Here is a 67,269-nt window from a genome sequence, read left to right as displayed (position 1 = left end):
ATCGAACTGGTCGTACCCTCATAATCAAGACATCCACAGAAGCATATCCCAAGAATCTATTACGTCTTCGAGAAATCTTCCTACAATTCACAGAGTTATCCCTAGGTGAAGATGTGTAACAGTTTGGCAAAGTTAGAGCAATTTTCGTTTCAGGCCTGACAAACTACAAGAGGTTTCCATGTGGTGACATTCTGTGACTTGATTTTTGAGTGCAATTTTTAAATTTTAAGTGATTTTTCTTGTGATATATGTAAGAAAGTTGTGTATAAGTTGCCATATTTAATACGACGTTTACAAATTAATGTGACCGAGAAATTTGTAAAAAATTTTATCAAGCGGATATTATTTATAATAAACGCATTTTGCAAATATGTCTTTTAATCTACATACCCCACTAATTCATTGTTATTTATTATGCAAGAGAATTTACGAGTGACGAAGTCGCGAGTGGACTTTTTTCACGAGTAGATAAACAATCTTTATCGTCGTGTATAATATTTCGTTTTACTTTGTCCTCATCTACCAGAATTTCTTGAATACAAACACTAGATTAAAATTACTTTATTTCACTACACGATAAAAGACTACTTTATCTACTGAAATAAGTTGAAAAAAGCACTCTTCAACATTGAGTACAAAATAAAAATTATTATATTTCCCCAGGGTAATCATTTGTACAATTTCCTAAAAAATGAGGCATTTTCAGAATTGTAGCTACTTTTACTGTTCTCTTCTTACAAATTTTATATACTAGTACAAGGTGATTCACGAGGAATAATGAGCCTGACCAAATACTCGATGCAACCACCATTACTTTTCGCAAGTTATTTTGCGACAACTGTAGTGTTAGTTGCATAGAAAATTTGGTCAGGCTCATTATTCCTCGTTAATCACCCTGTATATATTCGTATTATACAGTATGTCCCCCGGATTGAGTTTATAAAAGGAAAAAAAATTATCTTTGATTTTACGCCAAAACTGCAAAGGAAAAACATTTTTTGCTTTACCTGAAACGAGCAAATCTATAATTAAAACTTTATTATTCTTACTCAGTAGAAAGAAAAATTCATTTTTCTCTTGATTTTGGACTGAATAATTTTTCCCTGCTTTTTAAACCTCATCACATTGGCGGTTTTATTTTTTTTGACAATGATGTACAGTGACATCAAATGAGTTTTCGCAAGTTAAATAGCAAAAATGTTTGGTAAAAACATAATTTGAATAAATAGGAACTGAAAGAAACAGCTTGAAGATAAAAACCAAGGTCATTTTTAACAAGAACTATCATTATTTAATTAATAATTAATTGTCCAAGTGACATGTAGTTGCCAAATAAATAAAACCGCCAATGTGATAAGACATAAAAATCAACAGAAAAATTAACTAATTAACTTTTCATTTCACTGAATCAAAATAATGAAGTTTTAATTACAGTTTTGCTGGTTGCCGGTGAAGCAAAAAATGTTTTTCCTTTGTCGTTTTGGCGTAAAATCAAAGATAAAAAAAAATCCTCTTGTAAACCCTATCCGGGGACATACTGTATATGTATGTAACAAGTAACATACATTACCATGGATTTCAAAACTATGAGTCAGATATCAATGTCAAAACGTTTGTTGTATAAATTGCAACATTATGGTATAAATGGTCAACTTCTTTTATGGATAAACGCCTTTTTGTCTGACCGGACCTTTAAAGTTAAGGAGGCCAACAAACACGCTTAGTGGTTCTTCCAGGTTTAGAGTGGTGTTCCTCAAGGTTCCGTGTTAGGGCCTCTACTATTTATCGTGTTTACTGCAGATTTGAAAAACGTTTTGTCATCTCGCTGTGWAATGTATGCCGATGATGTAAAAATTTACAATACCAGTGAAAACTATTCCACCCTGGCAGCAGATATCTCTGACCGGACCTTTAAAGTTAAGGAGGCCAACAAACACGCTTAGTGGTTCTTCCAGGTTTAGAGTGGTGTTCCTCAAGGTTCCGTGTTAGGGCCTCTACTATTTATCGTGTTTACTGCAGATWTGAAAAACGTTTTGTCATCTCGCTGTGTAATGTATGCCGATGATGTAAAAATTTACAATACCAGTGAAAACTATTCCACCCTGGCAGCAGATATCTCGGCGGTGTGTCAATGGTCTGACACATGGATGCTTCCGCTTAATGTTAAAAAATGTTCTGTGTTATATTTAGGGTAAAAAAATCCAAGGCACACTTATTTTATGGCTAACAACGAGTTAGCTCAGGTAGACTCAATTCTCGACTTGGGTGTTAGAATTACATCCACCCTTTCCTGGTCTGTGCACGCTGCCAATGTTATTATAAAGGCAAACAAAATTATTTAATTCATTGGTAGAAAGTTTTCTGGTTCAAAACCTGTTGTAGTTGCCAAACTTTATAAAACGTATGTGAGACCTATTTTCTGGAATACGCAAACAGTGCATGGACTCCCACGATCAAAGAGAAATAGATTCCTTGGAAGCTGTGCAACGTCGCGCCACGAGAATTCCCTTTGGTCGTCTTATGAAACCGCCTTATGACAGAAGGCTTCAAATTATGAAGTTATAGCTTGTTCCAAATCTGGTGGCTAACTGACGTCAAAAATGACTGAATTTTGACACTAAACATATGTTTACTATTAAAAAAAATATTGTTCATAGGCGTCGTATGAAATAATATTTCAAAACCACTGTTATTTTTTAAAAAATTATAATAAGTAGGTTCTCATACATAAGATGAAGAATAATGAACAAATTATTAAATTGTTAACGCATGAAAAGAATTTTCAAAAATGATATTCCTAACAATCTTTGTCTTCAAAATTTTTAAAGAAAAAAAGTACGCCTATGTATTTTTTTATCTTAAGCAAGTGGGCGCACTCCAATTGTCTTTTCTGTCACTGTCAGTTCGCCACCAGATATGAAATAAGCTCTACCTACCTTACTGACAAGACGTAGAAAAGGTGATTTGATAACAGCCTTGTGTTCTATAAAAAATGTCTATTCGCCGCCAATAAGACACCTCTTCCCTTTGCATACCGACCACGATGTAGTATACTACATCGTGATCCCGACAGACGTACCAGAGGGCACTCTTTTAAGCTATCGAAGGATAATTTCCGTACAAGCGCAAGGCAATTTTTCTTAACTAATAGGGTCTTTGATATTTGGAATGCTTTACCAGCAGAAGTTGTTTTGTGTGGTAATATCACTCAGTTTAAGGCCAAATACGATTTCCTTGATAGCAATAAGTAACTGAAATAGGGAATGCAAAAGTTTCACATATCGGCATAACAGGCTTCGGTCTCTTACCGATCGCAACATGCTAATAATAATAATAAATCTTCCACTCGTATCGAATTTTCATTCTAACCTTGTTACAGAATATACTACTACTCATCATGGTGTAGAGTTGAAAAACCTATTCCGAACATACCAGGTGAATAAAAAGTATGGAACCAAATGTTTTTTGCTTAAACTATTTATTTTTTGGAAAAATTGATTGATGAATGATAAAGATAAAGTACTATAAAAAGGTGATGTAATATCAAGAATAAAATTTTTCGAGATTTTCTCTTGTCTTTAAGTTCTACAAAAAATTTTTTAATGGCAACCCACTATAAAACCATTTTTCTCATGAAGCTTATGGTCTACAATTTTCTACTTAATATTTAATTTAAAAAAAATTCTACAAAAATTGCAAATTTGACAAAAAAATCTTATAACTCAAAAACAAAACAAAATTTCGTTCTCAAAATATTATCACATTTTTTATATTACTTTTCCCACGACCATATATGAAAGTAACTGTTTCCATACAGCGAATTACCTACGAAAGTTGATGATATCGAACGAATCGACTATTCTCTTAACCACACGTGTACAAATATGAAAATAACGAAAGAGGTTGTAAAGTCCTAGGCGCGTCTGGCAAATTGTACGTAATTTGCGACGCACGCGGGCGTCAGAGTTAAAGGGGCGCCAAAACGGTAACAGAATTTAAAAAAAAAAGACATTTTGAATTTCGCAGTGAACAAAAAAAAAAACTGTAAGAGAAATACAACCAAACAAAAAAAGAAAAAAACAAAACGTTATGTGAAAAAGCTAGTCATGTGGCCGTTTCCTGTTATAGAGATTAGAGTTCGAACACTCCAAGATGTACACCGTGAGTCATTCAAACGGCTTGTTGGATTTAAATGACTCAAGATGTTCATCTTACAATAATATTCGAACTCTAATAAACTAATAAAGCTATTACGCCGCCAAGTTCACTGAATCTGGACTTCTGAATAAAACAAATTTTCTATCGTTTCCTAGAACTATTAAAAAAATACACATACTAAGATAGCATACAATTTCCTACTTCCTTTCATTAGTTTGCTTTATTACTTAATGGATTTGTGCTTAGTGCTTAGTAGTCGAAAATTTGTTTTTAAATTAGTGATTTTTGTGGAAGTATGTATTACAATTAAAGAAATATCTTGGTACCATTTTTAAAATTTTTTAATCCTATTTTAGTTATACGTTTAGATGAAAGCTTCGAAAATGTAATGACTGAAGCAAACAAAATTGCTGACGAACTTAATGTAGAACCAAATTTTCCGATGATGCAAACTGTACGCCCAAAAGGCAACCCAAAACTCTTTGATTACAAACATCAAGACGAAGTTGTGCTAGATGCAAAAAATAATTTCAAAACTAACTTTTCTACAGGATTTTGAATCAAGTTTTGTCTTCTTTAAATAATAGGTTTGAAAAAATAAGTAGATTTAATGATACATTTGGATTTATTGACAATATGTTTAATTCTTTGGAAGAAGAATTATTTAAAAAATTCAAAGACTTTTAAAGCTTTAAAAATACATTTCACCGAACAAATTATGCAAAAACCTTAAAATATTTTACAATATCTTTATGAAAATAATTTAATTTCTACTTTTCCTAATACAGCAATTACATTAAGAATTTTACTTTCCTTACCAGTTTCAGTTTCGTCTGGCGAAAGATCTTTTCTAAATTAAAAATCATTAAAAATTATTTAAGATTCACTATGGTTCAATGTAGGTTAAGCAACTTATCTATTCTTGCAATTGAACAAGAGCTGTTAGATAATTTAGATATAAAGGAGCTGGTTACAGAGTCTGCAAGTATGAAAATGAGGAAAATACAAATTCTTTAAGGATTTATAGTTTCTATGATGTTATGTTTTATTTTCTTATTTGCGTTTTTAAAATCACAAATTTAATTATCTTTGATTAAATATTTTTTTTGTTATTTTGCTTTATTTATTGGCACTTATATATTTTTAGGTATCATACCTATGTAATAAAATAAGTATACCCATATTTTCTTAACAAATTAACAAGGGGCGTCAAATTGAAATGTGCACGCGGGCGTCAAAACCTCTAGCGGCGGCCCTGTTGTTGGCCATGTGCATTGCTTTTGACTTTTATTTTCTTCATTCTTCAAAATTGACGCAAAGTGTTGTAAATAAAACCACCGACCTAAATCAGCTTAATTAAGTAAGTATTTAATATAAACAGAGGCCTAATTTAATAACTGTCGATCTTAGATCTTTAAGAGAAACATCTTTTCACTAAAAATAATGGTGGTCGGCTGACGCCTCGTGCGTCCCCCCACTTGTGCGTTATTTGTCACTTTCCGTGCTCGTTATGTATTATCTATTAACTTATATTAATTATTATTTTCTAGAGGCAAATGATTAAAAAAAAACGCTTGGTTCCATACTTTATATTTAACCTATACATACAGGGGGCGCCAGAACTCGCGCCCCAGAGAAAAATACCATATACTAATATCATTTTGCTAAGACCTACTAAAAATTTTATTACTTTTAAGTTAAATGCGGTATTGTTAAGAGTAAACCAGAGGGTAAACAAATCATAAATTAGTGGAACCCACCCGGACCCTGAAACAGGTCAGTTCTTAACAGGGCCGGATTATTTACTTTCTTTTTGTCTAAAATACTTGAAATATTTTAATAGTTTTTGATGTAGTCAAGTATTTTAAGAAATTTAAAAAAGCCAGGTGGTTATTAACAAGTTATTATTAAATAAAGCAGATTTTTTTTAATAATAGCTTGGTAAAACTCTAACCACTACTTTGTGCCTTGTTTTATTCTGGTGGGTCCAGCAACACTTGCAAAGGAACGTGCCATTTATGGAAACATTCTGGAAATTCCTTCACAGGTATTGTTCCTTCTCAACTTTTTCTTCGATCTGATACAGATTAACAAACCGATAAATGAATTTTAGAGCTTGAAAACTAGTGTATTATCCTTCTGAAACAAAGAAGCAAGTGAGAGTGAGAGACCAGAAAAACATGAAGAAGTACGCAAGTTTCTTTATTTACTTTAATGCAAAATTAACAGAAAAATGTACTTTTTAGAAAGGGAGTCACGTTATGTTGAAATTAGTTGATATTATTGACAAACCACATGATTCCTCGAAAGACCAGCCTACAAATTCACCGAAAAGCGTTGCTGAAATGCCCTCGGAATTAAAACATTTGGATTTTACTTTCCAGCAGCAAAAATGCTCATTTTTCGTACTAAACACAAACAYCGCAACATTYTTCTGGATTTTTTAATGAAAAAGCAGCYAAGGGGTTATAGTAAGCTCWTGTGAGTGGAAGAAAGCAACAATAAMTTTTGAGGTTAGAATTTCTCTCCTGGACAAAAATGCCTAAATACGAGAGTAAAACTACAATTTTAATATTAAAATTAGTAACCTGTTTTATTTAAATACAATTTCTTATGTTAATTTTGCATTAAAGTAGATAAAGAAACTTGCGTTTTTCTGGTCTCACTCTCACTTGCTTCTTTGTTTCATAAAGATAACGCACTAGTTTTCAAGCTCTAAAATTCATTTATCGGTTTGTTAATCTGTATCAGATCGAAGAAAAAGTTGAGAAGTAACAATATCTGTGAAGAAGTCGGTTCATCAGGAATTTCCAGAATGTTTCAAAATAATTTTTGATAATTGTTGATAATAATTGACGATTCTGTCTCATTATACTCGTGTACAACCTCTTATGCGAGAAAAATACCGCAAACTAGCAGGTAATGTCACCCACAAATTAATAAATGTCAAACGCAAAATTACAGTAGACCAGCTATTTAATGAAAATTCTGGGCAAATTGGTATTATTTTCGTAACCTAGCAACGGATATAATTTTTTAATCACACCCTGAGGTGCCCTTCTGTGATTGGTGGATTTAAGAGTTTAATAACTTTCTTATGCAAGCAAAAATGACTTCTTCGGCTGCACTTTTTGGCGACCTATTGCCCCCGGCATTTGACATTTTTCTCTGGGGCGCGAGTTCTGGCGCAGCCTGTATATAAAAAATGTCAAATGTCAAAAAATAAATGTCAAATTTTTTTGACAGAAGATAGGATTTTTTAAACATTTTTTTCATGTTCCTGGTATCTTACCTTATTTGAAAATTTTCTCTGGGGCGCGAGTTCTGGCGCACCCTGTATATTTTATATTCAACTGTACAACTTGTCCCAAAAATAATAATAAAATAAAGTTTCTTGGAAGTTTTTGTAGTAGCTTTTTAAAACATTCGGATTATGCAAGTTATTTTGACGTATTTTGAACTCTATTAGTACATGTTGAAATATTTGCACAATCTTTAAAATCACCCGGTATTATATTTACATTAACCTTCACCGTTTAAACTTTTTCTGCATAATTACACCTGCCTTACTAAAACATTTTAAACAAAATTTTTCTCAAATAACAGCACTACTTACTAAATTTTCTATTAGAGGTAGATTTATTTTTAAAAAATTTTGGCTTCTTTCCAATTATATTCATAGAAACAAACATATGCTATTTTTAAAAATACGAAAAAGTTTACTTCGTTGGTTAATAATCGTTAATTATTATTATTGAAGCGTTAATTTTTACCATAAAAAATAAATTCTACGACTACAAAAATTACCCGACGAACATGTATACCAACATATTGTCTTATTTTTGACCTCAATAAAAATCGATTATTGAAAATAAGTGGCAATTGTAGTTATTTCCAAAGTTATTTAGCTGTATAATAAAAGTATAGGTACCTTCAATGTACATTGAATAAAAGAAAGCATACACTGAATCGACCCATGTGATCCTGCTGAAATGTATCTAAGCACTGAAACGCCTGCGTTTCAGCGAAATTACTTTTTATATTCTAACCTACAAAGCTTCTGAATATTTTCAGCATTACAAATGTACAATTTTTTGATGAAGTGAAGTGAATATTAATTGAAAAACAAAGGTAAGACTTTATTTTGAGTAATGTCATAGATGCATATTCATTTAAATTTAACATGTAGGTTTGCGCTTTTATCCACCTTCTGTTAGAAAATAATAAATACAATAACTTAATTATCATCATTTTTGTGTTCTTTTGTGTTATCCACAAAATTAAATTACATTTTGTCAAACTACTCTAATCTCAATTTTCTATGATTTTTAATTAAATACATACATCTTCCTTACTTTACAGAGATTTCCTGCTTCAATAGAGTGTAAAACAAAATAATCACTCAACGCGATGCCAAATTTATAAAAAAAATCCATAAACAGAGTCATTGTTGTTGAAAAGGTCATGCTACAGTTATTATATATTTTAATGATTGTATGTGCATTTGCTTTAGTCATGATTTAATCTAAACAAAATTTAAATTAACCATAAACAGCGCACATTTTACATTTTAAACAAAAGTTCAAGCCTTTGCACGAACAGTTGAAACGTAGGTTTGGTACCATTTAGTTTAAATACAAGAAGGTTTCAATATAAAATGTATGTCAATTCAGGTAAGTAATTAATTTCAGAATATAAGATAATTGTTCAGAAACACTACCTACAGTATTATTTTCGGATATTGAAAACTGTGTCGATCAATATATCATAAATAATCCAAACTTAATGTCAAGTTCTAAGTAATCGTTATTTTTATTGATTTAAACTTGAATTGAACGAGAATAAAATTTAGCAATCCTTTATATAATTTTTGAGTTTAAAGAAAAAATTAGGTGGCACATTTTCTTGTGCGTCATTTTAACGACTTGCCACCAAAATTTAAATGGAAATGTTTAAATTTTCCATAAATATGGCAATACTTTAGATAAACGGGTTGTAAATAAGTCATTGCTTGACGATTTGACAATGAGCATGTTTGATGGTTTAAATATTTTTGTATTTTTAAAAAATATACAAAATGAACAAAGTGAATAAATGGAAGAATATAAAGTGTACCAATGAGAATTAAACTAGAATTTAAATTCTGGATATTATATTATGAAAATTATGAAATATTAGGTACATTCTGACAAAAGTAGTTACTAAAGAAACTGCTTTTTTATACAATTTGTGTTTTTGTTTCCACGTTTAGACTTGATATCTAAATGATGGTAATTAACGGCTTTATCTAAAATTGCGCCAAAGTTGGGCAATAGTATAGTTGCATTTTTGTGTATAAATTATAATTAATCACATTTCAGAACCATTTTTTAAAAGTTATGACAAGTCAAATTTCCGGTAGCTATATTATTGTCAAACGTGCCTTATCGCTTTTGTTTTAGTGACGCCCTTCATAGTATTTCAAGTTTATTTTTGTAATAACTGTGTATTAACTATGCTTACCAAAAAAAATATTTTTATCATTTCATTGTTCCAAATACGTGTATTTATTTCCTGGTACTAAACGACAAATCTAATACAAAGTAAGTTATCTTTTAAGTTTATCATTTTTCAAACAAGATTTTTTAAATAAAGATCCAAATTTTGGCTAAAATGACTATTACAATCCCAGGAAATGAGGAAATTTCGAATTATTCATTTTAGACAAATCGGCAAGTTTGTGAACTTCAACTTAGTTTAAACTCGGTATCGAAACTATCATGACGTAATCGCAACGCTTTTCGAATTATCTTCGTTTCTAATAAATTACCACGCGATATTATCATACATAATAAAAAACATGGCGTCTACATCAAGAGAAAATTGTTCATATTCATTAATTGGACAGGAAAGAATACATAGTGCTATAAATGATGAATTTCGTTCTGTCGGTGAGTTTGATATTAGCTTTCGTTTTACGGTTAACAATGACAAGAAGGACAAGGTCAATGCTATGAAATCACCAAACCTCTTTTTACATCTGTTTGAAATGGTTTAAAACCCACTCTACTGACAAAGATCTTTGGAAAACTAAAACATGTAAATAAAGAATGAACCGAATGATTAAAAATAAATATTTGTTTATCTATACAAATTACAACAAACAAGCCAGTGCATTAGTCCTGACATCTATCCATTCCCTGCTGAAATTGTTGCATTTGTTGAGGGAACCTACGTTCTTTATAGCGCGAAATCATAATTTGATTAGAATTCTCATTTCTTTGATAACAAAACACAATGATTTGTGATTTTATTATCTCTAAACAATAAGCAGTTGGGTTTACTTTTAATTAAATGAGACAACTGATGGAAATTGGCCTCCGTGTCTAACTTATCGAAGACAAAATACGGTCTATTGCTCTATTGTATCTTTAATTTCTAACGCAACATTTATATTGTAAAATTAACAAAGAAATCATCACAACCTAAATACTGACACAATAAGATAAAGATATAACGACTTATTGCTGAAGGTAAGATTAGATAGGTACTTAATTACACTCAAAAAAATCGTTTAGTCACTTAGTTCTCCTGTACCTACAAATGTATGATTGATACATGTGTCATGTGTGACAAGTAATTCAAAATACTACACAAAAAGGATGTGTAGAAAAATTAAAATATATTAACGACGACAGTGTCCTTTTTTTCGAAAGTTCCATTTTTCACCATTTTATTTATTACACCACCCGATTTTGTAAGTAATTAATTAAAAAAAAAGTATATTTTCATATAACATTTTTTTATAAAAAGCTGGTTTGAAATCTTCTTTGAATTCTTAACACTTCATACCTAAATGTAATTTTTTTTTTCATTCAAATGGGTGGTTGAAATCTTTAAACTCATAGTAAAAATTAATATTTTTTATTCACAATCACTAATATAATATGCCGATTACTAACCTTTTACGTTAAGATTATAAAAACACAGGAAATTTTTTCTTTCAAATTGTCAAGTTACGTATAATACAGTGAGATCAAAAAGTCTGTCTATCAAACAAGCGTAGAAATTTAAAACGTATGTCTGTGGAAGTTAAAATGTCACAATGACAAATGAGAAATGTCAAAATATTTTTTATGTAAAGTATTACAGGAAACCGTGGTGAACGATTTTTGTGAATAAACACCAACAAAATCTCATTTTAGTTTGTTTTGAGACGTTTCAAAGAATAATTCAATTTAATTAGCTCAATGTTTTAATTTTTACAAAATAATTTTTTGACATCTAGATAACATACGAACTGTCATGCAACATACGTCCTCAACTAGTACGTCTACTTGATAGAAAGACTTTTTGATCGCACTGTATTTTGTTTTATTATTTTATTTTGTTCAAATTTTTGACTAAAAATAATGTGATTTTGAATAAAATAGCATATAAACCTAGGTGGTAATGGCATCACCCTTGGTGCTTTATCCATGGTCACTCGGGGTAATGCTTCATTTACCATTTAGTTTGTAATGTAATATTACCAAAAATTTGATTTTTCAATAGGAACAATGGGGAAGAAACTGGACAAATTCCTTTTACTGATGTGGAAAAATTGGTTGTTGCAATATCGACGGCCTCTCCAAACCCTTGTCGAAATTCTAGCTCCGGTCCTGTTCTCCATTCTTTTAGTCGTCATTCGAAGTCTAGTGGATCCCGAAACAAATCCCGCAAAAATCTACACACCCTTCTGTCTACTCCCAATTTTATGTTCTGATCAAAGTATCAGCACAAATCAAAAACTTCTGACAAATTTCGAAAATAGCACGTTTATAAACTTCACCTTAGTATATTCGCCTTATTCAAACAAAGCCGTAAGACGGTCAATGGGAATTCTTGAAACTGTTTTGGGTGGCCACGTTGTTGGTTACAACAATTCAGACCAACTAGAAGCCCATTTTCTCGATTCCAATTCTTCTCTAACATTTGCTGCCATACAACTTGATGACTCTTTAGCACAACAGGACACTCTACCAGATGACTTGGAGGTATCGCTGAGGTAAGCAGATGATAATGGTAGAAATAAGAACTTAGCTTGAGATTTTAGATTTCCAAGCGAACTTCGGATGGGGTTTGATTTATTTGGGCAAAATAACTGGCATACAAATCTCTTGTATCCTGTGTATCAAGTACCGGGTCCTCGAGCACCAGAAAATAACACAGGGGCTCTCCCAGGTAAGCATCCCATCAGAAAACTTATTTAAATTTGGGGTCAAATGCAAGCCGGAATGTCGGAAATTTTATCCTATTTTGTAAACGGGTACACTTAGTAATGTTTACAGACAAGTTGCGCGATTTAGATAGAAGACAAAGAACGTGGAGAACTAATATTTTATTTCCCATTTATCAATCACCTGGTCCTAGATCCCCAAGATCTGATATTGGTGGTAAACCAGGTAGGCCTGAGTGGAAAAACGTGTGATCAAACTAAAAACATAGGCATGGGCAAATTAAAAATCTGCATGGCATGCGCTTTTTTAATTCTAACACAGGGAGAGACAAAACAAACTTGACAAAATGTATATCATTTTCTTCGTCTCAGTGAGACAAAACAAATGCACTAAATTTTTTTTTTAAAGTACACACACTTTGAACAAAATATTTTTTTTCTAATTTAAATGAATTTAAAATACTTTAACTTTAAAAAATCATTACTCAATAACTCTTAGGCCGATTTCCTTCAAATAAAAACCATTCTAAAGGGATGGCCTTGCCCTTTAGAATAATATAAAACTTGAAATTGAATATTGGCAAACTTTTTTCGAACAGTGTTCGAAGAAGTTCGAAGTAATTCAAAATAATCTAAGAAAAACCATACGAGTACATTTTTTTTCATCATTACCATCGCGTAGAGCATTTCTTTATTAGTTGTAATCCAAATTTTCAAAAAAATATACCGAGTAGTTTTCAAGATATAATTTTTTGAAGTTATGGTTTCCTAATCAGGCATTGCTCCATAAAGGAGAAATACATGTTAATCTTACTTACAATTGCATTTTTATAGAAGTATTTGTTTTAAGACACTTCTTTTGCTTAAAATGATCAATTGCACCTTCTTTGTTCTAATTAAAATTAATTAAAACCTGTTTCTTTACTTAAAACAAACAGAGAGTATCTGCGTACTAATTAAAGCAAATAAAGAGTTTTTTTTGTTGTAAAAATGACCACTGATCATTGAGCAAAGAGGATCCAGAAGTTTAAGTCACGAGTTTTAAATATAAGGGCAAATCTTTTTCAAATCAAATCATTTCCATTCAGATTTCGACTTGTTTACTTTGTTCTAGCTTTCTGAACTTTCTTTGAATGTTCTGAACAAATGCTTTCTCATCATTTTCGAGTGATGTTAAATGCAATAAATCACCTAATTTATTTTGTTGGTACATTCTACGATTGTAGGTAGTAGTTGTTGTGATAACAGTTGCACACGAAGCAACTGACTTATTGCATTCAACATCAGTAGAAAATGATGGAAAAGCATTTGCTGAAAACATTTTCAAAAAAAAAGTTCAGAAAGCTAGAACAAAGTGAACAGATTGAATCTGAATGGAAAGTCATTTAATTTGAAAAAGATTTGTTCTTATATTTAAAGCTACTGCTTTAAACTTCTAGATCCTTTTTGCTCAATGATCAGTGATCATTTTTAGAACAAAAAAACTCTTTATTTGCTTTAATTAGTACGCAGGTACTCTTTGTTTGTTTTAAGTAAAGAAACAGTTTTTTGTTTATTCCAATTAGAACAAAGACCATTTTTAAGAATGGACCATTTTTAAGCAAAAGAAGAGTCTTAAAACAAATACTTTTATAAAAATGCAATTTTAAGTAAGATTAACATGCATTTCTCCTATATGGCACAATACCTGAATAGCAAACCTTAACTTCAAAAAATCATATCTTAAAAACTACTCGGTATATTATTTTAAAAATTTGGATTCTTACTAATAAAAAATGCTCTGCACGATGGTGACGAAGAAAGAAAAATTTACTCGTAGGGTTTTTCTTAGATTACTTCGAGCTTCTTTGAACAGTGTTCGAACAAAGGTTTGCCAATATTCAATTTCAAATTGCATATCATTCTAAAGGGCAAATCCATCCCTTTAGAATGGTCTTTATTTGAAGGAAATCGGCCTAATAGTTATTATTATTAGTAATGATTTTTTAAAGTTAAAGTATTTTAAATTCATTTAAATTAGAAAAAAAATATTTAGTTCAAACTTTTTGAAATTTTTTCAGCGCATTTGATTTGTCTTTCTGAGACAAACAAATATATTTGTCAAGTTGTCACGACATGACTTTTTTTTGTCGCCCTGTGTAATAGAATCCTTTGGTGAAATATGCAACTAGTTTTCTTGCTTATAGGTTACTTCAAAGAAGGATTCTTGACTTTACAATTAGTCATGACATATATTTTTGCAATTGGAGGACACCTTGAAGCAACAACTCTAGAAGACTTTCAAAATATGATTACCACACTTCGGCCACCACTAGTTAAAATGCAACGTTTTCCATATGGAAGTTGGGTAGAGGATCCCTTGCTGCAAGCTTTAGAAAGTTTCGTCGGAATTATCATTATGTTGAGTTTTGTTTACACTTGCATAAACACAGTCAAAGTAATAACAACTGAAAAAGAGAAACAGCTCAAGGTATACCGACGATGTTTAAAAAAATTAAAATAATGTGTTAGTTTTAGGAAGCTATGAAAATTATGGGTTTACCTAATTGGCTTCATTGGACTGCTTGGTTTCTCAAAGCATTTGTTTTTCTTTTAATTTCAGTAATTCTAATTATAGTGCTTTTGAAAATTTCGTGGTATCCGCACACTGAATATAGTGTTTTCACGTACGCAGATCCTACAGTAATGTTGGCATTTTTATTATTGTACGTTTGTGCGACCATTACTTTTTGTTTTGCGATTAGCGTCTTTTTTTCTAAAGCAAACACAGCTGCAACAGTAGCTGGACTTGTGTGGTTCCTCTCTTATGCTCCATATTTATTTTTACAAAAGCAGTATGACCAACTCAGTCTCTCTACTAAACTCATGGCAAGTCTTGGTTCAAACACTGCAATGGCTTACGGGTTCCAGTTAATGTTAATGTACGAGGGTACCAGCGAAGGTAACAATTTTTTCTCCACCTATTTCACCTAACGCACTCTTTTCTAGGAATACAATGGTCCAATATAGGAAAACCCAACACTCCTGATGACAGTTTAACTCTCGGATACATAATGCTAATGCTAATAATAGACACCTTCATCTACCTTTTTGTCGCTCTATATGTCGAAGCAGTTTTTCCTGGAGAGTACGGAGTGCCACTTCCTTGGTACTTCCCTTTCACATCTTCCTACTGGTGTGGTCATCCTAGTTACGTAGGCAAGTACACTCAGAAAAGTTGAAAATGACGTGTCCATAAACCGACCTTCATTATTTGGGTCCTCCTACCTAACCGCAGTTATAAACCATCCGCGAGGGGAAAATAATAAAAATGCTTTTGCATTTAGCCTCAACATTTCTTTTAAGTAAATCTTGTCATGGGATTTTATTTCATTAATAATAATTATTATAATTAAGGGTGTGTAAAACATGTCATACGGTGTGTTATACTAAAACGAGCAAATTTGTAACTTTAAAACGTCATTATTCTGTCTCAATGGAAAGAAAAGTAAATTATTTCTTGCTTTTGGGTTTTTTTTTCTGCTTTTTAAATTAAATCACAATGTAGGTTTTATATTTTCGACAAAAATGTAACTTTAATTAATTAATTAATTATTGTAACCGGTATTAGCGGCAAAACAATAAAATGCTGCAAAGATTTGTTGCTCTCATTATAACTGAATATTAATTGTTTTTCAGCACTTTTAATTGTGATTCACTACTTCTACGAATCGTAAATTAGTTTTGAAAATCCTACTTCCCGTTCATTTATAAAAGTTGATAATGAATAGAACTGTGGAAGGGTAAATTGTTGATATAATTTGTGACACTTTATTGAATATTTTGGTTGTTTTCATTTTGGTTCTTACAATCTCGAACCTAAACATTAATTGGTATTTCTGTGAAAAATAATAAAGCTTCAAAGCGATCCTTCATAGAATTATATATTTAGATTATTTCAACTGGACGATCAGGTCAGAAATAAAATGAGGAATTCGAAATTATACGATGGGTTCCTCACTAGCCTCATCTAAATCCAATAGAAAATTTATAGGGCAATATAGTTGGCCAAATTTTCAACCCAATGTTCGCGAACGAAATTTAAAATAAAAAAATTGGCGCAACACGTTAATAACGTTTGGGACCATTTCCGCTACTCACAAATTTGCCAAAATTTGGTGGATAGTAAATAAATGAAATTAATTATTTAAATTTAAAACAATTTTCGTTTTTAATTATAATAATTATTAATAAAATAATATCTCAAGCTTTGAAGTTTTATTATTTTTCATGAATGAGAGCAACAAATCTTTTCAGAATGTTATTGTTTTGTCGTTAATACCAATTATAATAATTAATTAATTAATTGTCAAAGTTACAATTCTGTCAAGAAAATAAAACCGCCATTATGGTGGGACTTAAAAAGCAGAGAAAAATCCCAAAATCAAGAAAAAAAATTACTTTTCTTTCCACTGAGACAGAATAATGACGTTTTAAAATTACAAATTTGCTCGTTTTAGTATAACACACCGTATGACATATTTACACACCCTTAATTATAATAATTATTATTAATGAAATAAAATCTCATGACAAGATTTACTTAAAAGAAATGTTGAGGCTAAATGCAAAAGCATTTTTATTACTTTCCCCTCGCAGATGATTTATAACTGCGGTTAGGTAGGAGGACCCAAATAATGAGGGTCAACTTTTCTGAGTGTACCTCAAATTTAGTTCTCTTTCAATCTTAATTCCATTTTTCCTAAAGGAGTTGAAGATTTCTCTAGTGTGCCGTCACAAGAAGGTGAATTTTTCGAAAAGGAGCCCAATAATCTCACTCCCGGTATTCAGATTCGAAACTTGCGAAAAGTGTTTGGCCAAAAAGCAGCAGTTCGAAATCTCTCGCTAAACATGTACAATGATCAAATTACGGTCCTTCTCGGTCATAATGGTGCCGGAAAAACAACAACCATGTCTATGTTGACTGGAATGTTCCCTCCTACAAGTGGTACTGCAGTTGTTTGTGGACATGATATTAAAACAGATATGGACGGTGTAAGAGAAAGTCTCGGTTTATGTCCTCAACATAACATCATCTTCGATGAACTCACCGTTCGGGAGCATCTTTACTTTTTTAGTAAACTTAAAGGGCTGAAACACGAAGCCATCAATGAAGAAATTGACAAATACGTCGAACTGTTGGAACTGCAACCCAAAGCTAATGCAAAATCGGCGACTTTATCAGGAGGGATGAAGAGAAAGCTTTGTGTGGGTATGGCGTTGTGTGGCAATTCTAAAGTTGTCATGCTTGATGAGCCCACTGCCGGAATGGATCCTTCAGCAAGACGAGCTTTGTGGGATTTGCTTCAAAATCAAAAACACGGAAGGACGATGCTGTTAACAACGCATTTTATGGACGAAGCTGATTTATTAGGAGACAGAATTGCGATTATGGCCGGGGGTGAGTTACAGTGTTGTGGCTCAAGTTTCTTTCTAAAAAAGAAATACGGAACTGGATATCATCTCATCATGGACAAAGCTTCGAATTGCCAAGAAGAACACGTAACAGGACTCCTGAGAAGACATATTCCCAATATCGAGGTAAAATCAATTCTTTTTTTGATTTTTCAAACAATAAGTTTTTTCAGATGCACGGTAATGTCGGCTCAGAACTTACGTATCTACTATCGGAAGAGCACTCTTCCGTTTTTGAAGAAATGTTGCGAGATTTAGAAGAAAACAGTGCAAGTTTGGGTATTCGCAGTTACGGTATTTCACTGACAACTTTAGAAGAAGTGTTCATGAAGTAAGTCCTAAAACTACACTACTCCAAAAAATTAAAGGAACAAAATATTTTCCTTATTTTGTTGGTGATTTTTGAAAGGCTGTATCTCAGTGAAAAATGGTTGAATTTAGATTTAAAAGGAAAACGTTTGAAGCTTCAACTTCCTAGGTTTTTTTTAGTTGAATCAATGCATGGGCCGGATATTTTATTGTTCATTTATCTGCAATTTGCTTTATTATATTCTCTTTACTGTTTTCAGTTTTTTTTGTAGCTTAATATACCTTCAATAGCTCACTAAATTTTTAAACAGATGCATCAAATTGTTTTCTCGTTTGATCAAACTGTTTACAAAAGAATTAAAGGAACAAGTGCACTGTTTCTCAACATTGTAATTTTCATCAAAATGAAAAAAGCAATTTTTTTCAACTTTTTTTACAATCGTGTATGTTTATTTGCTAAATTTGAAAAAAAAAATCGAAAAAAAAATTGACTATTCAATTCAATTCACCTCTATTTTTTGATATATTAACTAATGAAACAGCAGTTATTTTCGTTAGTATCTTAGCAACAACAAATTCAAGCGAATATTGCACTCGTGATAAAATATAACTGGATATTCCACGAGTGGTTACAGTGAATATTTTAAAGTAACTTGATTTTTTTACCGGTTGCTATGAAAATAAAATCATGTGTAACACAAATTTAACATTTGGTTCATTGGATAGTCTGTAGAATAAAATTCCCAGTCAACGATTGTCGAATATTTTTATGAATGGTCAGTCGCTTATGAACATCATGAGTGCGCAGCACAAATGGTGTTTGCAACAATTTTTGGGTACTCGTTGTATTATAACTAATAATTTGTAAAGAAATTCCAAAAATAATACTGACTACAGCTTGGTATCATCGTATCAACTTTTAATTAATGCATTTATTTTAAGATGAGTAAAATTGGGGTATACAGAACTGAATGATCTCAAAATTAGTCAGTAGTCTTGAATTTTTTTTACAAATTAAAAAAAAAATAATTTTCTGAATTTTTTTTCCCAATTCAACTGACGAAAACTGTAAAAAAAAGTTGGAAATATAAGGTTTTTCATTTTGATGAAACTTATACAATGTTTTTAAACAACAAACCATTTGGCCCATGCATTGCTTTAACCAAAAAAAATTAGCCAAGGCTGTGGACTAAAAAAAACACATTTTTTTCTCGCCCTATTTATTAGAATTGCGTGATAACCGTAGCTCAGAAAAATGTTCTTCAAAAGATCTTAAAACTAAAAACTTGAAGCTTCAAATGTTTTTTTAAATCTAGATACGACCATTTTTCACTTTAGAATTCAGGAATTTTATTTGTTCTCTTAATTTTTTGTAGTGTAGTTTTTTTTTTGAATAAATAGGGGTTTTTAGAGTCGGTGCTGACCATGGCCAAGAAGAAAACTACAATGGATTAATACAAGAAACAAAGTGTAATAAGACAATGCTGGATAAAATAAAATCTAAATTGAAAAGAAATGGAAACTACGAAAATAACATTAATGAAACAACCTGTAAATATACAAGAAAGGCTATGTTAAATACATAAACAGGTAAACCTTTTTGTTTCAGTAACGCTTGAAACTTCCACCCTTCTCACCGGCTTCATGTTGATTAAAAATCAATTTTTGGCAATGCTTATGAAAAAAGTATTATCGATTATACGCACCTGGATACTACAGTTTATTCAAATTTTAATGCCAGTTGCATTTCTCATAATAGCAATTGTCGTTAGCAGAAACACAAACAAGTCAGCAGATTTACCGAAACTGCCCATAACATTAAATTCATATCGCAATCCAATAACATTAATTGAAGATAATGCGAATGATTCATTTTCGGCCTTATTTGTACAAACTCTTAAAGGTTACGAAATAAAAAATGTGACAAATATCACAAGCGAAATGCTTGATTTGGTAAGAAATGTCCATACGTAATAAAAATATATAAAATAATTTTCTTTAGACGGAGACTGTTCCATCTACTGTCAGACTGCGGTACATTGTTGGAGCTAGTTTTGACAAAGTACTTAACGGCTTTTTGACGAGTATCACAGCATGGTTCAACAATAATCCTTACCATTCCCCACCCCTAGCTTTGGGTCTTGTCTTGAACGTGGTTTACAAGCATTTAGCCGGCACAAATCGTTCAATAAAATGGGCAAATTATCCGTTACCATTTACAGCCGACACGAAAGTACAACAACTGCTAGAAGGCAACAGTATGGGTTTCCAACTTGCGTTTAATATTGGATTTAGTATGGCTTTCGTATCCTCCTTCTACGTCTTATTTTACGTGAGGGAACGAGTTTGCAAATCAAAACATTTACAATTTGTGTCTGGCGTCAAAGTTTACATATTCTGGTTAATGTCTTTCATCTGTGATATAATTACGTTTATTGTAACCATAATAGCCATCATCATTACTTTAGCATGTTTTCAAGAAGATGGTTTCCGGTCGTCTGAAGACTTAGGTTTTTTCACTTCGTCGTTAATTCCTTAATCCTTAATTATTATTTTTAGCTCGTATGTCCCTCCTTTTGTTCTATTTTGGCATTGCAATGTTGCCTATGATGTATTTTGCATCATACTTTTTCGAAGTACCTTCAACAGGATATACTAGAATGACCCTCTTCAGTGTTTTCACTGGAGTAGCTGCTTTTTTGGTTGTTCAAGTTTTGGCAACACCTGGGCTGGATTTGGAATATGTTGCTAACACTTTGCACTGGATTTTCTTAGTAGTACCTCATTATTCATTAGCAACAGGTATTAGAGACGTTTATACAACATTTGCCACCAATAAGATGTGCAAATACGCTGTTCAAACTTGCGTTGAAAATAGACCAGATATGACCATTGACAAGTGTTGGGATTTGACTTGTCATAATGCAAGTGTGGTATTACAGGATTACTGCTGTGGTTAGTAATTAAATAATATATACAGAGTGTTCCGTCTAAATCCCACATTAAAAGTTTTGGGAGTTCGAATAATCATATTTGTCTCTTCTATTTTAAAAATTTTTTAATTCGTTTTTTTTTTTTTTTTTGGCGTTGAAAGATAAAGGTTAGGTCTTTCTTCCGGTGTTTTTATATTTTGAAAAAAAAATAACAAACCGTAAAATTATAAGGTTACTTTTGTAATAATTCAAATACCCATAACTCAATTTTTCTAAATAAAATACTCCAATTTTTATTTTACTAAATGGAAGAGAATTTAATTCTGCATCGATCTGGATTAGCATTCCCTATACCTAAATTTAATAATTTTTAAATTATGGTGACTTTTTGTTAAGACTGCTGAAAATCTATTATTAGCCACATCCGTTTTCGTATAGTTTGCTATGGAAATCAAAAATGTCAAAATTATTTCTCAATAAACGTCGACAGTGACTTATTATTTATTTAACTTAGATTTAATTAATTTATTTTACATTTATGAAGAGTGTAACAAAATTATGATGTCGTTCATTAAACAAAAATAATTTTTTCACTTGTTACTTTTAAATAATGATCGCATGGTAGAACCTATCAATAATAATTAAGTTTGCATAACTTAATTAGGGAATGTTAATACATATCAATGCACAATTAAATTCTCTTCTATTTAGTAAAATAAAAATTGGGGTATTTCATTTGAAAAAATTGAGTTATGAGAATTTGAATTATTACAAAAGTAACCTTAAAATTTTGGGATATGTTTTTTTTTTCAAAACACCAAAAAAAGGATCTAAGCTTTCTCTTTCAAACGCCAAAAAAAACGAATTCAGAATCTTAAAAAATGGCAGAGTTACCGATTTTTAAAGTGAAAGGTGCAGATCCAAAAAATTTTGAAAAACTCCAAATATTTCAAAAACTCTCCCAATACTTCTAATGTGGGATTTAGACGGAACACCCTGTATAATAATAATATATAAATATGTACTTGATTTGGATGCTTTCAGTGCGCGAACCGGACTATTACAAATGGCGCAGCCCCGGAATAGGAAGAAATTTGCTATACTCATTTTCAGTTGGAATAGTTCTATTTATTCTGCTTAACATGAAGGAATATAAAATATTCTCCAAAGCTGTAGATTACATTGTTGCAAATTATAAAAACAAATTTCCTCAGCCAGTTGAAGATGAAGACAGTGATGTTGCGGAAGAGAAACACAAGATCCATAGCACTTCTGAATCAGAATTACAAAATGACTACATTTTGGTACTTAAAGATTTGACAAAATATTATAACAATTTCTTGGCAGTTAATGGCTTGTGTTTGGGTGTTAAAGAATGTGAATGTTTCGGTTTATTGGGTATAAACGGAGCTGGAAAAACCACGACTTTTAAAATGATGACTGGTGATGTAAAAATCACGCACGGAGAAGCTTGGGTAAAAACATTCAGTATCAAAACTGAACTAAAACAGGTGCAAAAGTTGATCGGATATTGTCCTCAATTTGATGCTCTTCTTGATGATTTAACTGCCAAGGAATCATTGATAATGTTTGCTCTTTTAAGAGGAGTTCCAATGGAGGATTGCCAATACCTGGTCCACAAACTATCGAAAGATTTTGATTTTCAAAGACATTTGAATAAAAAAGTTAAAGAGCTTAGTGGTGGTAACAAGAGGAAATTAAGTACTGCCATTTCGTTGATTGGTGATCCTCCAGTCATATATTTAGATGAACCCACAACAGGAATGGACCCTGCGACTAAGCGCTATTTATGGGATGCCATTTGCAAAGTTAGAGATAATGGAAAATGTGTAGTTCTTACCTCGCATAGTATGGAAGAATGTGAAGCTTTGTGCACAAGACTAGCCATAATGGTTAATGGCAATTTTAAATGTTTGGGTTCTACTCAACATTTAAAAAATAAATTTGCTGAAGGGTATACATTGACAATTAAACTTAAGAAAAGCCCTGGTGGAGAAGATGTCGATATTAAACCGATTGAAAATTTTATCTCAGATCATTTTCCTAAAGCAATACAAAGAGAAAAACATCAAGAACTTTTAACTTATTATATAGTAGATAAAAGTATCCCGTGGTCAAGAATGTTCGGGATTTTGGAAAAAGGAAAAAAGCAGCTAAATATTGAAGATTACTCTTTAGGTCAATCAAGTCTAGAACAGGTATGAGTACAGACATATTTTCCAAATTTTTGTTAAATATCTTTTTTTCTAGGTATTTTTATCTTTCACAAGGTTACAACGTTAATTTAAATAATAAAACTTTTGTTTTTTGTCCGTGCCTTTTCTTGCTGACAATTGGTGATATATGTAATTAGTAATTACACTCAAACCTATTTATTCTATGTTATAATAAATTAAATAAATTTAATTTTACAAAAAAATGTGTTTTTTTTTTAAAGTGAAACTTTTATTCGATCAAAATTTTTCGTCCATCTATCGCATGTCGCATTACATCCGGCCGGTGAGTAGGGATAAAGTGAAAGCCACTTGGTAGAGCAGCCAAGGCCAATATGGCGGCGCCCATGGCGTGCATCAGCTGACCGTGTAGAATTTATATTCTTACTCATTCGTGCAAGTGCTCCGCGGTATTTGTGTGTTTTGATCAGTTTATTGATGTATTGATCCGAAAAAAAAATTCACTTGCATCGTGGTTTCTCTAAACCATAGCAGTTTTTTTTGAAACACTAAATAATTATGCAAAACATACTTATACAAGATCATCGGTGGCCATAATAGACATAAAAAAATGCCAAATGTCAAAAAATTTTGACAGATAGAATTTTTTAAACATTTTTTTAATGTTCCTGGTACCTTATCTTACTTGCCATTTTTTTTGTGTTTTTATAAAACACCTGTATATGCGACACGTGTTTCTGAAAAGAACTTTCAGTTTAAAAGTTTAAATTTTGTCCTCTGACGTCATAGTGGGACATTTTAAAATGATTAGTCAAAACAAAATATACCAAATAAGTAGGTCTGTTTTCGTAAAAGAAATCAAAATATATGTTTTTTTTTATAATTATTTAGTGAAGGTACAAACATTTTGCCTGTAAAAGTCACAAATAACATTAAACAGAGCCTATAGCAAAAAAACTTGGAAAATTATTTTAAATAAAGTCAAAGTGCAAAATTTAAACTCTTATAACTTCGAAGTTCTTATAGATATAAGTTTTTTAACATTTTTTGCATGTTCCTGGTATCCTACCATACATGGCATTTTTCTCTGGGGCGCTAGTTTTCGCGCACCCTGTATTTCAAAAACTATGCAAAATCGACTTATAAAATAGTTTAGTTTAAAAACATCGAAATTACAAGCTACATCCAAAAATAAAAATACAGTCGATCTCAAAACAGTAAACAGATTTTTGATTTAAAAATGGCCCATTTAGAAAACAATTTTATAGGCTTATTTATTCTATAGAACTGGATAACCATGCTTTGTATGGGATTCAGCTATAGTCTCGTTCTTCGCATGGGCTTTATTTATGAATTATGAGTGGTGTGCAGCTCGTTATTTGATTTTGATTAAGATACAGGGTGATTCAGCTTAAATGACCCACTTGACCTCTCTTGGCGGACAACCCATAGCAATTATTCCTTGATTCATATTAGAATTTTGAAAGTTTCATGAATAAAAGTTTGCTGTTCGAAAAATATCGGAAGTGTCACTGTCACACGCACATGCAACAATACATTTCAATCAATGTCAATTTTTCGAATAAACGCAATTTTATTTTATAGAAAAGAAAAAGGTAAATCAAAAATTAATTATTTCATAGTCGATGCTCTATGTGGTCACCCGCACCGTGCTCACAAGTCGCGATTCTATTCACAAAACACAAAATCACTAAACACAACATTATTAATAAAGTTTGGATTATTTTCTAATTGTTCCCAAAGAAAATAACAAAAATCCAATCTACGAGGGAAGTCAGCATCTCGTAGTTCTTGCACTAACTGCATGTGATAGGGATGAAATTTATTAGTTTTTAAAATTCTAGAAACAGAAGATTGGTTTATTCCCACTTCTCTTGCAATTTTGCTCTTTGCCCAATATGCCGATTTTGTTCAACAGTCTTCAACACCAGAATTTCCTTCTGTAAACTAGTCACAGTTCATATACTTCTACGTTTACTTGCAGGCCAATTGTGACACAAACACATTTCCAGTCGTTTAAAAATTTTATGCGTAGGATGTAGGTACTCTTTCTGGATATTGCCCAGCGTATGAATCGGCGGCTAATCTAGCATTTTTACCAGATGCACCGTAAGTTAATATCATATCAGTTTTTTCATTATTTGTAAATGAATATCTCGGCATTTTTGAAATTTTGAGACGTCGTCTGCGTTAACGTTTCATTTGACGCTTTCAAATATTTACTTGTCAAATGGACGACACATTCTTTGATTCTCGATATTTTGAAAATTTAATTTTGAATCAAGGAATAAGTGCATAATGTATTATGGGTTGTCTGCCAAGAGGGGTCAGGTGGGTCATTTAAGCTGAATCACCCTGTATTCAGGGCGATTCAGAAAAAAACTCCAAAAAAAATTGCAAACTTTCGGTCTCTCAGAAGTGGATGATGATTTTGGACATCAAATATATGTCAGTTAAAAAAATGTCAATGTAAGCCACGCTTTATTGTCATTATGATTGACGTTTGAAACTAAAATTTAAAAGTTTTAGTTAAAATTTATTTGAGGTGTCGATTTTCCGGAACAATAATGCCGGCAATGCGTGTTTTTATATAAGTTCAATAAATTATTTTGATTTGAAGTAATTTTTTCTCTAGCTATCAGGATAAAAGTTATATAAACTGATAGTGAAGTTAGTTGCCTAATACCCATTTTAATGTCAGTCGAATGACAAATCGTCCAAAATTCCGTGTCCGCCAGTGTATAGTCGTCACAAGGAATATTTGAGATTGACGTATGCAAAGCTTTATTGAGGATTAAGCAGCCTTGCGGTCGGCCGTAACAATTTTTCACTGCTGGTGGTACTACCCTGAAGATATACAAAAGAGCCGTATTCAGGAATTTTCGTGGTAGGCTTTTAATATTTGGAAATTTATATATTAATTTAGTATTAAATTTATAATGCAGATTTGTAAAGAAACAATCTCAAAATATAGCTGAATATTAAAATTATTATTATTTTTTTTTTTTGATGAAAGCCCAAAAACTAATTTCTGTTACGGACCATCTCTTCCTACAAACCTTTGAAACGTGCCTGTCCTAAGAAATGCAAATTTGTTTATGGCATCTCTCCGCAAGTCCCATGAACCACCGTGGGGGGCAATCGTCTTATTCTATAATGAGTCTCAAATATTGTTGGTACCAACTATACGTGGCGAGCGAGCAACAAGGATGTTTGCAACTATGTCTTTCGAATTATTGATCTATACACATAAATTAAAAAAACGAACTTTACAACAAATTTACTGTGTTAAAAGACTCGTTTTTGTGAATATAGATAGGACCGCAAAGAGTGTAATCATTAAAAAAAAAATGTTGGCGGGGAAATCCACAGTTTAGAGGGTTAAAAGAAGTTTTGCATGCAATCAAATCATCAGACATTTGTCAAACATGTAATAAAAATAATCTAAATTTGGACCAAAATTTAGTCTTTAGATTGGACAATTAAATGAGAATCAAACTTCATGATTTACAAATATACACATAATGAAATAATTCACCCATTAAGACATCTGCCAAGTATGACATAAAACTTAAAAGTAAAACTGTCAAACTAAAACGTCACTGCACATAAAAAAACGCGTAAAATCACAGGTGTTAATTCCTCTTTTGACCTTATTTGAAGTGCAAAACGTAATAGTGTAGTTTTGAAACAATGGGAAAAAAATTAGATACATTTCTTTTGCTAATGTGGAAAAACTGGAAATTACAGTATCGACGACCCCTACAAACAACGATAGAAATAACTGCACCCATTATTTTCTCAATTCTCTTGGTTATGTTAAGAAGTTTAGTAGAACCGATTCAAAATCCAATACGCGAATATATGCCTTTTCATCCATTGCGAGAAGAATTTTTACAAAATGAAACAAGAAAAGACAAAAATCACACATTTTACCAATACCTTAGAAATTTGAACATAGTATATTCACCTTCTCCACACCAAATGATAGACCAATCAATGGACATTTTAAATGGAATTTTCAAAGAGGTTAAAGGCTACAAAAATGCCAAGCTTTTGGAAGCTCATTTCCTCACCGAAGAAGGCCGCAATACTTTAGCTGGGATACAATTCGACGATAAATTATATAACAAATCTGAACTTCCGCAAAAATTAGAAATCTCGTTACGGTACAGTGTAAATTCTAACTTCAATTACTTTCATTTAAAATTTAGTTTCCCAGGTGAACTACGAAATGTCGGCAGTAATTTTTTCAAAAATAAAGAACAAGAAAAAGTTGTTAATGGAACGCCATTCAAAAATTCCGAAAATGACTCCGAATCTGTCATCGACAAATTAAATAAACTGTTTCAAATTCGTGATTGGAAAACCAATTTGTTATATCCGGTTTTCCAAACTCCAGGACCTAGAGAACCAAATAAAAATAGCGGTGCTACCCCAAGTAATTTCCTAAATTTTATCCAAGCATTTCACATTAAAAACAAATTCAGGTTACTATTTCGAAGGATTTTTGTCTCTACAACTGATAGTGACTTACATTCTTATCCTTGGTCAAAGTGGATTACTCCAGTATATTGAGAGATCAGCAGCTACAAATATCTCATCAGCAACTTTCCACCTGCAAAGATTCCCCCATGCTGCTTGGAAAGAAGATCCTTTACTACCAGCTTTGATAAGCTTTATTGGTATTCTCATCATGCTAAGTTTCGTCTATACATGCATCAACACAGTCAAGGTCATCACAGTAGAAAAAGAGAAGCAGTTAAAGGAAGTAATGAAGATAATGGGTTTGTCAAACTGGATACACTGGACTGCTTGGTTCACAAAGTGTTTCCTATTTCTCTTAATTTCATTAAGTTTCATGACCTTATTAATGACAATTTCGTGGTATCCCAAAACAACATTCTGTGTCTTCACTTATTCTAATCCCTTAATTTTATTTTTGTTTTTGCTCTTTTACATTTGTGCCACTATCACTTTTTGTTTTTCTGTTAGTGTTTTTTTCTCAAAAGCTAACACTGCTGCCACTGTTGCTGGCCTGTTGTGGTTCCTCTCTTATGCCCCATATTTATTCTTACAGTCACAATACGACCAACTAAGTTTGTCGATTAAATTGTTAGTAAGTTTGGGATCTAACACTGCAATGGCTTACGGATTTCAACTTTTCTTGATGTTTGAAAGCACCAGTGAAGGCAATATTGTACATTTTGTTTAATTTTAATTAATCTTTTGTTTAGGTATCCAGTGGCACAATATATGGCAACCCAACACTCAGGATGATTCTCTGACTCTTGGATTAATAATGATCATGTTGGCTGTCGATACTTTGATTTATTTATTTATCGCATTGTATGTTGAAACTGTTTTTCCGGGAGATTATGGGACACCACAACCATGGTATTTCCCCTTCACTTATTCTTATTGGTGTGGTTACCCAAGACGTACTTATGTTCACCCTTTCGATGATTCCAACCAAAATATAGAGTTTCTCGAAAAAAACTCTTCACATTTAAATCCAACAATCGAAATCAAAAATTTACAAAAAGTTTTTGGTAAAAAAATGGCCGTAAACAACCTCACATTAAACATTTATGGCAACCAAATCACTGTATTACTCGGTCATAACGGCGCTGGCAAGACCACAACAATGTCAATGCTAACAGGAGTCATTCCTCCGAGCAGTGGAACAGCAGTAATTCTAGGATGCGACATTGTAACAAACATGAAAAATATCAGAGCTAATATAGGACTGTGCCCCCAACATAACATACTTTTCGATGAGTTGACAGTAGAAGAACATTTGTATTTTTACTGTAAACTCAAAGGTCTCAACAATATCGAAATCGAGAAAGAAATTGGAAAGTACGTCAATCTCTTGGAGTTGCAACCCAAAATCAACAAAAAATCTACAACGTTGTCGGGAGGAATGAAACGCAAACTCTGCGTCGCCATTGCACTTTGTGGTGGTTCCAAAATTGTTCTTCTCGATGAACCAACAGCAGGAATAGATCCTTCGTCGAGGAGAGCATTATGGGATTTGCTTCAAGTTGAAAAAAATGAAAGAAGTATATTATTAACAACACATTACATGGATGAAGCTGATTTGTTAGGTGACAGAATCGCAATAATGGCAAATGGAGAATTAAAATGTTGTGGTACAAGTTTTTTCTTAAAGAAGAAGTATGGGGCTGGGTATCATTTAATATTGGAAAAGCTTCCAAATTGCAACCCGAAAAAAGTCACCGAGCTTTTGAAAAAATACATTCCAGACATTCAAGTACAAGAAAACTTATTTAACAAGTTTTTTTGAAATTAATTTTCTAGATACATGGAAATGTGGGTTCAGAATTGAGTTATTTGTTAAAAGAAAATTATGTCGCCTATTTCGAAAATCTGCTTTACGATTTAGAAATAAATACAGAAAAATTAGGGATTCGCAGCTATGGCATATCGCTAACGACTTTAGAGGACGTATTTTTGAAGTAATTACACAAGGCGACAAAAAAAGTCATGTCGTGACAACTTGACAAATTTTATATCATTTTGTTCGTCTTAGTGAGATAAATCAATTCCAGTAAAAAAATTCAAAAAGTCCACACACTTTGAACTAAATATTTTTTTACTAATTTAAATGAATTTAAAATACTTTAACTTTAAAAAAATCATTACTCAATAACTATTAGGCCGATTTCCATCAAATAAAGACCATTCTAAAGGGATGGACTTGCCCTTTAGAATGATATGCAATTTGAAATTGAATATTGGCAAACTTTTCTTCGAACAGTGTTCGAGGAAGTTCGAAGTAAATCGAAATTACTAAGAAAAACCATCCTCATCACCATCGTGTAGAGCATCTTTTTATTAGTAAGAATCCAAATTTTCAAAAAAATATACCGAGTGGTTTTTATGATATGATTTTTTGAAGTTAAGGTTCGCTATTCAGGTATTGCGCCATATAGGAGAAATGCATGTTAATCTTACTTAAAATTGCATTTTTATAAAAGTATTTGTTTTAAGGCTCTTCTTTTGCTTAAAAATGGTCAATTGCACCTTCTTTGTTTTAATTAGAATAAACAAAAACTGTTTGTTTACTTAAAACAAACAAAGAGTACCTGCGTACTAATTAAAGCAAATAAAGAGTTTCTAAAAATGATCACTGATCATTAAGCAAAAAGAATCTAGAAGTTTAAAGCAGTAGCTTTAAATATAAGAACAAATCTTTTTCAAATTTAATGACTTTCCATTCAGATTCCAACTTGTTCACTTTGTTCTAGCTTTCTGAACTTTTTTTTCAAAATGTTCTCAGCAAATGCTTTTTGATCACTTTCTACTGATGTTGAATGTAATAAGTCAGTTGCTTCGTGTGCAACTGTTATCACAACAACTACTACCTACAAGCTAACTGAAGCTAATCGTAGAATGTACCAACAAAATAAATCAGGTGACTTATTGCATTTAACATCACTCGAAAACATCACAGAAAGATGGAATAAAGTGAACAAGTCAAAATTTGAATGGAAAGTGATTTGATTTGAAAAAGAATTGCCCTTATATTTAAGACTCGTGCCTTAAACTTCTAGATCTATGATCAGTGGTCATTTTTACAACAAAAAAACTCTTTATTTGTTTTAAGTAAACAAACAGTTTTTGTTTATTGTAATTAAAATAAAAAAGATGCAATTGACCATTTTTAAGCAAAAGAAGAGCCTTAAAACAAATACTTTTATAAAAATGCAATTTTAAGTAAGATTAACATGAATTTCTCCTATATGGCGCAATACCTGAATAGCAAACCTTAACTTCAAAAAATCATATCATGAAAACTACTCGGTATATTTTTTTGAAAATTTGGATTACAACTAATAAAGAGATGCTCTACACGATGGTAATAATAAAAAAAAAATTACTCGTAGGGTTTTTCTTAGATTATTTCGATTTACATACTTCGAACTTCTTCGAACACTGTTCGAAGAAAAGTTTGCCAATATTCAATTTCAAATTTTATATCATTCTAAAGGACAAGGCCATCCCTTTAGAATGGTCTTTATTTGAAAGAAATCGGCCTAATAGTTATTGAGTAATGATTTAGTTAAAGTATTTTAAATTCATTTAAATTAGAAAAAAATTATATTGTTCAAAGTGTGTGGAATTTATAAAAAAAAATTTAGTGCATTTGATTTGTCTCACTGAGACGAACAAAATGATATAAAATTTGTCAAGTTGTCACGACATGATTTTTTTTGTCGCCTTGTGTTATCTAGGAGTAAAAAAATAGAATTACATAATATTTTAGAGTCGGGACTGGTTCCAAAACCACATCGAATTTTGATGATGAAATAACCAAAAATATTTCCTCAACTAAGACAATTGGGTCTTCGTTACAAGAAAGGAGTACGATCCTTAAAAATGCTACAACTCTGATTTAAATAACTTTTTCAGTATCGCCCAGAAAAATTACACTTTTGACTGGTCTAGAACTGATCCGAAATCAATTCATCGCTATGCTAATGAAAAAAACCTTGTCTATTATAAGAACGTGGTTACTACAACTCATTCAGATAATTATTCCAGTGGCATTTCTGATAATTGCCATAATCGTCAGTCGCAATTTAAACAAAAATAAATTTGGAGATTTACCCAAATTGCTCCTCACACCACATCCCTATAAAAATCCCGTAATTCTTGTAGAGGATCACTTCAATAACGAGTTTAGCAAAACTTATTTAGAGACGTTGGATGGCTTCAAGATTCAATCTGTAAATAACTTTACCAAAACTATACTGAATTTGGTAAGTTATTTGACACGACGAGTCAGTATTGACTCAATTATTTGTAGTCCCAAATCATTCCAGCCACTGTGAAAAAACAGTACATTGTTGGTGCCTCTTTTACGTATGATGAAAATTCAAATCCTATTTTAACAGCGTGGTTCAATAACAATCCCTATCACACTCCTGGCTTATCATTGGGACTTATCCTTAACGCCTTGTACAAGGTAGTCCTGGGCAAAAATCACAGCATTGTCTTCGCAAACCATCCATTACCTTTCACAATGAATACTAAGGTAAAGATGGTTAACCCATGACGATCTCACCAAACGTTTTAATAGGTCGATAGGTTGCTCAGAGGTAATAATATGGGTTTCCAAGTTTCGTTCAATATAGGCTTCAGCATGTCGTTTGTTTCGTCGTTTTACATTTTATTTTATGTAAAAGAACGAGTTTGTAAAGCCAAACATTTACAGTTTTTATCGGGCGTAAAAGGTTACGTTTTTTGGACGACTTCATTCTTTTGTGATTTGATGACTTTCGCAGTGACGGTATTGGCTATCATCATCACTTTGTTGTGTTTCAGAGAAGAAGGATTCAGTAATGTCGATGAATTAGGTAAGTAATAAGTGCGAAGATTTATTATTAAACCATAACAACAGGTAGACTCTCGTTCCTTTTGTTTTATTTTGGTTTTGCGATGTTACCAATGATGTATGTCGCATCATACTTTTTTGAAGTACCATCAACTGGATATACAAGAATGACACTTTTTAACGTGTGTTTTGGTAAGACCAAAATACGTTGATTAGTATTAACTTAACAAAGAAATTCAGGTGTTACTGCTTTCTTAGTGGTGCAAATTCTGCTAACGCCGGGATTATTTTTAAAACATGTAGCAGACGGTCTTCACTGGGGTTTCCTATTGATTCCTCATTACTCCTTAGCTACTGGTATTAGAGACACTTACATTACATTTTCAACTTCAAAGATGTGCAATTTCCTTGTTACCAACTGCATGGAACATGTAGTAAATACGAATCGTGATAAATGCTGGAATTTGGCTTGCCATAACAACTATTCCAATAATTTAGGACATTATTGTTGTGGTAAGTTATTTCATTTTTTATTTACAAATAAATTTCTTGTTGTAGAAAAAGTTCAAAGGTTTTTCAAGTGGGAAAAACCGGGAATAGGCAGAAACATCATGTATTCATTTGTAACAGGAACAACGTTATTTATTCTTGTCGTTTTATGGGAATATAAATTATTGTCTAAAATAAAATGTTTCCGTGATTATGGCATTAGAACATTTCTAAACTTATCACACGAAGACCAAGATGTCTTAGAAGAAAAAAATAAGATTCGAAGCACTCCGGAATCGAAATTACTCAAAGAATATACTCTGTTGTTGAAAGACTTGACTAAATATTATAAATCCTTCTTAGCTGTTAATGGTTTATGTCTTGGGATAAAACAGTACGAGTGTTTTGGATTATTAGGAATAAACGGTGCTGGTAAAACTACAACTTTCAAAATGATAACAGGTGATATCAAAATTACCTTTGGTGACGTTTGGATTCGCGGTTTCAGTGTCAAAAGTAATCTCGAAGATGTGCAAAAAGTCATTGGTTATTGTCCACAATTCGATGCTCTCCTAACCGATTTGACAGCAAAAGAAACCCTGATTATATTTGCTCTCCTGAGAGGTGTTCCACTCGACGAGTGTGCACACGTTTCAGAGAAATTAGCACAAGAATTCGATTTTTATCAGCATTTAAACAAAACTATCAAGCAATTAAGTGGAGGCAACAAAAGAAAGTTGAGCACTGCAATATCACTAATAGGGGACCCTCCTGTTATTTGTTTGGATGAGCCTACTGCTGGTATAATTAGTCAAAAATTGGATACTTATCCAATGTATGTTTAGGTATGGATCCTGTGACTAAGAGAAACTTGTGGAATGCTCTTTGCACAGTTCGAGATAATGGAAAATGTATCTTATTCACGTCTCACAGTATGGAAGAATGTGAAGCTTTGTGTACAAGACTGGCGATTATGGTAAATGGAGACTTCAAGTGTTTGGGTTCTGTACAACATTTGAAAAATAAATTTGCGGCTGGGTTTACCCTCACCATCAAAGTGAAGCGAGAAGAGAGCAGCGAGACGATTTATAATTTCACAAAAATTGATAAATTTGTGTCTGAGAATTTTCCGGGAATGGTGCAACAAGAAAAACATCAAGAATTGGTTACTTACTACATACTTGACCAAAACGCTAGCTGGTCTAGAATGTTTGGAATTCTGGAAAGTGCTAGGAGTAGGCTCAACATTGAAGATTATTTTCTAGGACAGGCTAGCTTGGAACAGGTTTGTAATGTTCCGATTAGAGACAGACTTTTTTCATAATTTTTCTAGATATTTCTAACACTCACCAAACACCAGCGTTGATTCAACTAACGTAATGTTAAATTCTTGTTTTGTAATAAATAAAACAATTTAGTTTGCTACATATTTATTATAACAAAGACTACTTAAAATTTACTAACAATTCTTTAACAGCGTCATCACTAGCTACATCCTCTGGACTCAAACCTTCTGCATCGACGATATCCTGTCTTGCATTGCATGTTAAAAGTACTTTAATACATTCCAAATGGCCACAACTTGAAGCATAATGTAAAGCAGTTTGACCGTCTGAATCTTGAAGGTTGACATCAGCGCCACACTTGAACAAAACTTCCAAAATATCAACCGATCCTCTATCTGCTGCCCAATGGATCAAACCCAATCCTTCTTCATCAAGTTTGTTTATCAAATCCTTTGAAATTGGTAACAGTTTAGCAACTTGCAAATAATTTCCTTCTTTGACGAAATCAACTAGAGTTTTTTCCTTCGTTTCTTTGAAAGTTTCCGGATTTTGTGGTACAGAAACAGAAACCCAACTTTCTTTTTCGGTAACGTTAAAAGACGGATCTAAATTCTTTATGGTTTGAATATAAATTTGCTTAGCTTCATTTTGGGGCATATCTCCTAATTTATTCCAAGCTTCCCATTTGGACTTTGCTTTCATGTCATACCAACTTGGTTTAGGTGTGTTACATGATCCTTGCAAACCTTGTTTATAGTAACCATACAAAGATAAAAGAGTGTGATTATCCACGTTGGGTAATAGATTTTGAAGATGGTTAGCAGCTTTGTTGAATGTATCTGTTAAAGAATCGTTATCTTCGCAATCGATCCCTAGTTCTTTGAGGTCGTTAAAACTATCTAAAGAAGTTGCCATAACTATTGTTCTGGCTGTGTCTGGTTGGCGGGGAAAACTTTTAACGTGTTTCCTTCCAACTTGTGTCCTTCAGTGTTGATGGCTTTATCAAATTCGTCTTTATTACGATAGAAAACAAATCCGTAATTCCTTGACAAGCCTGTATCTCTATCGAAGATAACGTTCGCAACAGCGACTTGACCGTACTTGTTGAAGTAATTTTTCAATTCAAAATGACCAACTGTCCAAGGAAGATTCCCTACATAGACCTTATAGAGACTACGTGCAACATTACCAGCCATAATCAAATTTGTCTAGAAATTTCCAACAAGTGTATACTATGGTCCCCAACTAACTTATGTATATCCAATCCAGCACTAACCCCCAAATTGTTGATATTATGTACTTGACAACTTAAATTCCACTTGGCGAGTAGATGCTCAATAGACCAATCAGAACTACGCTCCTGATATGTGCACAAAAACTTGGCCCCTTGATTTAAATCAAGCAGATAAGAAACTGAGACCAAAACGTCCTCAAAAACAGAAGGCTCATAAAAACAATCTGAGCCCAAAATCAAATCAAGTTTGCCAATCAAGTCCAAATTATCCAAAAAAAGCCCCCAAGTCAATCCGATTATGTGAATATGCTCGTTAAGAACCAGATTATTCAAATGACAACTTCTCTTTGTGTGATTCAAAGATTTAGGAAGAGTGGTAGAGTCACTAAGAATTACCTTCGCCCCACACTTTGCGGCTACGATCCCTGGCAAAGCGGTCCCGGAACCGATTTCTAGGATTTTCTTCCCGACAAGTTCTTGGCGATTGTCCCACAAGAACCACGCGAGGACGGGTGCTGAAGGCCAAGTATAGAATGAGTAGCTGGCTTGAAGAAGCTGTAATAAAAAACCTCATTATGTTGTGCAAACGACTCTTAATGTGATGAATGAATGATACCTCAGGAATGATTACTTCGAGTTGTTCTTCCTGAGGCTCTCCTTTGAGGTTATGTTTGGACGAAAACACGAATTTTTTTAACGTCTCAGGAGGTCCATCAGACATTTGGGAAAATAACAAAAAGCTGCTTAGGCATTATTTAAGCACACAACAAGTTAATATAGGACGAGTTTTAACACGCAACCCCAAATTCTCCTTACCTCATGCAACTCTTTTCTAAGATTTGACAGTTTATGTTGGTATTGCTAAAAATCCTAAATAGACCAGTTATGTAATACAAAAAAATTTTCATGCTATGATTATTATTTATTTTTTTTGTGTATAATATAAACAGGTTGATAAAAATCGATTTTTAATAATTTTTCCACTTTGTGTTAATCAAATAAATAATTAAATACAAAAAAGGAACTACCAACTGTAAAATCAAAAGTCACTAAACACAAAAATGACAGATTTTTTAACCTCACAAAAGTCTTAAATTGTTTCTTTAGATTTCTAAAAAAAAAACGTAATTATGATTACATATGAGTTGTGCTTGCTTTACAGAATCATGCCAAAGGTTTGTTTTCTGTGTTTGATGAATTTTGTAATGAATTTTTTTTTAGGCGGAACTGGCTTCTGTGGTCAAGAGGACTGCAAACGCGATTTTTGAGAAGGGTGGCTTTATTAGAAAACTAGAGAATTTAGGAACTCGAGATATGCCCCATAAGACGAGTATGCATGGTCAAGTTCATCACAAGGCTAGGTATTACAATAAAGCATTAAAAGGAAATGTTTAAATGTAATTTTAGTTACTTTTTAATTGAATTTAATGCACCCCCAACATGCATTGATAATTTGTTAGACGAATATGTGCGTGACGTCGATATTATAAGAAAACGTATATATAAGAAACAAGAAATTGCCCCATTTGAATGTACTTTGCATGAAGACATGCTTCCACCTCCATATCGTAAGAGCGTACAGGAATTAATAGCACAAACTAAAAAGACAGATAAGCCTAAGTATGAATATAATACTGGGTTGGATTATTACCCTTTCCAGAAATAAGTTGTAAACAAAATGTAGGATAAGTGTAGGGAAATAAAATTCTTTGTAGTCATGCCCAAGTTTTATTTCATTTATATCATATAAATAAACACTCAGTAAATAAATAAATAAAAAGTAAAAAAATAATACAAAATTCACATTAATACTGACGAATTAAAACTATTTTTTCTTCCAACGTCGATTTTTTCGGCACCCTTTTCCAAACCAACCTGCTTGAATTTTACTTTTTATTTGCTCTTTATTTTCATCGATGTCTTCTTCGTCAGTTGTGTAATCACAACATAAGCAAACATTCGGTTTCTCTTTTTGTTCAATCTTACTAAACCTATACAACGGATTGACAAACATCGCTTCAATTTTTGGATAAAACAAACAATTTACAGAATTGTAATTTCTATCACAAAACTCACATGACGGTTCAATTTTAGGACTGATCTTTTCGATTTTAACTTCCGGCATGGAAAAATCCGGAACTGGGTTAATAATGCTATGAATACCGGGGTATAAGAAACTGGTTTGATGGGGATAATAAATAAAATCGGAATAGGAGCCTAATATCTGACATTGTAATAAATTAGTGGCGAAATGATTGTAACTCAGAAGCGAGTAATTCGATAATAAAAAACTAGTTTCTAATGGACTTGGTGTCTCCCGACGAGGTAATGCTGAAGTTTCGTGAACACGGTCGCTAAGGATGTCGTCGATTGAAAAAGCATGTGCGGTTTCTCTTACAGGAAGACAATTTAGCGCAGATTCAGAATGACTTGGTGATGTATCACTATTGCTACTAGTATCACAGAACTCTGATTTTATTGAATTAGTCGAACTGAGATCATTATCACGATTTGTGGAACAGTCTTGTATACCATTTTGTACTGGGAAATCCTTTTTCTCGTCTTCCAACTTGAGCAGCGGCTGAGTCGTCGTGTGCAACTCAGCATCGCACAGTAACGTTCCATGGGCAAAAATGGGGTCCAGGCTTTTGTCGTATTGGGGCACTTTAATATCAAGCAAATTCATCACCGCCTCCATCACCACATCACATTTACCGTGGATCTTAACATTGGCAACATCGTCTTTTGGGGTCCATTGTAAGTTGACAATGTACAAATTTGGCCGCTTCTTCGCGGGCTTATCCATGCGCCACAACCAGGGATACTTTTTCAAGACTTTGAGACTCGACCCCAAACAGAGGATCGTCGTGGCCTTCTCCGCGTTTTTGCAAGCACCAGCCCAATTCAGGGGCCACTGTAAGCTTCCCCTCTCCCCAAAGTGGACAATTGTATCAACCAAAGCCTCATTGCACACGTAACACCTACGTGATGTCTTGTGCGAGTATCGCGCCGTGTTTTCCGTCACATCAAACAACCGCCAGTATTCTTTATGAGGCTTGCAATTCTTGCACACTTCAACATACATATTTCCATGCAGTTCTGATAAAGCAGTCCTTGGCAAACCTGAACGTAAATGCAAACCGTCACAGTTTTGTGATACTACATATTTGAGTATTTTTTTGCGGTATAACTCTGACAAGGCCATGTGCGTGTACGTTGGTTCAGCCAGTGAGAGGTCATGAGCTCTACAAGGTCATTTTAAAATTGGTTTATTTTGTTTTTAGTACTCACCCTATGTCTTTGCCTTGTTGTAGTCGTGTCCAAATCCCGTTAGGGCCTCTATAATCTGGAATTTTGGCCGCAGTGCTGATTCCAGCTCCTGTGTAAACAACCAGATGTTGTGCCTGTGCTATAGCTTGTGCAAGAATTAAGCATTTTTCTTTCAACACTTCTGGCGATTCCTCAAATTCCTCTAATCTTCGTTTAGCTACGTCACGCTTACGCCACCGCATTTGGACCTCCTCAACTGCTTCAGAGCATTCATTTAATACCTGAGCTTCTTCGAATGTTCTGTCAGTCTCTGATTTCTGGAGGATAACAGAAACCTACAAAAAGTAAAATAAACAACTGCTCGGTCGATTTACAAACAATAAACCTTTTTCAGTGATGCATTTCTCTCATCTTTGGCACAGAACCTCTTTGATTGCACTACTTGTCTTCTCGGTAGCCTACATCGTTTCATTATTCGTCCTTCAACGTCCATTGCAATATTTTCGAGACTTTCCGCAACATTTACTTCACCTTCCATTTCAATATTCTTTATTGTTAATGTTTTTGTTGCAACATTTTACGTAAACAAACTGCCAGTCCTTCACGTCCATTTTCACCTGTTTTACAATTTTTATATTGGCAATGCTGAACACCCCAAACACCACACTGGTTTTTATGTTGCCAGTGTTAAAAATTCCGCGAAATTCAAAAACTAATCCTTTTAATATAGCGCAATCAAATTAGACAAAAAATGTACTTTATCCGCATTTAAAACAGGATTAATCTTGTAATTTGAAAAAACTGAAAGCAAATTGAATTTATTGGGTGCAACACTTCATTAGAGAGTCTATAAAGTCTTCCGAGTCGTCATCATATGCTGCACCTTCGATTCTTCGTCTTCAACTTAAACATTGAAAACCGAATTAGAGTCTTGTTCAGTTCAATATTAATAAATAGATGATTTAATATCGATGATTTGAATAAAGCTTACAGTAAATTGAATGTATTGGATCCAACAGTTTATTAGAGGTGTCACGAGGGTCTATCAAGTCTTCCGAATCAACTTTATATGCTGAACTAGCATTTGCCTGCGACTTTGTTCGCGTGTATTTCTGATATAAAATGGGAGAAAGCCCGTTCACAACACCATTCCATAGGCTTAGGTACTTTATAAAGCTAGATAATTACCTATGTTATGTATAGGATTCAGTTATAGTAGTCTCGTTCTTCGCATGGGCTATGTTTATAGATAAATATTAAATGTTGATTTTCATAAAGTGTCGTCTCAGTGTACTTCTGCACTCTCAAAATTCGGAATTTCATATTTCTAATTTTGTTTTTAAGCGTTTACTCTACTTTATTTCATTAAAATTTGAAAAGTGCACTTCTACACTCTTTAAGGATCATATTTTTTAAATTTAATGTTTTATATCCATTTAAATGTGTACACCGTTTTATTCCCTTAAAAACTAATTTTCGAAAAATCTGATTTTAGTGCCCCTTTACACCTCTAAAGAATTTTATGTTTATATCTTTGTTTAAACATATACACCCCATTTAACTTTCTTCCAAAATGTTTATTTATATCTCCGTTTAAATGTTTACACTCGAGTCAACTTTCAGACAGACCAGTTTAGTTGGGGAACGCTCTACACATATAAATACTTACCATATCCTAATGAAATGTATTTCAAAGGGTTTTTAATGCAATTTTATGTAGACTCGAAACTTTTGAACCCTACGGTTAGTCCTATGACAAAAATGAATAGGACCATTTTTGTAGGAAATTTTGTAAGCTTTAATTTTGATAAGAAGATAAAAACCTAGAGGAGTGATAATTTCAGAGATATAAGCAAAAAACCAAAAAAAAGACACCTTTAACCCCCTCCCCCCCTCGAGCTCGCCCACCACCTTCGGGAACTTTTGATATATGTCTACCCAAGTGTAAAAAAGCGTTTAAAAAAATTCCAACTCTAGGATTTTTTTCCACCGATTTGTCTAATTTGACTGGGCTAATAGGTAAAAGAATAAAAAAAGGAAAAGACAAAAGACTTTATCGTTTAATAGATAATCAATTTTTACATAACATAAATAAATAAAATATACACTTTTCTTAATGTGCAAAGCAATTATTACATATTAGTCAAATCTAACATTACGGATATTTCTGGTATGTTTTCTGGGTAGATTTCTGGTTGCTTGTTCAACTTCAGCTAAAAAGCTGGTTGAATTGTGTATTGTAGTGCCCCCAAGAGCAATGTTAAAGCTCGGGTTGCTCTTATTGAAGGAATGTACAGTCAAAGACTCCTCGTAAGTTGTGCCTCCGACAATAAAAATAATTATGTCTTGAGGTCTCCCACTGAGAAAATGATTTCCAACATAAGGATAAAGGCTATCTTTCAATCTTCCCCTAACAAGTTCTTCTAAAGTTTCATGGATTAAAGGCTTATGTTGTGTGTAGACATTATCAACTCCACTTAATCCCTTAAAGAAACGCTTTGTACTCTGAAGAGCGTTTTCCACATTGAGAAAGTCACTCTGTCTAGCATGCGAACCTGCGTATTCCAATATATTAACAATATTTTTAATAAGACGATCTGGAACTCCTCTCTTCTTTAGTAGTTCAATAAGTCCAACCACATCGTTATTGCTGTGATTTTGATAGCGTAAAGCATAAAGCATTACTAGTTTTGCAATATCTGTATTTCTAACTTTATCATTGTTTATTAGCTTTTTGATACTTTGCAAATGTGATGAATGGTCATTGTGTGATGAAATCTCTTGTTCAATTTCAGACACATCGAGTAGCTGGTATTTATTGACCATGGAACTTAATTCTCCAACGACTGTCACATGTTTCGTAACGTTTCCTGAGAGCTTTTTAAATTGAGGATATGCTTCAACAAAATTTTTCATATCTGCAATACTTTCAATTTTTTGGTGACTTTTAGCTTTGGCTTGGAATTGATCCATTAATTGTTTGATGTTCTGTCCAATTTCGCCGTAATTCAGAAAAATATTCTTAGCGTAAAATGAGTCTTGCTCTGCTGATAAAACCACTTCAGATAATTCTTTACCAACTCCCGGGATTCCTGATAGGTTGACGCGATTATTATTTATTGTTAAAAGTTCATGCACCATTGCTTGATATGTCCACTGGTTTAGCAGAGGCGTCATTGGGTCATCTCTTCGGTCCAAAATAAGCAATAAAGGTTGACTGTTTTGGCCAAAAGCAAACAATGACGATTCTTTACTCATAACTTCATCAATTCGTGTTCCAAGATCTTTGCACAGTTTTGAATTAGCTTGGTATCTAATTGCTGGACTCTTCTTTAACGATAAGAGAACAGCAACAATTCCTTGAACTGTCCTTTGTAAAGCTGTTGGGTTCCAAGATAGACTATTCATGCAAGTTGGCAAACCGATTGAAAACAGATGGGGGTTCACAGCTAGGTAATCCATGTACAACTCCTGCACTTCTTTAACAACTTCTTGTTCATCATGTTCAGCTAAAATCTTGATGTCAGCTTTGGCCACAATGTTGCTAAAGTAGATGTAATAAGCGCCGTATTTGGGATAACGCAATTCGTTACATAGTAGTCCAATATTTTCTTGAGTGGGGCGTAGAAAAACTAAACATTTTAGGTAACGCAGCCCCAAAGAATTGCTCTGGTTTGGTGAATCTAATCTTTCGAGCAGAAAAACCTCCTTTTGTTGAATTTCTGACTGCCCGTAAACCATACTGATTACACTGGTTGTTTCTTTATCCATTAACAAGATTTTCATGCCGGGCTCGCTTTCTTCAGTCATTTTGGTAACATATGCCTTTACAGCTGCTATCAGGTTCATCTTTGGAAATTTTAATAACTAACTCTTTGGCAAAAAATATTAAATTACAGTAGTAAACGCGGTTTGATCATTTTTTTTTCTAAATTAAAATCGATTTACGAGACGTCAAAATTGACAACAATAAATGTCAACGTCAACTTGGGTACAAATTAACTACTATAGTGTTATAAAATCTACACCACAGAATCTACACAGTAGTTCGTTTGTTCAAATGAGGTTATGTGAAAAATCCTTAGAAAATGATTTTACGATTAATTTTACGGCAAAAAAAGCATATAAATGTTTGTTATTACTGCACACAAAGTGAAAAGAAAAAGGTTTATAGTGATACAATATTTTTGCCTAAAACAAAATTTCCATTGAGGTTAGAGAACAAAAAATTACTGGAACGTGATGAAAAAATTACTACCGTATGTAAAATTTTTATTTATACGATCGAATTGTAATCATATGTCTTTAGGTTGCCGAATTTGATCAATTATATAAGTGGCAAAGAAGTTACTTATCAGAACCTGAATTTGTGTTACACGATGGGCCCCCCTACGCCAATGGAAAGCTTCACATGGGGCACGCTCTCAATAAAGTAATAGAGCATGTTTTATGCTTTAGTCTACTTACATGAAATTTACAGATTCTTAAAGATACTATTTTGAGATATCAGATTTTAAAAGGGCACAAGGTTCACTATATACCAGGGTGGGATTGCCATGGGTTACCAATTGAATTAAAAGCACTATCAAAACCTGATGCAACACCATTAGAAATTAGATCTAAAGGTAATTTACTTATAGTTGAGACTCCTCTTGTACTCATAAGTATAATGGTTTTTAGCTAGGAATTTAGCAAAAAATACTATAAGGGATCAAAAAGCCGTTTTTCAAACATGGGGAATAACGGGCGATTGGAATAAACACTACGCTACGTACAATCCTGATTACGTTAAAATACAATTTAAATTATTTAATAAACTCTATCAAAAAAACCTCATTTACAGAGACTTTAAACCTATTTATTGGTCACCTTCTTCAAGGTAGAGAATCGTTATTTTTTTATTTTAACACTTAAATATAAACATTTTCAGAACAGCTTTAGCTGAAGCTGAATTGGAATACAATGACCAACATAAAAGCAAAAGTGTTTTTGTTAGATTTAAAGTGAATCAATTCCCTAACAGAAGCGAGCAGTAAGTTGTGAAATAAAACCACAGCATAGTAAATTTGTTTTCAAAGGGTTTACGCTTTAGTTTGGACAACAACCCCATGGACGTTACCGGCAAACCAAGCAGTGTGTTACAGTCCATCGTTGCAGTATTGTTTAGTAAAAAATTCCAAAGACAATTCTCTGTATATTATAGCCTCTGATTTACAAGCTAGCTTGAGCAAAACTTTGAATTCTAAGTTTGAAAAAGTGGAAAGCTTCTCTAGTGAAACACTGTCACATTTAACGTACATCCACCCAATTTATAAAGACAAAAACGTAAATTTTGTACCATCATCGCATGCTACAGCAAGTAAAGGTACAGGTCTGGTTCATACAGCACCTGCTCACGGCCCTGAAGATTTTCTCATAGCTCTAAATGAAAAAATGGAAATTGTAAGTACGTTCTTTAACCCTTAAACTGCTAAATTAATTTTATAATCCTTTGCTGTGTGCTCACATATTTTGGGCGGTGCGTATATACAGGCTGTATTAGGAAAAACGCCCCAAGCCATAACTCCATTATTTTTAAAGTTATGACAATACGTCTTAGAACAAATTTGAACATTTTTTTGTCATCTATCATGTGGGATAGATGCTAAATTAATGCTGTTTTCTGTTTCACGGGAAATGACATCAACTTTAATTTTTTTAATGGAACACCCTGTATATTTTACCACTCTTGGATTCTTTGTTTAATTGTCTTTTAATAGGTTTTAGTACCATATGCCTAAAGCCAACCGTTCGTGAGATATGCGTCAATTAAAAATTTATTAAAGCAGGCAGTGTAAAACAATAATATCAAGTAATGTTGACAAATATTATTATTACTGTGTATTTTCTCTTATTATTTTTATACTTTTTGATGTTAATCAGGACTGACAATGTGTTATGTTAACAGACATGATTCAAGAATATTTTGAATGCAATAAAAATTGTTGGAGACCACAAAGCCTGGGTTTCCAATAAGAGAGGTTCTAATTCGTCGACTTGAAGAAAATTTGAGCATGTTTAGGATGTTTAGAAAACCTAAATTAGAATACGCTCTATTAGTGTGACGTCAGCAAGGTACGTGACTGTACCTTTGAAGCTAAACCTTGAATCCTGGACGTGTAGGGAGATTGTTTCTAAGGAAATAGTTGCTATGAAAAATGTGTGTCGTTTCGTAATGATTTTAACAATTGTAGTCAACATTTCTGTAATTTAATCTGTTCTAACCTCACTTTCTGTGTGTACAGCGTTGCCAGAATGTTGCAAACGACAGGAGTGGATAGGTCGTACCAAAACAAAATAAAATATATTAACATGCACATAATGTGTATTTGGCTGAGAATATAAATTATTATTTGTTTACAAGTAAATATAAATATCTAGTAAAAAAAATCTAGTATCAATTTGGTACTCTAGTATCACAACTGGCAACACTGTATGTTTAGCTTCAGTACAGTCGCGTCTGTGACGTCACCTCTAATAGCCCGTATAGTTGCTTGTGATAAGCCAACGTTATTTGCAATTTCTTAAGTTCATATTCTTGCATTTTCTTCAACACCTATCTAATCCTGTGTCTCTTTGAAATTGGCGATGTTCTAATTTGGGTTTTTAAAAGCCCCAAACATCGTCAAATTTTAGTCAAGTCGCTTAAATTTTCGATGATTTTTAACATTTCTTATCACCCAATGTAAAGGCGTTGTCGTCTCCAACTATTTTTATTGCATTCAAAATATTCTTGAATCATATCTGTTAACACATTATCAGCCATGCTTAACACCAAAAAGTATAAAAATAGTAAGAGAAAATGTAAAATAATAATATTTGTCAATATTACTTGAATTATTGTTTTCCACTGTCTACTCTAATAAATTTTTAATTGACCCATATCTCACCAACGGTTGATTTTAGGCATATGGTACTAAAACTTGTTAAAAGACAATTAAACAAAGGATCCAAAAGTGGTAAAATATACAGGATGTTCCATTAAAAAAATAAAGTAGTTGTCATTTCCCGTGAAACAGAAAACAGCATTAATTTAGCATCTATCCCAAACGATAGATGACAAAAAATGTTCAACTTTGTTCTAAGAAGTATTGTCATAACTTTAAAAATAATGGAGTTATGGCTTGGGGCGTTTTTCATAATACATCCTGTATATACGTTTAGAGCGGTTAAATCTTATTGCGTATAAATACGTTTTGAGCAGTTTACTGCTAAATTCACAAATTCTTAGAAAATTTTCAGGTCTGTATTTGTAAAATTTAGAGTAAAGCAAAATTTGTTTTATTTAGTGCAATATTTTAAGAGTACAGAAACCTTATTACTCCCCCATAAGTTTTTTAAATACTCCTAATTGTTTTCACAAAAGGTAATAATCAAAATTATCAATTTCTTGAACAGAATAATACTTTCTCACCGTTTTTAGCAAAAATTTACTTTAGCTCTTGATCAGTAAAAAATTTGTTTTGTACTGTTGATGCAATAAAAATACATTTGTTCTGTAACAATAAAAAGCAAGTTTAAAAAATTGTATAAGCACTACAATAATTCCGTTTGTAAGAAATCATCACTCATTTTTCCGTGCTAATATCGCAGAACACAACTTTTGAACATTTTTTTATGAAAAAAATGAATCCGTCCCATAAGTTTCTAATAATGCCATAAACAGTTACCGCGTATAAATACGTTAAGAGCAGTTAACAACACCAAAGGAAAAAAATTGAATTAGCAATGCATTTATGGCCTTTTTATAATAAGAAACTAATATAATTTCAAAATAAGTCTAATAATAAGTATACGGTTCGAGCAGCGAACCACTCGGCGTAGATATACGTTTAGAGCAGTTTAGGGGTTAAATATTCCTCATTTCAATTTCTTGTTCTAGGAAAATTTAGTAAATGAATTAGGGTGTTACAACACCAGTGCTGGCAAAGAACTTGAGGGAAAGTTTGTACTAGAAGATGGAACAGAAACAGTTTTGGAAATGATTAAAGAGGATATTGTCTTTTTGCACGATTATGTGCATAGTTATCCTTATGATTGGCGAACGAAAAAACCTGTCATTATCAGAGCTAGTCAACAATGGTTTCTTGATACTGATTCTATAAAAAATAGGGCCATTGTGGGTATTTATTACTTTATGTATTTTCTTCTAAATTTATTCGTTTTAGGACCTGTTAGAAAATGTTGAAATTATTCCTAAGGTCAATAGTCAAATGTATAAGCGAAACTTAATAAATCAGATACAAAAACGACCTTATTGGTGCATCAGTAGGCAAAGAAAATGGGGAGTTCCAATTCCTGTCTTTTTCAATAAATCAAATAATGACGTTTTGATTAGCGAGTATGGTTGATTTAAAAAAAAAAAAGCAAATAAAATTTACTTTGAGAATTTTAGGGATTTAATAAGACATCTTTGCATGCTGGTGGATAATCATGGAACCGACTTTTGGTGGCAAATACCCACAAAAGATTTAATTCCGGAGGAATTAAGAGCTGGAATTAAAATTGACCAAATTGAAAAAGGACAAGTATAATACAATTTCATGAAAGTATAATGTTAATTGTGGATTTTAGGATATTCTGGATATTTGGTTTGATAGTGGAATATCATGGGCTAATGCTCTTGAAGGCGACAAAGTTGCTGACATGTACTTAGAAGGGGTGGATCAATTTACTGGGTGGTTTCAATCTTCACTACTCACATCAGTAGCTTTAAGAGATAAGGCCCCTTATAAAACAATTTATGTTCACGGGTTTGTTGTTGATGAAAAAGGGGCGAAGATGTCCAAATCTGTTGGTAATATTGTTGACCCTTTGGACATCGTTCGAGGAACAAAAAACAAAAAGGCATATGGAGTTGATACTTTAAGGTCTTTACTACATTTATTTGGAAAAAAGTGAATTAAAATCGTTATTTTATAGATGGTGGGTGGCTTGTCATGCCAACCAAGATGCACTTGCTCATATAAGCAATAATGTCTTACAAGCAAGTGCTGACGAATTACATAAAATTAGAAGCGTCATAAGATTTGCATTGGGGTGTTTGTATGATTACCAACCTTCAAATGTTGATTACAAAAACTTGTCGTTGTTGGATAAATATATGTTGCATTTGTTATATTTATTTCATGAGCAAGTATGTGCAAATACAGAGTAGAGTAAACATTACTATTTTTTTGTAGACAGTGGAAGCAATTAAGGATTATAGATTTCAACAAATTTGCAAGTCTGTTATAAATCTATTAACCAATCCAGTATCAGCTCTTTATTACAATGGAATTAAGGATCGCCTATATTGCGACCCCATTGATAGTATTTCACGAAAATCTTCTCAATTTGTTTTGTTACAAATTTTTGAAATTGTGACACAAGCGATCGGCCCAATCGTGCCGCATCTTGTTGAAGAAATGTTCTTACACTTACCTCAGAAAAATGGGAAAACATTTTTCACTTCTACTCACAGTAAAGCAGAGACTTACTGGAAAAATGACACTGTAGACAAAGTGATGGAAGTGGTTCTAAACATAAAAAAAGATATTAATAAAGAAATTGGTGCGGGTACACAAAACACAGTTGTTAAAATCGGTCTTTCCAAAAAAATTGAAAAACTTATCGTAGTAAGAATATCATGTCAAATTTTCTCAAATAATTTATTTTTTCCAGGAAACTACAACAATTGGTAATATTCAAAATGAATTAGAAAACATTCTTCAAGTATCTGAAGTCGAACTGAATAAAGCTGACATAAGAAGTGATTATAAACTCGAATTGTCTAAAAGTCAACGATTTCCATGTGCACGATGTAGGCGAGTGCAATCTGAGTGCGAAAATGAATTATGTGAACGTTGTAATCACGTGATAAAAAATATCACAAAAACTGCAGTTATTAACTAAATTCTAAAACTAAAATTAACATTTTGTTTTTTATAAGTATTGAACAAAGAAATAATGTTTTTAATAAACTTTTTCTTTTTTACCACTTTTGCTTTTTTTCTTGGCCTATTTTTTTCTTGGCCATGAATTCTGCATAATTCAACTTTTCGCCCTCAATGCTGCTGTTACTTTCAAGATCAAAAGATTTTTGACGTTTACGTTTTGGTGGATTCCTTGCTCGTTTGGGTGTTAAACGTTTAGGAGCAGGTGTAGGAGTTATTTTGATACCTTTTTGTTTTGAAGCTTCAAGCCGCTGAATTTCTTTCTCAATATTGTCACATTGTAAGATCAGGTTTTTCATCTCTTGGTTTATTTGTTCATTTTTAACATTTAATTGAATCATTTTAATTTCAAACTCTTTTAAAGCAGTTTCATGGCTGTCGGCAGCTTCTTGGAAATTTTTGTTACGAAATTCTATTTCTTCGATTTCCTTAATCTCTAGTTGAACGGTTTCCGCAGATTTTAACTCCACCTGCTGAATTTTTCTGTTGATTTCCGATAATTCCAAACTGGGAATCGTCCTTATTGTATTAAGCTCATTCTTTTTTTCATGAATTTCCTCTTCGCACTTTGATAACAATTCTAGTAACTCCTTTGACTTCTTTGTTAAACTATCATACTCTTGTGAAACGGACACATCATTTACTTTTTTAACAATTTTTTTCTCGTTCTCGTGAGCATAACTTGAAAGTGAACGCAACTCGTCCTCAAGTGAAGAAATTTTTAATGTGATTTGTTCCAGTTCCTACAAAAATAAAATGGTCGTTAAAATATTCTAAATCAAACACACCATGCGTACGTCATTTGATTGTTTTGCTTTCTCTTCACAAGACGAAAGTTCAATTTCTTTGTCACTTATGGTTTTATTTTTTGATTCAATTTCCAAATGTAAAAGTTTAATTCGTTTATTATTTTCTGCTTCAGTTGCACTTAAACGTACTTCTATGTTTGCACATTTTTTGTCCAACAGTTCTAAAGTCTTGCGTATTTCGAATTGTTTTTGTATAAATTTTTCTTTGCTTTTAAATATTTCTTTACACTTGTGCGACAAAAGTAGTACTTCTTCTGTCTCCAATTCAAACGTTCTGTATAAACAAACAATAAAAGTATACCTAAAAATTTCGGAAATTAAATCTTTTACTTATCCTTTTTTATTTCGTTTTTTATTTCTTCAAATAGATTCAAGTTTTTCTTTCTATATTCTTGAGTCAGCTTTTCTAACTGTTGATTTTCCGTGTCTATTTTATCTTGCAGTACCTCTGTTTCCAATTTAATTGTTTCAAGCATCTTTTGCTTAATTTCAAATTCATCCATAACATTTTTCCACAACTCTTCATAATGGTTTTGTTCCGTTTTTATGTTGTTGATTGCGCTTTCTATCTCAAAAGTTTTTTTTGCCACTTTCTCGCCATCATCTTTCTCCAAAATAACCAAGAGTTTTGTTTCATTGATAAATTTGTTTTCTAATCTTTTCATACGTTCTGTATTGTCATTAAAAGACTCATTTAATGCATTTTCTTCTTGCAAAATCGTATTCAATTTCTCCTGGATTTGCTGCGTATAATCGTAGACTTTCCCAAAAAGCTTCTTAACTAATTTACAATTTTCATTAAAAGCATTTTTGGTCAAGTTGTTAATTTCTAATATTTCCAAGTTTTGTGTGTTTAATGTCTGCGTTTCTTCCAAGTTTTCTTTCAGCTGATTTATGTATTCTTGGCATTGTTTCAAATCGAATTTTTTTGAGCTCAAGTTTTCCCGCGAAACATTCTGTAATAAAAAAACAATCATACGAAATAAACACAAATTAGAAACGTTTTACCGTATTTTCAATTACTTCCAAAGTCGTTTTTAAAATATCCATTTTATTTTAAGAATTTTTTCTGAAAAATCATCGCCAACTTGGTATTTTTAAGCATCACTGTCGCCAACCTTTTAAATATTTGAAAATGCGCGCGCAGCATGCACATGATTAAATGCAATGTTGCCACCGTTGCCACTGTTTTTTAATTTAATTTAATTTTATTTATTTTTTTAACAAATGCAGACAGTTTTTGCAAACTCATGTTGTTAGATGAATATCAAAGGGTCCAAGAAATTTTAAGTAATAGATTACGTAATCGCGACTTCGCACCATCACCAACCAATAACTTTCCCAAAGTCGACCCTTCACTATTCTTTACTTATTAAAATTTCTAATTAGTGCATTATTCAAAATTTACATGTTTGCAACGTCAACAACAAAATGTATAATGTAAAAGGACCCAGTAAAATCGTAGCTAAAACTACAAGACGAGGTAACAATTTCAAAATTTGTGTTAATTTTCTAACCTCAATCTTAGGCATTTCGCAGAATATGGACAATATTCGGGAATATACACGGAATAAATCTGTAGAAAGTGAAGACAAGGAACTACCGGCGTATGTCATTGTCATTAAGGCAAAAATCGAAGTTTATGTGTAAATTTTAGGGTACCTAGACCAGTTTTTCACAACAAAAAGTCAGTCTCATATCAGCACAGACAGGAAGTTATATCACCACAACATGAAGAAATTATAAAATTCGTCAATGATTGTAAGTATTTTATTTTAAAAAAATGGATTATATTTATTTTTGTAGCTTGGAATAAGGTTTGTGCAGAAATAAGTCAAGATTCTGATGGTTGTGCTAGCCCCAAAAGTAAGATGTTTATAATTTTGAAGAAAAAGTAGATAATCTTTTTCGATTAGGTGATCAATCGATTTATTATGAAGATGAGCCTCTCATTTTGGAAGGTTTTAAACCATTTGATCTGGAGTCTTGGTGGGGCAAACGCCTTTATGCATGCATAACTGGTTCAGCAAACGGGAAAAATTAACTTTTTTCTGAAGCAGTGTCGGTAGCTAGTCACATTTTTTGTTAAATCTTATGTACAAAGATTTCGGCTCTTTAATTTTTAGGTGTAGTGTAGTCTCAACTTTTTTTAATTTTTTTATCAGGTTATACGATTTTATTAGATTTTATGCCTTGTTAATTGCAAAAAGCCTCTTTGTTACTATTTCAGGGGTTTTTTTCATTTTAAATTTGTAATAATTACGAAAAAAATAAAATGTGATATTTGTATTTATTAATTTTTTGTTACCATATTTACCACATTCAGATTTCTGCTTAAAATATTAAGTGAACTGTCAATTTTTATTCTTCAGTTGATCCATAAATCAGTTTTTTTGATTTGTTTCACATGATGTCAGGTGTAATTGAAGATGTTAGATTTTGCGGTATTTGTACTCAAAAGGAAATACGTGGGTTGGTTGCAGGATCGTAAAAAATTTAAAGAACACGTTAAAGAAATGGAACATACTGTTCAAACGCTTGAAAATAATTTAAAAGAATCAAATCAAAATGAAAGAGAGCTGGTGATTTCAATGCAAAATGATCAGATTAAGTATCAAGGAATTAGTAACCAGCTTAAAGAAGCGCTCAAAGAAAATCAACAGCTTTTGAGTGGGAGGCTATAAAAATCTCATCTTATTAATATATATTTTTTTTAATTTCAGACATATTGCAGCAAAAAACTAATGATCAGGACAATTCCCGTACTAACTCTCAAGTTGATTTGAGTTCATCTTGTTCCACAATGAGTATAGTTCATTTACAATATAAGTAAGTTAACTGAAAGAAGAAAATTAATCTATGTGTAATGTAATAGATACGAAGAACTTTTAACTAACCACCACGGATTATTAAAACTTCTTGACATAAAAAGCGAAGAAATTAAGAAAGTGCATGAAGAAAATGTTCGTCTGAAAACGGAAATTGAACAACTCCGGCAAAACCTCTTAGAAACCGAAGAAAACTTGGATAATCTTGAGTCAAAATTTTATAGAATGAAGGAAAAAAAGAACGAAAAGGTGTCCGGTTCGGAATTTTTCCAATTTTGATAACAATTGTTGTAGATAAATAAACTGAGAGCGCACAAAGAAACTTTACAAATGGTTCACAATCAATTGGTTAATGTATTAGATAGCCAATGTATGGAAAAAGATAGTCTTATGTCGGACGAAATTAAGAATTGCCGAGACTCCGAAAAGGCTTTATTGTTACAGGAAGTAATGTATTTTAATTTGAAAAAAGGGATATTATGGAATATCTTTGTAGATGCGCAGAAACAACATGTTGGCTTATGAAAATTTCCAACTTAATCAAAAAGTGGAGCTTCTACAATCAATTTTGCGTGCTCAAAAAAAGTGAATGTTTTATTTTGTATGAAATAAATAGCTATGTATTTTCATTTTTGAATTTAAATTTTTTAGTAACATTCTTAATTCTACTGTGTTGGTCTTACATACAGGATGCGCCAGAACTCGCGCCCTAGAGAAAATTTTCAAGTAAGATAAGATACTAGGAACATGGAAAAAATGTTTAAAAACTTCTATCTATTTTGACATTTATTTTTTGACATTTGACATTTTATGTCTATTTAATGATACTGATGTTCTTGTATATGTTTTTTTACAATTATTTAGTAAAGGTACAAAAATTTTGCCTATAAAAGCCACAAATAACATTGAACAGAGTTTCAATTTAGGATACAACTTCTTTGTTTCCTCTTCTAATTGCCTGTAGCAAAAAAACTTAGAAAATTATTTTTGCAACAGAAATAGAGTCAAAGTGCAAAATTTAAACTCTCATAACTTCGAAATTTTTATAGATAATTTTTTTTAACATTTTTTTCCATGTTCCTGGTATCTTACCTTATATGGCGTTTTTCTCTGGGGCGCGAGTTCTGTACAGGCGCACCCTGTATAACACGATTTTTTGCACATTTCGAATCAGATGGAAAACCAACGGGAAAACAAATAAAAAAATATCTTAATATTTTATTGAAAATAGTATTTATAATTTATTTAAAAAAAATATTTATACAAACGAAATTACTCAGTATGTATTACATTGTAATTCCAATTCGTGTACAAAATGCCGTAAATACTTAAATTTACAAAACAGACACAACTCTTCAGTAGTGGTAATTTTGTAAATGTAGACCTCATTTTTGAGATACCTAACTCCAAAAAACAAAATTCTATAGGATTTAGATCGAAGGATCTGGCCAGACACTGAACTGAAATATTAGATATTTGAAAACTTGTTGTCAACTTGACTTTTTTATTTATTAAAATGGTTATTTTTGTTAGTAAACCTAGATAAAGTGATAATTTCCCTTAATTTCAATCTTAATTTTTTTGTTTTTTTTTTTAATTTAATTAAGTAATTTCATACATAAAGAAACTAATATCAAAAAAAATTTTGTAAGTAACACAATTTCAAAAACAACGTTTGACACGTCTGCTTGAATTATTTTTTTACTTTAAGGGCAGGGGTGAATCTTTTGATCTACCAGACGGCGCCCCTGTCAACGATGCGAGAAAATGTTTACCTTCCAAGTTTATGTATACTTTCAAATTTTTGTCACAACACAATTCTGCTCTTGGACTGTAATTCAAACGGTTGACGCATTTTATAAAAAAACTTACATTTTCGTTAAAAAAAACCCAACTTATTTCAAAAACTAATGAAAATCGATCAATAAAAGTTTAGCTTTAAAAAACATAATAAAAAACTACATTCAAAAATACCAATATACAGGGACATTTTTTTATTAGTATTTTGCCAAAGAATGTAATATTAAAATTGACAAAATGCCAAGAGAAATGTATTCTATAAAACACGTCGTCAATCAAATCGTATTTTATAACTATAGTATAAACATTTATTTTGACATTTTGTTAATTTTGACAATTTCCTTTAAAACAATTTTTAGATTTAGTTAAATTTTTGATCCAATATTAATGTTGGAAAAATTTTTGAAAAAAAAAACCATCAACATCTCATTTAAGGATGTTTTAAGACGTTTCGTAGAATAATTCAATTTTCTTATTAGATCAATATTTTAATTTGTATTAAATCATTTTTTGACATCTAGAGCTAACGTATGAAATGCCATGCGACATACGCTATATTAAAAAAAACCGGGAAATTAAATTTTTCCTAATGTAAATTCGGTTATTTATTTTCAGTTGTGGTAAGTGGTTATAGATCTCTTTACCCAACTGTGAAAAAAAAAATGCAGTGGAAAGAGAGAAATTATGAGATAAGTTAATAGTATATTATAATACTAGTTTATAAGCAAGCCTTTAAAACACGCACGACGTGTTTTAACGTCGTAAGTGTTTTAAAGGCACTTATAAACGAGTGTTATACGCTATTTTTTATTATACCTGCCCATTTACGATCTTTTATGTGCATTGAAAAAATGTGAATTTACTCAATAAAATTATCAATAGTCCGGTCAAAATAAACATTTTAAATAACTAAAATTCCGACAGAGCTAAATTTTGGTGGAGATATTGAGTACACCATTAGGAATAAAGTGTCAAAAGTCCCCATCGATCCCATGTGTGCTAAAAAAGTTATTCGGGGTCAAAGGTCGAAATTTGACGTTTTTTAGATTTTTTTCGAAAACGGTAAGTTTTATCAAAAAAGTAGCCCAGACAAAAAATGTAGATCTTGAAATTATCTACAAAATGGTCCTTATACTTTTTTTCTAACAATCACCATTCCTGAGATATCGCGATTCTAAAAGTTGAAGGAGTCACGTTCTACATGGTATGCACATACAGAGTGCGTCAGAACTCCCGCTTCAAAGACAAATGCCATGTAGGGTAAGGTACCACAAACATGGAAAAAATTAAAAAAAAATTCTATCTATAAAAGGGTAATGTTCCAGGAACATATAAAAAATTAAAAAAAATTCTATCTATAAAAACTTCAAAGTTATGAGTGTTTAAATTTTGCACTTTAGACTCTATTTATTCCTGTCGGAAAAATAATTTTCCAAGTTTTTTTGCTACAGGTAATAGGAAGCGGAAACAAGGAAGCTGTATTCCTAAACTGTAAATCTCTTTAATGTTATTTGTGGCTTTTATTGGCAAAAGTTTTGTACCTTTACTAAATAATTGTAAAAAAAACATAACCAAAATCATCAGTATTATTAAATAGACATAAAATAATGTCAAATGTCAAAAAACAAATGTCAAAATTTTTTGACAGATAGAATTTTTTAAACAATTTTTTTATGTTCCTGGTATCTTATCTTACTTGAAATTTTTCTTCTACTTCATTAAACTTATAAATATCTCGATTCCATTAGAATTAAAAAGAATTTATTTGGTAATACATACAGGATGTTTAAAAAATCGCGCACTTCCTTGAAAGGGAGTAATTGGGTAGTCCTCAGAGTATTGAAAAAATGTTTAAAAAATTCTAACTGTCAAAAATTTTTGACATTTGACATTTTTTATGTCTATTTAATAATACTGATGACCTTGTTTATGTTTTATCATAATTATTTAGTAAAAGTACAAAAATTTTGTCAATAAAAGCTACAAATAACATTAAACAGAGTTACAGTTTAAGATACAGCTTCCTTGTTTCCGCTTCTTATAGCCTGTAGCAAAAAAACTTGGAAAATTATTTTTCCAACAGGAATAAATAGAATCTAAAGTGCAAAATTTAAACACTCATAACTTTGAAGTTTTTATAGATAGATTTTTTTTTTAATTTTTATATGTTTCTGGAACCTTACCCTACATGATGGCATTTGTCTTTGGGGAGCGAGTTGTGGCGCACTCTGTATGTGCATATGATGTAGAACGTGACTCCTTCAACTTTTAGAATCGCGATATCTGAGGAATGGTGATTCTTAGAAAAAAAAGTAGAAGGACCATTTTGGTAGATAATTTTAAGATCTATAATTTTTGTCGGGGCTACTTTTTTGATAAAACTTGCAGTTTTCGAAAAAAAAAATAAAAAACGTCAAATTTTGACCTTTGACCCCGAATAACTTTTTTAGCACACATGGGATCGATGGGGACTTTTGACACTTTATTTCTAATGGTGTACCCAAGGTCTCCACCAAAATTTAGCTGTGTCGTAATTTTCGTTATTTGACCACTATTTTTATGACTAATTTGACCGGACTATAATGTGATTTTTGTTAATATTAAAAAAAAAGGAGATATGGGTCATTTTATGACTAAAATTAACTTTAATTAATTAAATTAAAATAAACCCCTACGTAAACCACTGACATAATTATTATGCTCTTGGTTCAAATAAATAGGTAACTAATAAATGTACAGATCACATGCATAAGCTAACTTGAATAAAAAATTAATATATTTTACGAAGTTTATTTTAATTACAAAATCAAATTTACAATAATTACAGAGCCCAAATTTTTACATAATCAATTTTGAAAGCGGCATTATCGGTCTCCAACTGCCATGTAGGCAACCACTGGTCTTTTCCCTTCCAGAAATCCGTAGAAGCTGTTGGTGACGTATTAACCCACGGTTTGCCTCCAGGATTAGTTGCATCATCTGGGAAATAAGCCGTTCCTCCACACGCCAAATTCAAAATAATGTAAAACTCTTGATCGAACGGTGCCAATTTGGACTTGCTATGTTTCCAAGGATTGTCCAAACCGGTCGAATCAAAATTACCCCATTCCCAAAATCCTCCTTCTGGTGGCTCGAATCTGGCTAACGGCTCATTATCAATAGCAAAAGAGATACTTTTTTCGTCCCATGTCATCTGATAGTTATGCCAGTCGCTGTCAAAACCATTAGGGTTTAGTTTTTCGGTGTGTGTGATCATGTACATGTTGTAATTCGAACCAGGGCCCCAATGAAGTGTCGAGCCGACCATCTGTGTTCCGATGTTGACTCCGGAACCGTTAACTAAGTTGCGATTTCCTCGGCTTTCCATCAAATCAATTTCACCGGAAATGGGCCAACCGGAGTAAAGATTCCACCTAGGTAAGAACCAAATTGCTGGAACGTTAACTATTTTTTTTGGGTCTTATTCCAGATTTCAGAGTATTACCAGGCCACAACCAATCACCAGCTGGCGCTTTCGCTCTTATTTCAGCTTTGCCATATTTGAAAGAAAACGAATAGACAGTGCGTATGCGAGCACTTTTGATAGGGTTGAGGTAATTGGTTGGGGTACCATCTCTGATGCATCCATAAAACTGGGGGTTAGTACACCTGGAATTTAACTCTTACATAAATCAATTTTCTACGTTTTACCCATTTTAATTACTCATCAGCCGGAGAACCTCCATTGATATCTAGATGCCCAGACGACAAAAACTCTTCTCCTGTTTCATCAGCAAGCAATGTTGGTTTGATGTACAAAATGCCATCTTCACTGTAACTATTATACCGGCTGTTGGTGTACCATTCAAATTCCCAATTCTAACATAAAATAAATTAGTAAACATTCTAAGAAAAAGCAAACTAATACGTACACCACCACCTCCTAGAGTATTTTCATGGCTCCACTTTTTCAAATCAAATTCATCAAATTCATCTTCGAAAATAAGATCACCGGAACAGTAAGGACCTGCTGGAGCGTGAGTACCACTCGCGGTTGTGGGACTAGGAGTGTCACATTGGGCTAGGGTGGAGTGGAGAAACCCCAGAAGAACAATTGTGATGATTAGTGATTTAAACATTTTGTTTGTTATTGAATCATTGAGAGAGCTTTTATACGAGTTTTTAGTACTTATCAGTTTTAATTTTAAACTGAACCACTTATCACCACTTAAAACCACGCTCCATGACAGTGAATAAAATAATTTTGCGAGGTTACATCCGGTATAATTATATTCTGCGGGTGTTTTATAATATTTTCCATGATTCACACATTACAATAAGGTGGGTGGTGCATGGATTTAACTATGACCATGAACTTATAGTTTTTATTGGAAGATTTTATAAACAATTTAAATAGAAAAATACTCGATTTGCAAATTGTAACTACATAACTGAAAGTACACTAAAAAATGGTGAATTATATACTGTTTATTTCTTCGTGTTAAAACCTTGAAAATATACAGTATACTAGATTTAAATCATTTATTAGTAAACAAAAACATATACAGAGTGTTTCAGAGAAACATGCCAAACAAAAACATGGACAAAATGTTACAAAAATTTCGAAATTATGGGTGTTTAAATCTTGCACTTTGACTCTATTTATTTCTGTTAGAAAAATAATTTTCCATTTTTTTACTGCAGGCTGTGAGAAAAGGAAACAAAGAAGCTGGGTCTTAAATTGTAACTATGTTTAACGTTATTTGTGGCTTTTATTGGCAAAATTTTTGTACCTTCACTAAATACAGAGTGGTTATAAATGATTTTCATCTAGCCAGCTTTGGAATTTTTTTGCATGTAACTTTATTTGTGCTACTCTATATTTTTAAAAGCTCTAGTTCTGTCATTAGTGTCACTTATTCATTAATAATAAATTGTTGTTAATTAAATTTTTATTGTTTCAACTAATTTCCAATAATAATTGATAATAATGTATACTTTGGAAGAAAACAAGTTTATAATTGAAGTCTATTTTCGAAGTGGACGCTTAGTAAACGGCGATTTTTTAATTTTGAGTTACAACAAATAGGTACCCCTATTTTCGTAAAGCGGCATTTTTTATTTTACATGGAAAATTCACAGCTGGCTAGATGAAAATCATTTATAACCACTCTGTATTAATGAAACATATTCAAGATCATCGGTCATCAGTAACATTAAATAGACAAAAATGTCAAATGTCAAAAAATTAATTCCAAAAGTTTTTGACAGATAGTAGAATTTTTTTATTTTACTTAGAATTTTTCTCTGGGGCACGAGTTTTGAAACACCAGGTATAGCAATAAAGTTAAAAAGAGGTAAAAATCAATTAATATCACGCAAGATACTACTGATATCAATTTTTAAGGAAATATTTCAAAACGTTGTTGATCACTCAAAGGTGCTTGTGATTTTTGTTTAAATAAAGATAAAAATCTGTTACTAAGAATACCTTGGTGATACTAGCACCTCTTATAAAATTTAAAGTAGGTTATTAGTTTTAAAGCTTTAATTTTTGTGTATGTTGTTTTCTGTTTCATATTTTGTTTATATAGAGTGTCCCACCTAAGACTTTTGGATCTAATATCTCTACTCTATTATTTACAAACAGATTCTGACGAAATTCAAAAAGTCGATTATTTATTAGGTAGAGATTAATATCGCATTACTAATTAACATGTTTTTTAAAAATGCTAAATTACTTCAAATTTATATCAAATCGTTAATCGCCAACAAAAAATGCTGTAAGCAAAAATCTGTCATTGTCCCGGTTACAAAAAAAAATTGTATTAAAAGTGACTGAAGATGGCGGCTATAAAGAAAATAGTATATTATATAACGACCACGGCTAACGCCTCGTGTGCATCTTTCCCGCTTGTGCGTTAGACACTTTCCTGCAAGTTTTGTACACTATTTTTCCTACGGCCATAAATAATTTTTTTACGAACATATTTTTTTTTCATAACGATTTATTTTTTATAATGGATACAAAAATACGTTGAATAACGATTTATTTTTCATAATGGATACAAAAAAAAATACGTTAAATGAAAAAATACAAAACATTCGAGTCTGAATTGTGCGTTAGATTTCTAACACACAGTGCGAAAACAAATCGCACAGGTTTTTGACCTCGTACAGTGATGGACAGTGAATTTCGTCCACCCGGTTTCCCTGACAGATTAAAAGTGTAAATTAGTCTTTAGGTTTTTCTAACCTTGTTTCAGAATTTTGATTAACGTTTGTCATGTTGACAGAATGCTCGATGCTTCTTGCTACTTTTTACCTTTGTCCTTTGTGGACAACCAGTGGTAGTCCTTGGTATGCCCAAAAGTATAGAGACACGTCTTTGAGACATATCTTCTTGTACCAGAATTTTTATTTTATTATGTTCGAATATGATTAAATTTGACAATACGTATTTGAATGTCAGTTATAATGACAATAAAGCACAGACTACAGTTAATTTTTGTGAATTCACAGAAATTGGGTGGACGAAATTCACTGTCCATCACTGTACGATATTGCCAATTTTCGCGCATATGTAATTGCGTTATGATCTAGTTTCGTATATGGTCCTAGGAAAAGGATATTACCGAATAGTCACCCCTGGCTGTCGGGCGACAATGACATTGATAAGTGACATTTATTGTTTTTCTAACTTCAAAACGTAATTTATGAATTGCATTTATTGGTCTAACTAGTTCAATACAACAAAAGATGCTCGAAGGTACCTACTACCATTGGCATCAATGGTTTTAAAAGTTTTAAAGGTTTTCTAACTTTATTTACTACAGGTTTTTAGGGTTGTACAAAATGTTACTTGGACACGGTAAACTGTTGTTTTAGAGTTAACGTTGATCAAATTCTTTAAAAAATTAGGTCAGGTCGGGCCAACAGTCGACGTATTTTTGCTGATTCAGAAGAGTGATTTGAAATTTTGAAAATATGTGTTAAACTTATGTTTTCTATCTTGAAATAGTAATTTTATTAATACTAATTGAATCTCCACTTTCTAATTTGTCTACATTTTAAATATAAAAATCCGTTGTCAAATAACAGAGATAACAGAGATATTAGACCCGAAAGTCTTACGTGGGACATCCCTGTACAGGGTGTTCGCAGATTGCGAGCAAATATTTTACTACTAATAGAACTTGTTAAGAGAAACTATTTTCAACTTTTGCTCATTTTTGAGTTAAATTTTTAAAAGTTCAGGTGGCTACGATTTTCCACTGAACTAGATTTTTATGACGTCGATGAAGTCATGAAAAACTAGTTATTATGATAGTTTGATTTTTTTTGTCTTCAAAACGATGTAACACTTTTGAAAAGTTAACATAATTACACCAATTTGCAGTCGGATTAAATAAGTTGACTTTATAAGAAACAAAATTCTATTCTTTTTTTGATTCAAAAAAAATTGTATTGTCGCCATTTGTCGAACTCAAAATAATTTTGCTGATTGTTATTACCAGAAGGCCTTTTTCTAAGGCAGTAGCAAAGAGTCAAAACCAACAACTGTGACCAATATACGATCCAAGTCATCTTTCAAACGGTAACAGTACAAGTTTTTGTGAATCAAGCAAAGACTCGCATTTTGTTTTTCAGTCATCTTCTTCTTCAAATTTATTTGATCATACGATATTGGATTTTTGCCTATTTACACAGTCTTTGGATAATTACACGTAAATAAAAAAGACTTGGAAAAATATTAACCAAACTGTAATAAGTTAATCAAATTTTGAAAAAAAAATTCTAATGGAAACTTTTTTTTAAGAATTATTTATCATATTATTTTAATTTCGTATTTAGTAGGGGTATAAGTTATTATTAATAAATAGGTACAACTTGGTAATAAACTAACACTAAATTGTATGTATTATGAATATAGATATACAGGGTTATTCATAAATATGAAGCAATATTTGAACCTCAAAAATGAACTATAAAATGATGTTAATTTAAATAATAACTCGTGTCCTATCTCTACTGATAAGAATTTTACAGCTCTCGGAATGTGGATATGGAAATTTGATTTTTTTGTAATAACTTTGGAACTATTTGACCAAATATTATAAAATTTGGAACATTTCCCTGTGACAACATACCCTTTAAACTAGTAATCACGAAAACCGGATACATCCACTCAATTTCCGGTTCCAGCAGTTGCAGGTCACATTTTCTGTGTTTTTCCATTTTTTTGCTCTCTTAACACCAATTTTTTATTGCTCAAATCGATAGAGTAATCAATTTCGATTAAAAAACGCATAATCTTTAATACCCCTAAAATGGACGGTTTCAAAGATATTTGAAGGGGCATCTGTTAACTTTGACGATAAATTTTTGTGAATTTTTTATGAATTAAATGCTACGAGATCCATTTGGATTTATTCTAAGTTATGTTTGGAATCTGAGGTAAACTCTTTTATTAAATATTTTCGATTAATTGCCTAATAATCGTCCAATATCAAAGCTGACAGATGCCTGACAGCGATTAGTGAGACCATGGTCATTTGTTACCGTGGATATCATCCATTCAAAATCCCTACTTTTTGGTTTCAGCGTTGTGCAGTCCTCAGTTTAAATTAAAATATCTTTGAAACGGTCCATTTTAGGGGTATTAAAGGTTATGCGTTTTTTAATCGAAATTGATTACTTTATCGATTTGGGCAATAAAAAATTGGTGTTAAGAGAGCAAAAAAATGGAAAAACACAAAAAATGTGACCTGCAACTGCTGGAACCGGAAATTGACTGGATGTATCCGGTTTTCGTGATTACCAGTTTAAAGGGTATATTGTCACAGGGAAATGTTCCAAATTTTATAATATTTGGTCAAATAGTTCCAAAGTTATTACAAAAAAATCAAATTTCCATACCCACATTCCGAGGGCTGTAAAATTCTTATCAGTAGAGATAGGACACGAGTTATTATTTAAATTAACATCATTTTATAGATCATTTTTGTGGTTCAAATATTGCTTCATATTTATGAATAACCCTGTATCTTGTTTACCAAATATTTTATCTAAATAAAATTATGCATAGATTTTTATTGGTGTAAATTGTAATCGCTCTATTTGTTTGAAATCAAACATTATAAACTGTTTCACTCATTGTTTTTAACCTTTAGTAAATAAACAAGGTAAATTCTACATTTTGCTAGTAACAAAACAAAGGTTATTTTGGTATTTGTTTCGTTGCAATATTTATAATTGCTTTATATCTTATCTTACTCATTTTGAATGTCATGGTAACACTTGAGTTTCGGTAATTGACGTATGAGTGGTTGAATTTTATCAAAACATTTTTTCCGCAAAAACCAGTTAGGTACATATACTTAATTAAGAATTATCTTAATAATTTCTGAAATGTTTATGCCTATACAGGGTGCGCCAGAACTCGCGCCCCAGAGAAAAATGCCATATATGGTAAGATACCAGGAACATGGAAAAATGTTAAAAAAGTTCTATCTACATATATTACACCTCGGGCCATTTCTATCGCCACGCTGGCAATGTCGCAACTGCTTTTTTTGATGTGAAATAGGTCGTATGTCACAAATATTAGAATCTGTGTTACAACTGGACTCTAGTGACGACACATGTAAAGCCAAAAGAGTATTTTATTCAGAACTAAACATAAGAAAAAGTGGCGGTAGGAATGACACGAGGTATAAAAAGTTGGCATTTCCTAATTTTAGCAATATAAAAATTATTATCAATGTTGACTGACATCCGGTGAAAAATGTACTTGAAAAATTTAACAATAGATTACTTCTAATGAACTATCGATTGAAAGAACACTGCGGGGTGCACAATGGGTTTGAATGCATATTAGTTAAATTTTTTTGCTTCATTTTATCTCTTCTAATAAATATTTTCTTTTTGTACAAACCTCTAATTCTAAACTTACTATCGTACAATTGCGGGCATTAAATTCTGGTAGGTAATGTCATTTTGAAACTTCATCTTTTTGTCAAAAAACAAAAGCTTCCTCCCTGTGTAATTTTGCCTGCTGCCAACGTTCTTTCAAAAATAAATGTAAATGTCAAAACACCATGTCAAAAACTAATTGACAAATATTATGGCGTCAGTCCATAGATGAATACTTATATATAGGGTCTATAGATGGCATACTCATGTACAACCTTTTCAACTCATATTCAGCAGCGCCTCTGTAGTTTGGACGCTGAACTATAGAGCAAAATGTGCCTTTTTGAAATGGTAAAAATAATGTTAATTGAGTATTTAGTACAGGGAGATAAGTGCTACTGGCATCTTATTAGAGATTAAACAAAGAAAATATAAGTTTATTTTTTTAAAGTGATTTATTAACGATATTGAATCAAATTAGTTAACATAGGTGGTTTCATACTTATATGGATTATATTAGAACAATTATGTTCGAGAAGGAAGCATAAACAGTCTGAGTTGTTGAGTTCTTGTCACAAAAGGGTGTCGGCCGGAACAAATCTTCATATGTTTCCCATCAGTGTCCACATTTTCATCAACAAAATTCACAAATTGTTAGTAAAACTTTCTTTACTTGTACACACAGCCGTCAAAATTTATTTTTTTCTATCAGAGGTGTCACAGCCAACCGCTAAAATTTTAAAATTTTGATCCGAGCACCTCCGGTGTTTGGACGCTAAATTAAATAGATAGATTGAATTCACCAATCTAAGAAACCATAGCATGCGTCAGTCTCTTACTTCAACAAAATGAAAATAATTACCATACTGGAGAGAGGAATTTCTGAAGCTGATGTAGCTGATCAGTTGGGGCTCGTCAAGAGTTCCGTCAATTTCAAGACAGCTACTTGACATGCACATGTTCGTTTCACAAGATAGCATGTCAGGCAATGATATTAACTACCAAATTTAATGCTCGCAATTGTACCTATTACAATTTATCAAATTTACTTACCGGATTTTCGAAATTTAGTGTGTCCATCTTTGTTTTCACGACTTTACTTACTCGAGTAAGTACAGTGACACGAGTAAGTATAAACAATGTTGTAAAACTTTAAACAATTCGTTTTTATGTACGCCATTTAAATAAAAAAACAGTGTTTTAGAATATACGAATTTGTAAAAGAACCGGTAGGCAGAACTAATGCGTACCTCGATTAAGTGGCGAACTTGAGCAGTGGCGCAACAAAAAACCATTCTGCGGTAAAAATATACCTAATATAAATTTATTTCATATAAATAATTTTGTGGTTCTATACTATTATGAAATGATAGCACCAGCTTATACAGGGTGTTACGTTTATATTGTTACAAATTTAAACAGGTGATAGAATATTTAAGACAAAAATTTCCTATGAACATGTATCAAATGTAAGCGAGCTACACCTCCTGAAAGAGATGCGTTTTTTAATTGGGTTTTCCCACAATTGCAGAATAGATAAAATTACAAAAGTTGGTACAGCTGATAACCTTTAAACATCTGAACGAATTCAAAGATCAATCGCCGAAATTTTTAGCGACTAGGGATGAAACTTAAAATGTAACTAATGTTGGTTTTCAACTTCCCCCTCGGGATCCCAATCGACCTGTTTTTGCTTGAAAATACATTTACTCAATGTCAAAAGTTATTGAGACTGGATCCTTTTGAAATGAAAGCCCTGTATAAATTATGCTTACTTGCGTAGAACGATTCGACAAAATTTTGAAATGTTAGGCGAAAGGCTTACACACGTGGTACCCCGGGGAAAAAACTATTCACCAGTCTAACTTGGCACTCACGCTGCGCTTTGTTGCAATAGTGTTTCAAACTAACTAGTTGAGGAGCAGGTATAATATGTTGAAAAACCCTTATTTAGGAAGGAAGTTGGTCTGGACTGGAGGACACACGTTTTTTGAAAACTGTGTTATGGAAAATTGCTTCAATGAGTTTGTTCCCGGATTGAATTTACAGGAGGATTTTTTTAACTTTGATTATACGCCAAAACTGCAAAGAAAAAACATTTCTTGCTTTATCTGAAACGAGCAAATCTGTAACTAAAACTTCATTATTCTAACTTAACAAAAAAAAGTTAATTTTTCTCTTGATTTTGGACTTATTTTTTGTGAATTATTTTTCTCAGCGTTTTAAATCCCATCACATTGGCGGTTTTACTTTTTTAATAACGATGTGACTTTGCCAAATAAGTTTACGCAAGTTTAATAACAAAAACGTTTAAGAAAAATATAATTTTAATAAATGGCAATTCTAAAAAACAGCTTTAAGATAAAAAATTCAAAGTTATTTTTAAGAAAAATAATTATTATTCAATTAAATAATTAATTTTCAAAGTGACATCCTTGTCAAAAAATTAAATCGCCAATGTAATGAGATTTAAAATGCAGAGAAAAAATATTATTATTATTATTATATATCGAGCGATCAAGATAATTTGTAATCGAGTCATCCTTGGATCCAAGGATATTCTTCTTGTAAAATTAAATTTACCACTTTGTTTTTTTTTGCTTTGTTTAAAGGTAAAAAAATAAATAGAAAATAACGAAAGAAACTAGTTATTTATTAATAAAATTAAATGTAAATCACAAAAATACAATGTTCTAATAATTAATGTAGTAGCCTTCGGCCTCAATCCCTTCCTACAATCTGCGTGGCATGGAATTGACTAAGGTTTCACACAAATTTCTTCGCTTTATTTGCCCCCAAACTTCATTTACATTCATGAAGATTACGGGGTCGCACCCCATTAAAGTTGTCGTTCCAGTGCCGAACCATTTCAGCCCATAGATTTTCAATTGGGTTCAAATCTGCCGATTTGGCCGGCCAACGAATTGTTCAAATTTGATGTTGGTGGTCCTGGAACCATTGCTGAACGCGGTTTCATGTAACAAATTCAGTTACAATAAATTATGATGCATGTTTTACATCACAGAGTTCTGTTACGCAGTATTTCATTCAAGT

At 32.2% G+C, this 67,269-nt stretch overlaps 14 protein-coding genes across 26 annotated transcripts in view; 7 read left to right on the top strand and 7 right to left on the bottom strand.

The window, feature by feature from the left end:
• The window catches only part of LOC123015142 (dual oxidase maturation factor 1), a 23,809-nt gene extending 23,440 nt beyond the window's left edge, over positions 1-369 (top strand). For all 3 annotated transcript variants that reach the window (XM_044414656.1, XM_044414655.1, XM_044414657.1), the window contains exons 7-8: positions 1-105; positions 154-369. The exon at positions 1-105 is cut by the window's left edge and continues 84 nt beyond it. In XM_044414656.1, the coding sequence (XP_044270591.1) occupies positions 1-105; positions 154-187 (139 nt within the window). In that variant the 3' untranslated portion in view covers positions 188-369. The remainder of the gene's footprint in view (positions 106-153) is intronic.
• A 7,788-nt stretch (positions 370-8,157) lies between these two features.
• Positions 8,158-23,485, top strand: LOC123015141 (phospholipid-transporting ATPase ABCA3-like). Of its 7 annotated transcripts, none has more exons than XM_044414650.1 (15): positions 8,158-8,289; positions 11,692-12,184; positions 12,233-12,360; positions 12,468-12,581; positions 14,542-14,825; positions 14,873-15,296; positions 15,344-15,553; positions 17,103-17,935; positions 17,983-18,140; positions 19,530-19,669; positions 19,728-20,071; positions 20,121-20,628; positions 20,678-21,073; positions 22,096-23,270; positions 23,323-23,485. In XM_044414650.1, exons 2-15 carry the CDS (start codon positions 11,697-11,699, stop codon positions 23,353-23,355), a joined length of 5,235 nt encoding a protein of 1,744 aa, XP_044270585.1. In that variant the 5' UTR covers positions 8,158-8,289; positions 11,692-11,696; the 3' UTR covers positions 23,356-23,485. The 7 variants fall into 7 exon arrangements, with proteins under 7 accessions (XP_044270585.1, XP_044270584.1, XP_044270587.1 ...); XM_044414649.1 differs by lacking the exon at positions 8,158-8,289 and adding an exon at positions 8,770-8,831; XM_044414652.1 differs by lacking the exon at positions 8,158-8,289 and adding an exon at positions 9,621-9,740.
• Positions 23,486-26,830: 3,345 nt separating this feature from the next.
• On the top strand, positions 26,831-34,544 carry LOC123014663 (phospholipid-transporting ATPase ABCA3-like). The gene is made up of 14 exons (XM_044413884.1): positions 26,831-27,436; positions 27,482-27,708; positions 27,758-28,459; positions 28,505-29,544; positions 29,592-29,749; positions 31,561-31,658; positions 31,707-32,056; positions 32,104-32,331; positions 32,377-32,653; positions 32,698-32,823; positions 32,872-33,144; positions 33,190-33,921; positions 33,966-34,405; positions 34,454-34,544. The coding sequence occupies exons 1-14, from the start codon at positions 26,961-26,963 to the stop codon at positions 34,484-34,486; spliced, it is 5,160 nt and encodes a 1,719-aa protein (XP_044269819.1). The 5' UTR covers positions 26,831-26,960; the 3' UTR covers positions 34,487-34,544.
• Positions 34,534-35,321, bottom strand: LOC123014665 (acyl-CoA-binding domain-containing protein 6-like). The gene has a single exon (XM_044413885.1). The coding sequence runs from the start codon at positions 35,319-35,321 to the stop codon at positions 34,566-34,568; it is 756 nt and encodes a 251-aa protein (XP_044269820.1). The 3' UTR covers positions 34,534-34,565.
• On the bottom strand, positions 35,181-35,602 carry LOC123014667 (31 kDa ribonucleoprotein, chloroplastic-like). The gene has a single exon (XM_044413887.1). The coding sequence runs from the start codon at positions 35,600-35,602 to the stop codon at positions 35,324-35,326; it is 279 nt and encodes a 92-aa protein (XP_044269822.1). The 3' UTR covers positions 35,181-35,323.
• Positions 35,603-35,604: 2 nt separating this feature from the next.
• Positions 35,605-36,486, bottom strand: LOC123014666 (methyltransferase-like protein 23). The gene is made up of 2 exons (XM_044413886.1): positions 36,257-36,486; positions 35,605-36,195 (listed from the first exon to the last, which is right to left on the bottom strand). Exons 1-2 carry the CDS (start codon positions 36,359-36,361, stop codon positions 35,605-35,607), a joined length of 696 nt encoding a protein of 231 aa, XP_044269821.1. The 5' UTR covers positions 36,362-36,486.
• A 186-nt stretch (positions 36,487-36,672) lies between these two features.
• LOC123014302 (probable 28S ribosomal protein S6, mitochondrial) lies at positions 36,673-37,358 on the top strand. Its single transcript, XM_044413350.1, has 3 exons — positions 36,673-36,815; positions 36,862-37,001; positions 37,048-37,358. The coding sequence occupies exons 1-3, from the start codon at positions 36,771-36,773 to the stop codon at positions 37,304-37,306; spliced, it is 444 nt and encodes a 147-aa protein (XP_044269285.1). The 5' UTR covers positions 36,673-36,770; the 3' UTR covers positions 37,307-37,358.
• LOC123014301 (NAD-dependent protein deacetylase sirtuin-7) lies at positions 37,356-39,665 on the bottom strand. Its single transcript, XM_044413349.1, has 3 exons — positions 39,296-39,665; positions 38,932-39,245; positions 37,356-38,885 (listed from the first exon to the last, which is right to left on the bottom strand). The coding sequence occupies exons 1-3, from the start codon at positions 39,446-39,448 to the stop codon at positions 37,466-37,468; spliced, it is 1,887 nt and encodes a 628-aa protein (XP_044269284.1). The 5' UTR covers positions 39,449-39,665; the 3' UTR covers positions 37,356-37,465.
• A 1,287-nt stretch (positions 39,666-40,952) lies between these two features.
• Positions 40,953-42,885, bottom strand: LOC123014453 (vacuolar protein sorting-associated protein 45). The gene has a single exon (XM_044413590.1). The coding sequence runs from the start codon at positions 42,757-42,759 to the stop codon at positions 41,050-41,052; it is 1,710 nt and encodes a 569-aa protein (XP_044269525.1). The 5' UTR covers positions 42,760-42,885; the 3' UTR covers positions 40,953-41,049.
• A 77-nt stretch (positions 42,886-42,962) lies between these two features.
• Positions 42,963-48,938, top strand: LOC123014601 (isoleucine--tRNA ligase, mitochondrial). Of its 2 annotated transcripts, none has more exons than XM_044413795.1 (13): positions 42,963-43,169; positions 43,220-43,342; positions 43,391-43,535; positions 43,591-43,789; positions 43,841-43,942; positions 43,989-44,352; positions 46,832-47,068; positions 47,118-47,290; positions 47,345-47,477; positions 47,524-47,819; positions 47,872-48,085; positions 48,132-48,563; positions 48,613-48,938. In XM_044413795.1, the coding sequence occupies exons 1-13, from the start codon at positions 42,999-43,001 to the stop codon at positions 48,841-48,843; spliced, it is 2,820 nt and encodes a 939-aa protein (XP_044269730.1). In that variant the 5' UTR covers positions 42,963-42,998; the 3' UTR covers positions 48,844-48,938. The 2 variants fall into 2 exon arrangements, with proteins under 2 accessions (XP_044269730.1, XP_044269729.1); XM_044413794.1 differs by having other exon boundaries at positions 48,132-48,566; positions 48,613-48,937.
• Positions 48,094-51,053, bottom strand: LOC123014602 (myosin-J heavy chain-like). Its single transcript, XM_044413797.1, has 4 exons — positions 50,702-51,053; positions 50,024-50,649; positions 49,682-49,967; positions 48,094-49,627 (listed from the first exon to the last, which is right to left on the bottom strand). Exons 1-4 carry the CDS (start codon positions 50,741-50,743, stop codon positions 48,923-48,925), a joined length of 1,659 nt encoding a protein of 552 aa, XP_044269732.1. The 5' UTR covers positions 50,744-51,053; the 3' UTR covers positions 48,094-48,922.
• On the top strand, positions 50,862-51,982 carry LOC123014604 (MAPK regulated corepressor interacting protein 2). Of its 2 annotated transcripts, none has more exons than XM_044413802.1 (5): positions 50,862-51,176; positions 51,233-51,300; positions 51,351-51,454; positions 51,500-51,559; positions 51,610-51,982. In XM_044413802.1, the coding sequence occupies exons 2-5, from the start codon at positions 51,236-51,238 to the stop codon at positions 51,735-51,737; spliced, it is 357 nt and encodes a 118-aa protein (XP_044269737.1). In that variant the 5' UTR covers positions 50,862-51,176; positions 51,233-51,235; the 3' UTR covers positions 51,738-51,982. The 2 variants fall into 2 exon arrangements, with proteins under 2 accessions (XP_044269737.1, XP_044269736.1); XM_044413801.1 differs by having other exon boundaries at positions 51,222-51,300.
• A 36-nt stretch (positions 51,983-52,018) lies between these two features.
• Positions 52,019-53,187, top strand: LOC123014603 (kinesin-1 heavy chain-like). Of its 3 annotated transcripts, none has more exons than XM_044413800.1 (6): positions 52,019-52,124; positions 52,177-52,363; positions 52,417-52,522; positions 52,569-52,770; positions 52,816-52,968; positions 53,018-53,150. In XM_044413800.1, exons 1-6 carry the CDS (start codon positions 52,101-52,103, stop codon positions 53,108-53,110), a joined length of 765 nt encoding a protein of 254 aa, XP_044269735.1. In that variant the 5' UTR covers positions 52,019-52,100; the 3' UTR covers positions 53,111-53,150. The 3 variants fall into 3 exon arrangements, with proteins under 3 accessions (XP_044269735.1, XP_044269734.1, XP_044269733.1); XM_044413799.1 differs by adding an exon at positions 53,173-53,187 and having other exon boundaries at positions 52,040-52,363; positions 53,018-53,122; XM_044413798.1 differs by having other exon boundaries at positions 52,040-52,363.
• Positions 53,188-57,074: 3,887 nt separating this feature from the next.
• Positions 57,075-58,611, bottom strand: LOC123015157 (beta-1,3-glucan-binding protein-like). The gene is made up of 4 exons (XM_044414681.1): positions 58,233-58,611; positions 58,025-58,179; positions 57,806-57,969; positions 57,075-57,753 (listed from the first exon to the last, which is right to left on the bottom strand). Exons 1-4 carry the CDS (start codon positions 58,437-58,439, stop codon positions 57,143-57,145), a joined length of 1,137 nt encoding a protein of 378 aa, XP_044270616.1. The 5' UTR covers positions 58,440-58,611; the 3' UTR covers positions 57,075-57,142.
• Positions 58,612-67,269: the final 8,658 nt, after the last annotated feature.

The sequence above is a fragment of the Tribolium madens genome, unplaced genomic scaffold (genome assembly GCF_015345945.1).
Source record: "Tribolium madens isolate multiple individuals breed KSU strain unplaced genomic scaffold, Tmad_KSU_1.1 Scaffold_97;HRSCAF=244;Tcas5.2_LG3a, whole genome shotgun sequence".
Lineage (NCBI taxonomy): Eukaryota > Metazoa > Arthropoda > Insecta > Coleoptera > Tenebrionidae > Tribolium > Tribolium madens.
This window is presented reverse-complemented; position numbering and strand designations above follow the sequence as displayed.

Bases quoted from the DNA above. Each gene is read 5' to 3' on its own strand.
- LOC123015141 (XM_044414648.1), top strand. From the start codon at position 9,998: ATGGCGTCTACATCAAGAGAAAATTGTTCATATTCATTAATTGGACAG. The intron at 19,670-19,727 runs GTAAATATACAA...TTTTTGTTTCAG, and splicing joins TAACATTAATGAAACAACCT to TAACGCTTGAAACTTCCACC. The intron at 20,072-20,120 runs GTAAGAAATGTC...AATTTTCTTTAG, and splicing joins CAAGCGAAATGCTTGATTTG to ACGGAGACTGTTCCATCTAC.
- LOC123014663 (XM_044413884.1), top strand. From the start codon at position 26,961: ATGGGAAAAAAATTAGATACATTTCTTTTGCTAATGTGGAAAAACTGG. The intron at 27,437-27,481 runs GTACAGTGTAAA...TTTAAAATTTAG, and splicing joins AAATTAGAAATCTCGTTACG to TTTCCCAGGTGAACTACGAA. The intron at 32,332-32,376 runs GTAAAGATGGTT...ACGTTTTAATAG, and splicing joins CTTTCACAATGAATACTAAG to GTCGATAGGTTGCTCAGAGG.
- LOC123014665 (XM_044413885.1), bottom strand. From the start codon at position 35,321: ATGGCAACTTCTTTAGATAGTTTTAACGACCTCAAAGAACTAGGGATC.
- LOC123014667 (XM_044413887.1), bottom strand. From the start codon at position 35,602: ATGGCTGGTAATGTTGCACGTAGTCTCTATAAGGTCTATGTAGGGAAT.
- LOC123014666 (XM_044413886.1), bottom strand. From the start codon at position 36,361: ATGTCTGATGGACCTCCTGAGACGTTAAAAAAATTCGTGTTTTCGTCC. The intron at 36,196-36,256 runs GTATCATTCATT...TTTTTATTACAG, and splicing joins TCGAAGTAATCATTCCTGAG to CTTCTTCAAGCCAGCTACTC.
- LOC123014302 (XM_044413350.1), top strand. From the start codon at position 36,771: ATGATTACATATGAGTTGTGCTTGCTTTACAGAATCATGCCAAAG. The intron at 36,816-36,861 runs GTTTGTTTTCTG...ATTTTTTTTTAG, and splicing joins TTTACAGAATCATGCCAAAG to GCGGAACTGGCTTCTGTGGT. The intron at 37,002-37,047 runs GTATTACAATAA...ATGTAATTTTAG, and splicing joins CAAGTTCATCACAAGGCTAG to TTACTTTTTAATTGAATTTA.
- LOC123014301 (XM_044413349.1), bottom strand. From the start codon at position 39,448: ATGGAAGGTGAAGTAAATGTTGCGGAAAGTCTCGAAAATATTGCAATG. The intron at 39,246-39,295 runs GTTTATTGTTTG...TACTTTTTGTAG, and splicing joins GAAATGCATCACTGAAAAAG to GTTTCTGTTATCCTCCAGAA. The intron at 38,886-38,931 runs GTGAGTACTAAA...ATGACCTTGTAG, and splicing joins CAACAAGGCAAAGACATAGG to AGCTCATGACCTCTCACTGG.
- LOC123014453 (XM_044413590.1), bottom strand. From the start codon at position 42,759: ATGAACCTGATAGCAGCTGTAAAGGCATATGTTACCAAAATGACTGAA.
- LOC123014601 (XM_044413794.1), top strand. From the start codon at position 42,999: ATGATTTTACGATTAATTTTACGGCAAAAAAAGCATATAAATGTTTGT. The intron at 43,536-43,590 runs GTAATTTACTTA...AATGGTTTTTAG, and splicing joins ATTAGAAATTAGATCTAAAG to CTAGGAATTTAGCAAAAAAT. The intron at 47,069-47,117 runs GTGGGTATTTAT...TATTCGTTTTAG, and splicing joins CTATAAAAAATAGGGCCATT to GACCTGTTAGAAAATGTTGA.
- LOC123014602 (XM_044413797.1), bottom strand. From the start codon at position 50,743: ATGGATATTTTAAAAACGACTTTGGAAGTAATTGAAAATACG. The intron at 49,968-50,023 runs GTAAAAGATTTA...TTGTTTATACAG, and splicing joins AACGAAATAAAAAAGGATAA to AACGTTTGAATTGGAGACAG. The intron at 49,628-49,681 runs GTACGCATGGTG...TTATTTTTGTAG, and splicing joins AAGCAAAACAATCAAATGAC to GAACTGGAACAAATCACATT.
- LOC123014604 (XM_044413801.1), top strand. From the start codon at position 51,125: ATGTATAATGTAAAAGGACCCAGTAAAATCGTAGCTAAAACTACAAGA. The intron at 51,177-51,221 runs GTAACAATTTCA...CCTCAATCTTAG, and splicing joins AGCTAAAACTACAAGACGAG to GCATTTCGCAGAATATGGAC. The intron at 51,560-51,609 runs GTAAGATGTTTA...TTTTTCGATTAG, and splicing joins TGGTTGTGCTAGCCCCAAAA to GTGATCAATCGATTTATTAT.
- LOC123014603 (XM_044413799.1), top strand. From the start codon at position 52,123: ATGTTAGATTTTGCGGTATTTGTACTCAAAAGGAAATACGTGGGTTGG. The intron at 52,364-52,416 runs GTGGGAGGCTAT...TTTTAATTTCAG, and splicing joins AGAAAATCAACAGCTTTTGA to ACATATTGCAGCAAAAAACT. The intron at 52,523-52,568 runs GTAAGTTAACTG...GTAATGTAATAG, and splicing joins ATAGTTCATTTACAATATAA to ATACGAAGAACTTTTAACTA.
- LOC123015157 (XM_044414681.1), bottom strand. From the start codon at position 58,439: ATGTTTAAATCACTAATCATCACAATTGTTCTTCTGGGGTTTCTCCAC. The intron at 57,970-58,024 runs GTAATTAAAATG...GTTAAATTCCAG, and splicing joins GGAGGTTCTCCGGCTGATGA to GTGTACTAACCCCCAGTTTT. The intron at 57,754-57,805 runs GTAATACTCTGA...TTAACGTTCCAG, and splicing joins TGGTGATTGGTTGTGGCCTG to CAATTTGGTTCTTACCTAGG.